Here is a 65,212-nt window from a genome sequence, read left to right on the forward strand (position 1 = left end):
ATAGCAATCAACAGTTGCGTATGGATGCAAATAATGGTAATGGACATGAGTTTTGAACTCAACTCAACATGAGAGTTGCGTTAGAAACCCCCGGCCGCTATAATTATCGCAACCATACGCACAGTCTGGTGATCGCAATGATTGGAGGACCCCTTTAGTTTTTTTATCGAATAAAGATATCTGTGCACATTATGACTCAAAACATAATCACGATAAGTTCATTTAATGAGAGTCAAGCAAAAAACTTTTTATGTTTATCGAGTACACTGATAGCCTTGATTTGTACCGTGCAAATTTTCAGTCAGACATCTGAGGATCTTGCAATCGATGAGCACTGTCAGTGTTCTCGATATACACGTAAAATTTTTGTTGACTTTTGTTGAAAATATCTTTACCAACACTTTAAATGAGTTAAATATTGGAACTTACCTGTGTTATTTCAACTTAACTTTTTCTCATCATTTTCGAAAGGGCAGGAAAACTTGCAAATCCGAACGCTACGGCCTGTTTCATCTATAAACGTTGAATTATTTTTCAAACATTTAGACTTCGTAGCTTTATCATTGAAAATTATTCAAAATTGACAGATTGTTCGATTCAAAAAAATATATATTCAGAAGGACTGTAGGGTAGGATTCTGTGCAATTTTATTTGCGAACAAAATGGAAATACAACCCTTACATTGAATGCTTGTATCTCATGGAATGTCCATCAAATTGGTATTTTGGAAATCTAACTCGGGGCGACTCCAACTCCCCACTTCACAAACAAAGTTAAGAAAACAATTTAACAACTCCTTTTATTTAACTCTTCCTCATTATTCTATTCCTCACAGTCGAAAAGATATTGCAAAATGATGCATGATGATGAACTATTGATTTTGTGTGTGTATTTGGGCGACTCCAACATTAGATATTATACTAGTAAAATGTCAGAGTAAAAAATCGATATAATACTAGTATATATGCTATAGTTATCAAATATACCAATTTTAAACTGTTAAACAGAATGTGCTGACTCATTAACAATGAAACCCGTCAATTCTATCCAGTTCCTCAGACGTGATAAACGGATGTGATATTGTTACTGTGTTTAGTTCCTCACATGTTAATATGTGATCAAACGTAGTCCGACAATTCCAGCCCCACCCAGTTTCTCAGACGCGATATATGAATGTAATATTGTTACTGTTTAGGAAGGTATCACATTCGTTTATCATGTCTGAGGAACTGAGAAGGGCAAGACTTAATATTAATGATTCAATTAGCCCGACAACTCTGCCCTACCAGGTCCTAAGACGTGATACACGGATGTGATTTCGTAACGATTTAGATGAAATCATGTCCGTATATCACTCGAGGAGCTGGGTTAGGCCATCCCTGTTGTTTATAAATCAACTAGCCGGATAACTCTGCCCCTTGCCAGTGAATCAACAAGGTTGAACAATAGTCAGCGCCGACCCTGCCCAGTTTCTCAGACGTATAATATACGGATGTGATATTGTACCTGTCTAGGAAAATACCAAAATAGGGTCATCCCTATCAATTATAAATCAACTATAGCCGGACAACTCTACCTAGTTCTAACTAGTGATATTGTCACTGTTTAGGAATATCACATTCATATTACGTCTGAGGGAACTGGGTAGGTCTTCACCATTAATCGGGCTACTCGATTCATTAACGAGTAGCCCGACAATTCTACCCTTTACTGTTTCTCAGCCATGATATTGCCACTGTGTTAAATCACTTCTGAGGAATTAATTTACAAGGTTCAACTGCGCAAACATTTTGACATACTTATAAAAATACGAGAGATTATAAGCTATGTGAGCCTACATAAAGATTTTGACATGACAAACAAAAGTGGCAAGGCGGCTTTAGTGTTTTTCAGAAGATCAAACACAAACACACTTTAGGCTACTCTCCGATCATTCTAAGCTCGGGATTGATATTTTCTACTATTTCTCACATATTCAAAATTGAAATTGTCAATGTTATGTTATATGGATTTGAATGTTGTTTGAATACGGTGTAAAATGATTGTGTTGTAATAATAATAATTAGCCTAAGTAAAGTGTCAAAAGTGTCAATAAGTGAACTGAAATGGACTGTTAATTACCGAGGGAAACAAATAAATAGGTGTGACTACTTACCGAAATAAGCAATAATTCAACAGCAAAAATAAAGGAAAAATCCATGCGTTGTTTGTCACACTTATACTTAAAATTCAGTGGACGCCTCAAAACTGTTAAAATCTATTGGTCTGTTCTGTTTAAATTGAACTTTTCGGATTAGTATTTCATTGTCTATCCCATGCAGTAATTGCCTTCAAAATATACATCATCACTTATAGAGTTAAATCATTCAAACTAACTTAATGATAATTATTTCTTTATGGTAATTCCATTTCAATTATTTTCACGCACATGTCTTCCACAATATAAAACCAAAATATCTATGCACGTGCTAGAAACAGTCACGTGTTCAATACGTGTTGTCCTTAAATTTTAGAACCGAGGCTATGACACTTTCATTGCTTGAAAACAACAGGTGACTGAGTGTACTCACTGCAAGTGCTTAACTGTTTTTTCAATAGGTTAAAAGTCTGAGACGACTAAACGACTTTTTTTTGATACACCTAAATCTAGAGAAATATGTCCCTTATCGTATCTGAATATTATAAGTTAAAAAAATCCAGCCGTTAATTTTTTTAACGCCACAACTTATAAAGTTTTGAATACTGCCCTGAACACAATTTGGCGCCTTTAAACGTCTGTCGTGTGGATGTAAAAAAAACAAACATAAGCAAGATCTCTTTACAATCCATTTAACCCATGCGGATTTAACAATATAAAGGGGTTTGAGTTTCTGATGGCAGCTTTCTAATAGGACAAGTTTTTATATAATGAGAAATTTATTGGCCAACAATATACACAAAAAATATTTGAACAATATTTATAATATATTCATTAACAATATTAAAATAACATCATTCACCATTACATTATAACATTACATTATAACATTATATTATAACATTACATTATAACATTATATTATAACATTATAATATAACATTACATTATTACATTATAATATAACATTACATTATAACATTATATTATAACATTACATTATAACATTATAATATAACATTACATTATTACATTAATTGTTGAATGTTAATATGCTGCTATGAAAATTGCAACTTGTATCAAAATTTGACCAGAGCTAAAACATAATCAGAAAGAACAAATCTATGATATATATATCTTTAGAAAATTTTGATATGCGCACACAAAAATGTAATATTAGCAAAAATAATGTGAAAAACATAGCATTAAACTGTGAACCTTGTTTTTTTTTTTAGAAAATTCAAGAACATTATATATACCAATATGTTATTTGAAGAAGCTAACACTAAGTCTTAGCTACACATTGACCAGATCTACCCTAAAATGGTTTGAACTAGTGGCTTAAAGGAACTGTATAGAGGTTTTCGATGCCATAAAACGCTCAGGTTAAGTGGAGCTACAGACCCATAAACTTCTGAAAATTTGAACGGTGCACATTGAAGCTTCTCCAATAGACAGAAAAAGTTAAGAAAACCTCTTTACAATTATTTTAAGTATCAGACAGAAAACCTAAATTTACCCAATCTAACAATTAACAATTATATGTGACCCTATTTCAAAAATCCACAAGACATCAATACATTCAACAAAAACACAATGGAATATTGTCTTAAAGACATTTCAACTATTTGCTAAATGAAAGAAGGCAATAAATTTACCGGTATATAGTTTCTTTTGATTGTAATTATTCGGTCGTGTTGAATATTTTAAGTACATAAGTATAACATCACATCAAAGCTTTAAAAATACATAGCAGATGATAGGAAATGAAGGCTCTAAATCAAACACGAGAAGAAATAGCCTCAAAGAGGGAATATGCGAGTACATACTTTATACGGTTCAAGATTATCCATACAGCTTAATCAGGCAATTATGCAAAATGCTTAAAGTCCAGGCAAGCTAAGCTTTTATCTATTTTCTTGAAATTCAGATAATTCTGCACTGTCCATAGTCTCACATAAATCCATCCCAGCTCTTTCACATTTACTCAAAGACATCACTTTGTAAGTAGCCACTTTTTTCCCCAGTTGAACCTTTTCTCTACTGTTGAAGCGATATTCCAAGTCTTATTTTCTAACATGTCTAAATCTAGGTCTACTATAAACCCCACATAATTGTCACCAAGGCAATAGTATAACAAATAAAAAATAACAATAAGATGCATGAATAGATAATGAAAATGAGTTGACATAATTCTAATTGAGAAAATCATAAGAGTCTCAAACTCTCAAGACATTGAAATGAAAAGAGTGTTTCCTGCTTTTTTCTGTTAGTGAATGTTTTTTCTAAGATAAAAAAGAACATTTTATAATCAATATTGAAATCAAATTAACTGTAAAGGTTTGATAACTTGCGAAGATATCAAGAAAACATAAGATGAAATTATCACTAATATTCATGACTAGTCTATGTATTGTTCTGGTACTTGTATTTGGAACTTTAAATACTGACTTATTTAACATAACAATTCTGGTACTTATTTATCCCAAAAATAGATTTTTGTGTCAAATTAACAATTGTATTGAAATTTTATCAAAAATAACCATCCTGAAGACTGGAAAAATAACTTTGAAATGAGCAGAGATATGAAATGAGGACAGAGTTCTATAGTACTCTGTACATTACACTACTTCGTATTCTTTTCGGATAGCTCTAGCCAAACAGCAAGCAAAACATATTCCAACAACCTGCAAAAAAAAAAAAAAAACATCCAAAGATTAGTAACATTTAAAGGGACAGATTCAACCAATCAGAATATTTTAAAGCTGAGATAATCAGTAATAGCGTTCACAGCTCAACGTCAAAATTTGAGCTGTCAAACCTATGTGTGTCTTCGAATTTTCTGCGATTGAAAGTTAAAAAGATAATTTTTCTTTTCTCAATATTCCACCATATAAAAAAAAAAGCGTAGTAAAAATAGTAAAAATTAAAGAGAGAAATTTCTAGTTTGTGGTATATTTGAGGGGCTACAACAATTTTTGTTTAAGTCTTGTGTTATGAATTCCAAACCAGCCAATCAGCATGCTTCTACTTACAGCATTGTTTTGTAAATATTATGCACAGTAAGGCAATCCCTTCTTTTGTGAAAAAGGACATTGATTTGGATAAAGTGAAATGTGGTCATATCTACAAGGGTGTGTGAAAAAAACAATAATGAAGAAGTAGTTACCTGAATAAATGCTAGACCAATACCAATTCCACCAATTATACCAATATTATTTTTCAGATAGTCCACAAATTTTTTCTCGCAACCCTATATAAAAAATAATAAATATCAGATCTAGCTGTGACCTATTATATATCAATAGAGGGATGATAATAAACTATAATTAAGCGAATTATGATGTCACTATAGCAATGGATCTAAGACATATTTAGAATTTTTGTCAAATTGCTGTGTCCCAGAAGAATTGAAATTGTTGAAATACAGACATCTGATGGGAAATTAGAATGATACAAATAAAGAAGCCTTAATACACATAAAAAACCTTCTCTACTTTGTGTATTGCATTATGGATATGAATAGTTTGACTAGCAAAGAAGAAAAGGCACTTGACCAAAATCTTTTTAAAATGATATTAGGGTTGTACTCACCTCTGGATAAGCCTTAGCCAAGTCACAAGTCTGTCCTTGTTTGAAATCCTTACAACAAGATGTTGGAATTGTATTATTGGCAGTGCCATTGATCCAATCGTTAGGTCCATCAACTCCACAACAGGCAAACTACAAAAACATTTCACACTTATCACATTTAGCAATATTAACTAAATTTTTCCCTCCATCCCTCTTTTCCACCCAGCTGTAAATGAGTCCCGATTGATCTGTACCAAGAGGTTGGCCAAGGTTCAGCTGGTAGACAGGGGAGAGGTTATCATAAATTTGATATGATGCAAATGATACCAATTGAGTCAAGTACCGGGTACTCAATTTTGAATACAGCTTATACATTAGAAATTAAACGAGTTGTGTATTACCTTCCATTTTTCTGCAGCAGCTTAGGCTGTTATTTGTACAATGAAGGGCATTTTGCCACTACAGAGTCATTAGCCTACTATTTGTTATTTTCAACACTATTTCCATGCCAGTCCCTCCTATAGGAAGGAGCAAAGAGGGTTGAAAATCTCATGGTTTTATTTCGACCAATGCTAGAATTGACCCCTGAAGGTTAGTGAGCAAGCCTTTAACAAACCAAGCCAACTCTTTCCTGAGTGTGTAATTAAAGGCATTGCTACTTAAAGATTGGCAAGCATCTAAATATCAACTTACATCTTTTTGTAAGGCATCAAAAGATGCTTTCACACCATCGTTTTTGTAATATTGTCCTTCTTTCTCTTTTAATAGAGTAATGACATCACTCTCTATCTGAAAACAAATAAATAAAAAATAATCATATGTTCAAAAATGATAACCAGATACAAGTCCAGGACAGTGTGCAATGAGGGAAATATGGCCAGCATAGTGTGTAATATATATGGCCAGGACAAAAGTAAGGTAAATAAAAACATGATATAGAATAAAATGTAATTGTGCTAGTTTTTAAGAAATTATAGAAGAGTTAGCTCACCTGATTTTTCAAAACGAAACCAGCAATACCTCCAGCAATTTCCAAGATAAAGATGATTGTCAACAGGGCACCAAACTATAAACAGAAGAAACATGTAATGAAGGCTTCTCAAAAGAAATACAAACATTTTTGTTGCAAGATTAACAACTTAGGTTTAGGAACATCCTGTCTACCAGCTGGTACATTTCTGGAATAATGAAGAAAGATGATGAAATACACCAACTGATAGAGATTAGAACCTATATAAATATCTTATTTCCCGATAAACAAGTCAATCCATAGCCAGAAAGAACCACTCTTGTAAACAATTATTCAAATTTATTCTTGAAACTCAGTCTGGTGAGAAATGTTACTTACGGTCATAACAAGACAATAATTTTCCTTGATGGCACCACAACATCCAAAGAAGGCAATTCCGAAGATAACCACGCCTACTATTATAATCAATATGCCTGGGCCAGTATACTGACTTCCCAGTATATCACTGTACTCAGTCAGTTTTATCTGGACATAGGATCCGGCTCCAATCAAACCAATACCAGCAATCTACAATAAGATAGACAAAATATAATCACAATATGATATATATCAGTAAGCTTATACCGGTACCAATAATCTACAATAACAAAATATTGACGATCTTTAAAGATAATATTTAAGAGTTAATTCAAGTTAATTTTTTGATAATTGTGTTTTTAATGAATTATCCATGTACTGTATTCTTAATTTTTAAAATGTATGTAGATGTTCGGAGAAAGGCTTGAAGAAGACAATAAGCTCAAATTCATTTGGAGAAGCTTAATTTAGACTTGATGTTTGTTTCCTTGACCAAATTTCCTTAAGCTATAGTTGGATTGACTGGCCAGTGGCCACATTGTCATATTTAAATGAGTCGTGATCTGAGCATAGCAAACATATTTTTGAATTTTTTCTATATTTTTTAAGAGCATTGGAACCTTTGCCTCCAAATAGTAATGACTTATTTCCCTATATTGTAATAATTTAAATAAATTCACATATGGTTAGAGTATGTTTATTTATAGGCCAAGATATAGTGACAGATTTGATTACACAGTACTATATTATTAGCCCCACCCTATTTCAAATAATGAATGACCACTTATCTAAGAATTAAACTATGCAGTAAGCCAAGTTTGGTGTTTTGCAATCAAACAATATCAAATTTCTATGGTGTCTTTGACTCTTTGAGTTGAACATTTGATAATGAATAAAATTCTCTTTGAAAATAATATTGAACATTGAAACCTTAACTTGGAGCCTATGCATTTCTAGATCCTTCTATCTTCCTGCTCTACAAGCAACGCCCCATGGACTTTTCGGATCCTTTGACCATGGACGGCGGGAGCATGTTTTATTTTCTTTTAGATCCTTAGAGATGGGCAAAAAAAAATATCACTAGACTACACAAGCACTAGGCTAGGTCTATCTAGTCTAGCGCTGCATTTTACTTATCATTATCACTGGGTGACTGACCAGTCTCATTGGCTAATAATATCATAAAAAATCAAAGCGATGTACGTTCATCGTAAATTTTGATCTACAAAGATCATAGGCTAATTTTTAGTGGAAACACGCCACATAAACAATCAAATTCTATCAAGATTTCACATTCAAAATCAGAAAAATTTTGACATATTTTAATCAATTAAATGGCTTCTAATACTTACCACGAACAATAGATTGAAGACAAACAAAAGTAGTTTGATACATTTCATTCCACCCTCAACCATTTTGTCAGTTTATAGATATTATCACCAGAAAAAATTGGAGATTCTTTAAAAATTTAATTAAAGTCCGTCTTGACTGCCACAGCGCACTTGTCAATCTGATCACACCTTGATATATTCCTACGCAATACAAAATAATCCTTTACAGAGAAAATTTAAATCCGCTAAAAAATGAAAATTTCGACTGAGTTTCAATCAATACCAAATGAAAGTCACACAATGATTCTTAGATTTTGTCAAGACGACTTTTATTGCTTATGAGCGATGAATTTTGTTAGTAAATCGGCGTAGGTATAAAGATAGGAAGAATGACATAGACTCACATGTTATGACGTCATGTCAACTCGTGACTGTAAACAGTTCAGCTAAAAATAGCCATCGTCTTAAATTACGGTGGGTGTAAAGTGCAATTTGCCTCAAAAACCAATTACCTCTCAATTCCGTTGACAGTTGATTAAATATTTACATGACTTTATTTTGCTTTGTAGGTCGAACAATTGGTGGTCGAGGATTATAATCTCAGTCGGCGTACGATAATGTGGTAAACCCGAATAAAACATCTTCCTTTATTAATTCTAGGCTATTCATGTCGACCCATGGCCTGTATATAAATGGGTCTGTATTAAGTTATGGATTTGCGAGACTGTGGGTTCAAATCTTCTGAAATTTTCAACGCCAAGGAGTCGTTGTCCCTGTCCTCTTATTTTTGATGACAGATTTGACCTGAAATGTGACAATTTGGGCATGTCGACTCAATACACTTACCCCAATTTCAGTTGAAAGGTACCTTTATCAATTATCAACGGTCTTTAAAATTTGTCATAGTTTCGGTTGCAATAACAAGTAGCATATGACACTGATAGATATGTTTGGTTGAACAAATATTAAGCTACCAAACAAATAAACCCTTATTAATTTGTCATAGTGAAGAAATAAACATGTAAACATAATAAACCATAGAGATCTATGGCTACGAATAATTCATAAAGACAATTTGGCCGCGTTCAGATGTGGACTGAGAAGCTCTGAGCTTTTCCATGCCCAAGGAACAAAAAATTCGTAGGGCCCTTTATCCCTCATGTCTCTCTGATCGCGTGTGGTGGTGTTACCCCTAAGTCAACCGGTGTCTTCCCGCATCACCCCTTCCCAATTCGCCCCTAAATCATTCCCTTTTCGCCCCTTTCCCAAATCGCCCCTTTCCCATTTCGTTCTCTTCCCAATTGCCCCCTTTCCCAGTTCGCCCCTTGCCCATTTTGTCCCTATCCACTTCACTACTTCCCATTTCGCCCCCTTCCTACTTCGCCCCTATATTCTTAAATAATATAATTATGCTTGTTTCGATTTTAATTTCGATCCGGTAGGCATTATGGTTCTGTGGCAGTTTGGAACTCAAACCAATACTCAATATCTTCAATTAATATAAATTATATGTAAGTGTTGGAGGGCTGCTTACGACCTTTTCAAATTTTTCAGATATAATATCAATATAATTTCTTTTTCTGTATTAAACTTACTCTTATGCTTCAATTCATTTCAATTTCAGTGTAAATGTAGGGAGAAAGGCGAAGTGGGAATAAGGGGCAAAATGGGAAGGGGGCAGAACGGGACGAGGCGAAATGAATAAGGGGCGAAATTGGAAAGCGATAAGGGAATAAACCATTAAAATATTTCTTTTTCACCAAAAACATGAATCAGTTATCAGTGAAAAATTGGTATGAAAATTTTGAAAAAAAGCCAATAAATTTATTTATATATATCAGTGGCCTATAGATCGGTAGCCTAAATCATCCAGTTCCATTTCGTTTGCGTCGAAGACAGGAGAGGTCTGGGTGTCAGAGACTACTTGATCTCTGACTTCGACCGAAGTTCTGTTATTTTGACTTCGTAAAAGATGAGCGACAGGGATTCAAAAGCCCCAAGTCAACCCGCAAATAGCAACCCCATAGACGTAAGTTCAATAAAGTTGCTCTTCTTGAAATGCATATCATAGGCCTACCCATATATAACTCTATGTCCATAGCCTTACACGATTAAATTTGAAAATGAAATGGGGTGGTGTAAGGTACCGACATTCCACACACTCTAAATTCACCTGGGAACCTTTACTACGGGCTGTATGTATTTGAATCTGAATAGCCTACACCTAAATGATACAACCCCCTTCCAACTTTGGTTGCGGAAATGTCAGAGCATAGAATTTTTGTTAATTCCAGTATTTTATTTCAGGTTCTTTTATGGAATAGTTATAGACGAATTCTGTTGATGGCGGCTGTTAGTGAACAGAATATTTTACTGAAGGTCAAGGGAAGCAAGGAGCACAGACAGGCTGTGCGGGATAGAGAATCGGGGATAAAACTGAAAGATAAAAAACTTTGTTATGACTGTCAGGCTGGTTTGATTCTCAAAGATTTGGATATTTGACATTAGAATTTTTATTGTCTAATATACAAAGAAAATTTGCTAATTAAATGTGGCGTTATGCATGGAAAGACAGTATATACTAGCATAGGCATAGGTGCTCAAAATCAAACGGGAGGGAGCCCAAAATCAATACCACCAGTCTTTAAGCCTACAAAAGTCGCCAATCCACTGACTTACACATTTATTGGATGGTCTATACCTGTGCCTTATACGCCTGTCTTACGGTTAGTACGATAACAACGCAACTGTATGCCTTAAAAAACAAACTTTGCTTGCAAAAAGTAATGTTTATTTACGACACTTGATCCATTGCAAGTAGCCAAAATGTAGAAAATCCATAATTGTCTGTTATACCAGTTCCATGGATTTTTCGAATCATTAGTGTCATTAGGTGGGGGTGACCGAGAAGGAGACAGAATTGCCTACGGTAGCTTAGAGAAAATGCGGGTGTGGCACCAGGCAGGATATGCTTTACTCTCTAGGCTACACCTGGTACCACTTTTCATTATGAATTACTTACGTGCGGGTCCAGGTTGAATTGGGGGGAGGGGGGTGTGGTGTAGGAGTGGGGTGGACAAAGCCGATTGAGAGTTAGTTCTGAACACCTGACTATCTTATGGAAAAAAAATAGACAGTTCTGGTACAAGAGAAATATCGGAAGACGTGGAATTCGCCCACCTCCTTGTCATTCTGTTTCGTTTACTCTTGAAATGTATGTAATTATGTACGGTATCCATATTATTCAATGAAAGTAGAGTGTAGTTAGTGTAAACAAAGATGGCTGACAAAAGGAAAGTGGTTTCTGAAGAAAAATCGCAAGAAACCGACAGACAGTTCCTGGGTTAGTTATTTTATATTTAGATACAATTTATTAAAATCAGACATTCTTTAAGCCTTATCTTTAGGGAATTATGGCTTTAATAGTTTCGGATGCGTGGAAGAGACAAGGTGACGGGACTTTATTTTGTTGCGAAAAAGTAAAAGTAAAAGTAGGGCTTGCATTTAGGCAAAGCCAATATTATATCCCAAGCATTGAATTGAATGTCATTTATTTGTCAGGTATTTTTTTTTTACTAATTACTTTATATTTTATACCCCATAGTTCAAACTTTACTTAATACCGGCTAACCAATACAATGTTTCCTCTTGCCCCTGTGTTTCGCTAAGTAATTTTGTTCTAAATCAAAATGGTTGTTTTTTAGAGAGAGTTAATGTAAAGTTTTTGATGCAAGATGTTATGGGTAAAATAATAGCCAATAGACCTGATGATCCTATGGTATTTCTGGCTGACTAGTAAGTATGAAACTACTAGTAATGAACTATCTTTATCATTATTTTAATGGAAACAAAGTGAGTTTGTCTAACAGGCTCTGGTCCTCATCCAAAACCCATTGGCATAGATCTTGCCTGGATAATCCATGCCCATTTACAGCTTAGTTAACTAGAATAATAAGGAAAGCTGATTTACTCAATTCACATTTACAGCTGGGATTGATAATTCCCAGATTATTCCTATGCATTTACATTTGGGTATATTATACTTATATACATGTACACGGTATATATACTAATAGTATATTTTTTCTGTAGTTTTGAAGCATATGATGAACAGAGCGGATTAATACAGAAAGCTTTACAAACCATACAGATGACCCACCATAGTCGACCTGTATTTGAGAGTAATGTCAGTAGAGCTTATAATATCTTAAATAAACATAAAGGTAAGAGGATGCAGTTTTTCCTGTATCACTTTCCAGTTTTCAAAGTGGACACCCGACCATGGGTTCATTTATAAAAAAACATTTCAACAAGTACTACTTGTCAAACTTTAGTTGCAACACAGTCTCAAAAAAGATTTGTCAGACTATGAGATTTTTCAACCTTGTTGTTCAGATCTGACAACAAACCAAGTCCCTGTGTGTTCACTTCATTCTGATATTAACTTAGTACCCTATCATAATACCTTTAAGCTTATAATTTAGTTTACAAGAGAGTTAAAGGAGTAAATGGTGTTATATATAATGAACTATTACAAGCTTTATGCAGGTATGGACCTAATATCTAAAATATTCTATTGGAAGCATGTTTGGTAATCTGGTTTCAGGTTTTTTCCACTTTTTCAACCCTGTTCCCCCTTGTCAGCGTTGCAAGCGACTAACATGGGATATGCAATAAACTGAGGTCTCTTGTGCTATTGGCTGTGTAAGTTTAAGATCACTCAACAGACAGATAACACAATGTGATTTGATCATGATTAGGGCGAGACTCCAAATGTTGTTTTATATATGTCACTCAGAGTTTCATGCTGTACGATCAAGACAACTCTGAGTAACAACATGTTTCAGATTGTGTCTTAATATATGTAATATGAACGTATATTATACTTTCAGGGAGATAGAGTCTAGTATTGTTAGTAAATTAATGAATAAGATAGAATGTTGTGATTATGAAGCTGTACCTTATGATGTATTTAGATCTGGTGTTTTTACTTGTTGTGTTTTACAAGGTAAAAATGATTATTCTGTCTTGGCATATTTGTCAAATTTTACCAATTATTTTAAAGAGATATCAACTTCCAAATAGGTTTGCAAGACCCACAGAAGTCTGACTGAAAATTGGAGTGGTGAAAATTGATGCTATTAGTATCAGTATCCCTGATACAGATACAAAACTTTGAAACATTACAATTTCTCATCATTCAAATGAATGAATGATCCATAATGATAATGACAATACTGAGAAGAGAGAGCGCTTCAAGACTCGATTGAATAAATGAATGAATGAACAAGAGTAATTAGTCAGAAGAAAATGGATTGGTGAATCCAATTGATGCATGTTTGAAATCATTGTACTAAGTAGGTCCTATAAAATATTTCAAGCTCTGTTTTTGTTCCAGATTACTGTAAACTAACGGAGAATCTGTTTCAATCATTAGATTTAGATAAAACTGGTAAAGCTGATAAAATATTGTGTGATACTGTCTTACAGCAACTTAATACCGTCTTAAAAAATACAAAACCCGACTCAAATAGGTAACTAGTATCATCTGATTGGTCAATCACTTAACATTTTTGAATTTTCAAATTCAAATTACTATATTATTTGAAATCATGATTGTATCTTAGTTCAGTTTTCCGGAATAAGGAATATTGTAATATAAGCACCTTAGTCAATTAGTAATAAGTGGAGAGGTTTGGTGCAGTAGAATATTCTCCTTGATGATTTTGTCCTCCTGTTCAGAGAGGTGAACTACTTTGCTCATAAGTCTCAAGTCCAATGTTGAGAATTTGGTCCCCTCTCTTCCAAAAACACTGTTTCCACAGCATGTATCTGTTATATCTGTACAGGAGATGACCAGAACATTGGATTTTATTGTGATAAGGGATATGGTTGGCTAAACTTTAGCACTATCATTGGGTTAAATGAAAAGGCAATGAGATTGTACAAAATATCAAATTAAATAAAGTACATACAACAAAATCTCTGTTATTTTGAGTACAAATATGATATATGTATTTTTTGTATTATTGTAGAATATTTCAAGCTAGTCATAAATTAGGACCAGATATATTGTATCACAGTTTAGAGAGGGTAAGATTAGCCTTTTAACATCACTTAGCACACAACATGGTATTCCACAGTAGTTTACAATTCGAGCACCTTTCCATTCTGATTGGACACTTAACTGAGGCACCTTGTTCTACACGCTAACCTTTAACCCCTTTGGATGCAACCTGGGGACTGCGAGGCCCAGCACTATATTTGATACCAGTATTGCATATTTTTGTTATTAAATGCCCTAGTAACCTACAATTGCAGACAATCCTGGATATTATCCTGAATCATGTATTCCAAGAATATTTCTATATATTTGGTATAAGTGTTTGTAAAACACTATGGAATTCAGTAGTTTTCAGCCAATTACTTCCCTTTCCATGTGAAATCTCATAACACTGCTTTCAAAAAATTTATCTTTCCGGCTTTCTGCAACTTACTTTCATTTATTTAAGTGTCTGAGACAGATATAACACACCAAAATAAATGGTTATAAATGAATGTATGAAAGCAATAGCCCAGCCTCTGAGGCCCTGGTTTGCACTCATAAGTTTTATAGGTTTGTATTCTGAGAGTTTAAGTTGCTTTGACAGTTGGAAATCCAAAAGAGTTGGCTGATGCTGCTGTTGTGACAAATTTCGCTCATTGTACACTGCATGGCATTGTCCTTCATTGTTAGCCATATCAGTCGCAGAAAAATAGGAGATATCCTCAAATTTTTTTTTTCTTTCAGGCTATGACAAATAACAAAGGACAAACAATGATAACATTAGAACAGTTTATATCAGATGTCTGTGATTCATTCTTATTAAAGGTTTGTTTGTCTTGTACCTAATATAAACAGATATAGTTGTTTAAATATTTACATTACCAGTTGATAGAGCTCAATTTTATCTATCTGTATAGTTGTTTAAATACTTGCTTACCAGCTGATAGAGCTCAATTTCAGCTATCTAGTACTTGCTTTACCAGCTGATAGAGCTCCTTCAGCTACCTGTATAGCTACTTGAATACTTTTTTCCAGGTTAAGCCATTGAGATAGTACATAGAGAAATTGGTTGAAGATATAGACACCAGTCAAAGTATTTGTTTTAAATAAAATATATTAACCGTTTTGACACCAGCGATGGCTCTACAAAAAAATGTAAAAAAGACAGATGGTTCTAATCTATATTAACCTTATTATTGTTTTTAAAGATAATTATTAAATCTATTGTAAACTTCTTTTATCTTGCTCTGTTTTTACACCTTTCAATTCTAATGACGCTCCTGACTTGAATGTTTGGAGGGACAAGTAACCTAGTATATCCGAAAGGGGCATTGTTGCAGAAATGGAATTTTTCTGGAGGACTGTATCTACGGTACTGGTAGAGGGGACCGAAGAGGCAAAAGAAAAGGACTCAAATGCGCATGACAAACTCAGTTCTTGGCTAAAGGAAAGTAAACTATTTTCGCTATATTACAGTTTGCAACTTACTTTGAAAGTTACCATTCAGTCTCCAAACTTTGATTTTATCTAATATGCCTAAGGTTCTAAATGTCGGAAACATTTCCAGCGAAACATTGGTCTTCATCGGGTCTCATAAAATGAAGAATAATTTTATTTTTGGGAGGATTCAAAATATAAACACAGCCAGTGCTCGCAGTAATAGGAATTTGGGGCAAATGTATTCATGCACATCCGGGAACGATTCTAAAATTAGACTGGATCAGTCCACCGTATGTTTTAGGTGGTGATGAAAATGGTATTGAGACGAGTCTCAATGAAATTGGTCTTATTGCTTGTCCCACCAAAAATAGAATGGACTTTACGTGTTTATGTTTTGAATCATTCCCGGATGTGCGCAAACACTTTTGCTCGACTCGACATTAAAATGTGATACACACTCAAAAGATGTTTACCGACCAATTATCGCGGATCTTACCGTAGAAGTATCTTAGATAGTTTCTCGGACCATCATTGAGTACCACTAAGAGTGAGATTAATTGTGACTGTATTCAGTTTGAAATCAGTTCACGGAGTAAGTTGCCACCATGAGCAACAAGCCTATACTGTACTGGATTCCTGAAATGGATGGAAGCGATCTTTCACAGAATAATCAACATACGCATATGAATTTTGAACTACCAGGAACCGTCACGAAATGTCTGATAGTCAGTTTGGTATTAGCTGGAATCGCCCTAATGTTACACATAGTTGTTACGGATACTAGTTACTGGAGATATGTTCAAGAAAAGAATGGGACAGTTGTACAGCGAGATGGATTGTGGAAGAGTTGTGTCAAGATTCAAGATGTTCAGACGCAGTATTTGGAATGCGAGGACGTTTCCATTTTGACTGTTAAAGGTATGTTGAAATGAAACGCTGTGGTTTCTATGAAAGATTGGTATTATAAAGGTGGTTCAAGCCACCAGTTAAGAACTCAATTAATAATAAAAACGCCAGAGAAATGGTGTTTTACGTCACATTTTTGTGCACCTGACAAGGCCATGAAAATAATAAAGGGCGAACGTAGTAAAACATTGAGACCTTAGTCTGAAATGCATGCAATTCTTCACCTACGTAAAATGATATGAATTTTTAAATTAAAGGAGGGGGGGGGGGGGTGTCGGGCAGCCTCAGTTCCTGGGGGAGGTGACTTATCAACCGTTGAAACATTGTGTAACCAATCTTATTTATGTCAATATTTCAGTTGTATTTAAGATAATACAAGCAGCTGATCTGATTACATTTGTATTCATGACCGTGGCTTTGGTTGCCAACATTTTAGCTTTCTATAAAGCTTGGACGGAAAAGTACCAAGTGGGAGTTGTGAAGACATGCATAGCTGGACATTTGTTAGCAGGTTTGTTGCATTTTCTGTTTCTGTTTTTCTTTTAAAACGAAGAGGTTTGAATTTGACGAGGTTTCGATGAACGTTTTTCTTAGGTTGCCCCCACACCATAGCGATTACCAGTTGGGCATGAATTCCGATTAGTGATTGCTATGCTGTAATGGCACCTATAGTTTATACCTTACTCAGCATAATCAGCTCTGTGCTTTAAAGGACCCAGAGAATTCTGGCCTTCACAGTTGCGTTTCTAGGACACATCAGGTGGGGTGGTCAGTCAGGGGCCACGTTATTTACCACGGAGGTCACAGACCATTCTTTCACTGTGTAAAATGATAAAAAAAATTGAAATTGGTTAAAAATTGGAATGGTGCGAATCGATCCTGGCATATCAGAGTCCCGATACACGAAAAACCTCTTAATAGTTCCTATAAAACTCCTTGTTCTAAACCTCAATAATTTTAATCACTTGAAATCTTGTCTATTTCAGCCTTAGCACTAATGATACTGTGGATAGGATTTGTTGTCGATACCACAGAAACATCCAAAGTAAATCTGGGCGACGACAAAAAATACACATTACAATGGTGTTACTACCTTGCAATTGTTACATTCGTGCTCGAATTAATTGCTGCCTTTTTGGTGGCTTTTCATCTCCGGACCATAAGAGAGTGGAGCTTGGAGAACGATATTGACCTCATTCAGCAAAGCATTGTAGGACAACAACCAGTTCAGGGGTTAATACAAATGCCTCAGAAACCTCTACCACTAATAGGTTTTCAGCAATTTCTACCACCAGAACCATCGCCAGGACAGTCAACTTCATTGGGCCAGCCAAAAGATCAAAATATTACAGAGGTTCAACCGATGCAGCTAATTCCAGTGGTTCAACCAAAAGAACAAAATATACCAGTGGTTCAACCAATGCAGCTAATTCCAATGGTTCAGCCTAAAGAACAACATTTTACTGTGGTTAAACCAATGCAGTCAATTCCAGTGGTTCAGCCGAAAGATCAATCATTGTCTGTAGTCCAACCAATACAGCCGATGCCCGTGGTTCAGCCAATACAGCCGATGCCTGTGGTTCAGCCAATACAGTCGATGCCTGTGGTTCAGCCAATACAAGCAATGCCCGTGGTTCAGCAAATACAACCAATGTCAGTGGTTCAGCCAATACAACCGATTCCAGTGGTTCAGTCGCTAGAGCCAATTCCTGTGATTCAACCGATCAAACCGATTCCAGTGGTTCAGCAGCCGCATCCAGGACCTCTATATTTGTATTGAAACTTTAAGTAAATGTTTACGAAACCTTTTGACTACAAATTCTGCTTTATTTACTGCATATGTAACAATTTGCATTTGTTATTTGGTTATTTGAGGAAAGGTAACATAGTCGGTTAGAGCTTTGGAAATGAAATGAAAAGAATGAACACTTGCACCTGCTATCAACTGAATGGTCAGAGATTCCCAGCTCCCATGTCCACAAGATTCAATTGCTAGAATATGAGCAACTGATGGCAATTCCGTTTTTTTTTTTTCAGTCGTTGATTCGCTCTAGTAGACTTACCCCAGCGTAATATCAATTCTCTCAAGGGGCCGGTATTATTGATTATCGATACTGTAACATGCACGATCTTGGAAAGTATATGCCTTGACTGCTTTATGATAGCGTTTGGGGCACAGAGACATTGTAGAATATCTGATAATTTCTTGATAAACCCAATAATGGTGCAGCATTGTAAAGATACCAAAATTTTTGACAAATTTCTCATAAAGGATCGGGATGATCTCCAGTATAAAACGACATTTGATAACTGCCCTATCGTCAGAGTAGTCGGGTTACAATAAAGTCTTATGTGGGCAAACTTCTTTAACAGTTTTATATCACTATTTGTGATTGTAATGATCATCCAATAAGGCCGTGTCATCGAGTTCGAAACAGATAAACAGTTATAAAAAACAATCGTATTTATACTTTATTCGTCCTTGACAACGTGAAATGGTGAAAAGGTAAAAACATACAAATAAAAATTTCACGCTGACAAACCATTCGACAACCCACGAACATCCGTGAGTTGCAGTGGGCAAGCGGAACTTTCACGGTAGACCTTTTGCATCGCAACGCATTGTAATTTTCAATCTGATGTGATCCCCCTATGAAGGTGGACTCTCTATAGACCCAGACATCCCATTAAGATAATCTGGATCACACGAAATAAGATTTGTATATCTGGGAGACATGAAAATACCATAACGCTATTGGCTGTTATTCAACAACTAGCCAATCAAAACATAGGATTTCAATTCTGGAATAGGATTATAATCCACGACCTGATGACCGAGGCTAAAATTGATCCGGATCGATCACAAATAGACTAATCAAACAAAATACATTATTGAATAAGTTGTTCTTTTATTGATCTCCATTGTCAAGACACGTTTCTACCGTACAAGTAGGGATTAACACAAACAAGTGCGTATTGTTCGAGGTCGTAATGTATTTCCATGTCAAAGGGTTTAGGTGTGATCTCGCTGTTTAGAAGGTTTCTACGTTTCTGTACTCGCCTTTTACTAGGTAAGTTTAAGTATACTATATATTTTTCAAATTGAATAAGATAAATATATGTAAATCACCGAATGCGGTTTGTATAGCCTCAGATTTGAGAATTTTGTGTTTTTTTGGGGGAATAAAAACCATTGTAATTTCCTAAATCTAGTCTGATGAGTCCAATCCACCCAGGCCACAGAGACCCTATAACTCCGACTACATTTTTTCATGTCTCTTCAAACTTTTGAAGAATATTAGGCCTAGAATATAAATCGGTAATAAAATTAGTTTGGGTGATAGGTGGAGCGCTTTGAAACCTTAGTTTTGAGCCTAGCCTGAGGACCTTTAAGAGGCCTTGGCAGGCAACTATCATTACGTGATGCACAACCTTCACCACTGTTCTTTGGTTTCCTTAACTAGCAGCATGATTCCAGCTCCGAAGTGGATGAAAGACTAGTTCGAAATCTAAACGTGAAACCGGAGAGAAGCCAGCAGCCGGTGAAGGTAATCGATTTAATATACCAAATTTCAAGGGGAATATTTTATAATTTTAGAAAGACCACCATGAGTTTTTACTACAGCAAAGTACAAGAGACTAAGAAAGTTGCCAAAGTTTATGGATTCAGAAAAGTTGAAAAGAAAGATCTTGATGATATCACTGAAAGATTATCACGTCAGATAAAATCACAAGACAATTCTCGCCTAATCGGAACACCATCTGCTCGTGTCAGACGGTCCGCGTCAGCTTCCGGTGTGGAACGTAAGAAAGGTTCCCGCAAATTGACTGAGAAGGACTTAAATCGAATGATCCGACGTTTGAGGAAACCAACTATCAGTTCTCGGGTGAACGATATAAATTTCAATATCAATGACTTCGCCTTCAGTGGTGCTCTGACAACTGATGACATCCCCATCCGCCCAAAAACTGCCGAGGACCGCGAAAAGTCCTTAAAGGACTTGTGTCGACCGACAACTGCCAGTTCTTGTAAATCATTCGATCGTTATAAATACGCTGGAGAAAACTATAATAAATACGACAATGAATACGTTTACATTTCCAGCGCCCCTCCAGACGAAATTGACCAATTAGTGGACCGTGTAAACAGAACGACTATCTCCCGCGCCAATGGAACTATCCGCTGTAGCAAATCGTTACCCCGTGTGGAGTCAGAAATAGAAATTACGAAGTCGATGGCATTGCCATTGCTAAGTGGTTTACCACGGAGTAGAAACACCGATGAAATTGTGGAAAGACTGTCTACGCCCAATAGAACCATAAGATCATCTGCGTCTTAGATTATCGTATTTAACAATTCTGTACTAATCAGATCTTAAAGCTTCTGAAGCAGTTTTATATGGATCCAAAACAAATAGCTGAACATCCAAGTTTCGCCACCTCTCTGCCAATCGGAAATTATCAACAGTTTCCGTAATCCGTATCTTTATGTAAACCTCCGACTATTGTCGAATTGATTCAAAAATTAATTTCAAGCCATTTTGTGAATGGCAAGCTAGTATCATTGCTATTTCCCATGCAAAATCTATTCACCATCCATGTATTGTATTTACTAGATATTAGATACAGGTTATTTTCTGAAATCATGGGCTACAACACCAAGATCTGTTCTGAAATGATTGCCAAGAATTTTTTTTTTCTTTAATGAAACAATAAAAATTGATACATATATTTTCAATAATTTTACAATAACATATTTTATGTTTACAATGAAATCAACAACGAAATTATCTTTTTTGTTTCAATTATGTCAAGTCTGTTTCATTATATATCAAGCATTTGTTACTAGTATATACTGCAAAATGTCAAGTCTAAGTTTCATCATGTCAAGTCTATGATACCATATATCAAGTCTATATGACCCTATGTCAAGACTATGTTTCATTATGTCAAGCCTATATTACCATATGTCAAGTCTATATTGCCAAATGACACACCATTTCTATTTGACAAATTGGAAAAATTTGACCATGATCAACAAACTCAACACATTGTTACCAGTAATTCTATTCTTCAGTGGTGGAAGTAGTGTCTGATCCTACCTCTTTCTCAAAATTCACCTTCAACATTTTCAGAAATGCTCGTAAACTCTGAGGGTCCAAACTGGAATTATTGGCAGTTTGTACCAAACGCATACCTAGTTTAAACACAGCCTTTTCATACAGAGCTTCTTTATTTTCTAAGTTCTTCTGGAAAAGAAAAATAAAGATACTAACTAGCATCTTCACCATGTCATGCTTTTCTGACCTGCATTTAATACCTTGACACCATTTGGCACTTTACTTGTATCATAGAAGTTTGTAAATGCAGCCATTTGATTGGATTGTATTCTGGCAAATACAGCCAATCATAGCCCTTGACCAGGCCTGTAAAGTGCTCCAAGGTGGATAAACACTGAACTCCAACTAATATAACCTATAGTGTTATCCACTCACATGAGGATGGAAATGCCTTCTTTGGCATTTTATAATGAATTTATTTTTAATTTTTGAATTGTTGCAATGGTCACCTACTTGATCTTTCTTCTCAAGAATTTTAGAGATTTCATTGGCTTCATCTATTACTCTTCTCGGCATGGTAGATAACTCTGCTAATTTTAACCCTAGTATAGTATATATTTATTACAGAGATTATTTAAGAGGTTTTATCAATATATTATGTAAATCAGGGACTCTTATAGCAATGATTTCTAGCATTCTAATTTTTAGTCAGACATCTGTTGTTCTTGCAATTTTACTAAAACTTACACTTTTATGACATCACTGTTGCAAAAGCAGATAATAACATTGAAGGGCCTTTGTTTCATTGGAAATAAATAATCTAAAGGTATTATCTCTACCCATGCCGGGGGTGAACTGTGGACCTTCAAGTAAGTGCATTTAACTCACTGAGCCACTACGGCTCCCTATTTAAGCTATTGTAAATCTTTCCTACCATAGTGTTTTTCTTTAGTTTGTCCTCTAGATAGATTATGGGTGAAAGTCATCGTTTCACAGTTGCCTTCTACACTGAATGTTCTCTGCACTTCAAAAAAATAACTGAAAAATTTGTTTTGTATATTAGAAGGGAGTTACAATGTTCAAAAAGTCACATAATTTTCAACTGGCTAATCAACATGCTCCTACATACAGTTTGTTTGTTTGTATGAACACACAAGAAATTAATGAATATTATATGAGCACTGGCGTCTCCTCTTCGATGAAAAAGGGTTGTTTTGAATGGTTAAAATTCACCAAATTCACAAAGCTATTTGGATTAAGTTAACCACAGTCCCATCAATCTATTGTTAATTGAGCGTATTTTAAACAGCGATCTAATGATAAAATGATCTCATGACCATAAACTTACAAAATAGATAATAATTATTAAATAAACTTACTTCTCTACATTGGGATATAACGAGGCTAAGTGGGTCAGGTCCATAAAATGTGTAACGAACAAAGTGAACGCCTGTAAATAATGCCAAAAATGTTTTGAAATCTCAAATACAATTGCTCATATTTACAAGCATTTCCAAAAAAGCAAGCTTTTACAAACTTCCCTCTTATACCTTGACTGCAATAGCCATTATTCTTATCACAGAAGGCGGCCATGATATTGAGGCTTGACTTTCGGTCGGGGTCTCTGATCGCCTGTATTATCTAGTGTGCAATTCAATCAAATCACTGCATTCCATGACATATGAGGGTAGCTATTGCAATCAAGGTATAAGTACAAAGTTTTTAATTAGCTTGACAATGTGGGGTGCTAGAAAGTTTGATATAATTATATGTCAATATGAGAACCAATGCCATAGCACAACCCAAGGCAAAAAGTGGGCTTGGGTGGATTTAAAATGAAAAAGAAATACCTTACAACTTAATAAATGTTCTGATATAGCATGACAGATACCAACACCTTCATCAGCACTGGTACCTACAAATTACAAAACATTCATCATAAACTTTGCTAGGGTTGTAACCTCTTTACTCTTTGTAAACACCTTGAGATCAATCAGAAATCTTCTACCAATGTGGGACAATTCATATTTACATCAAAAGTCATGATCAAAAAAGACAAACTATAAGACATACAAACTCTTACCTCTACCAAGTTCATCTATGATAATCAAGGATTTATCTGTAGCATTCTGTATAATATAGTTGATTTCTTTCATCTAAAATATATATAGTTTGTGTTAATATCTGTCTTACTGACATATTTGTTTTGTATTTAACATTCACCAATGATGAACAGGTGGCACAGGCATGCAAATGCAGTGAACACCGGGTGTTCAACACCCTTTCTTACTTGAGTTAATCTGGAAAAATATTTGTCACCATAAATACATCTTCACAATGTCAAGCTATTACGAAATTTCGTACTTATAACTTGACTGCAACAGTGAATAATGCATTCTTGTATCAGGGAATACAGTGATTTGATTGGATAATATGCCAGCGAATACAGTCAATCACAGCCCTCGTCATAAAGGCTGTTAACTTTATGGCTTTGCGTTCACAGACTTTCTGTCAAAGTCTCTCATTGGCTTTATTCCCTAGCAAACAATCCAATCAAATCGCTTCATTGATACAAACTTCCATGATACAAGAAAGACAACTATTGTGGCAAGGCATAAAATCAAAGTTCTTAATAGCTTGACATTGTGAAGATGACATAACATATAAATTCTTTACCTCTACCATAAATGTAGAGGAATTAGTTTCAATATCATCATCACTACCAATTCTAGAGAAAATCTGGTCAGCAACACGGAATGAGGCATATTGAGCAGGTACAAAAGATCCCATCTGAGCCATGATTTGTAACAACACAACTTGTCTTAAATATGTTGATTTACCACTCTATAATTACAATCAATTATCATAATCATATTATTCTTAGTTATGTGGACTGTCTGAAAAGGGAAGATGAGCCAACTAAGTCAAACAGCGATCGGAATAAAGTTCTGGAAGCAATAGAATTCTCTGCTTACTAACAGAGATTGTAAAGAGGTTTTCTACAAGTTTTAGGAATATCAGGAACACTGATTTCATCCATTTGCACCATTCAAATTTTCAGTGAGATCATCTAACCTAGATCTCTGAGGTAATCATCGAAATGCTTAAGTCACTTAAAGCTGAAAGTGATAGCCTTGTTTAAGTAAAGTAGTATGATTAGTTTTAGTGTAATTGACACAAAAGCCTGACTGAAAATTGGAAATGTGCAAATTGATGCAATCAGTGTCCAATGATACATACAAAAAGTTTAGAAAATACCTTATAATAGTTTTATATGTAACTGCAATAAGTAATCATTCATTTTGAAAATTGTTCCACATCTTTTAAAACATTTTGTCTATTCTACTTACCATATTTGGACCAGTTATGATGATAAAATTATTGTCTTCTGCAGCATACTGTAAATATAGAAATCTCATGAATTCAGGAAAGAATTGAATATAAACCTAAAGATATGCGGAAGAAGATGGAAATACATTTAACACGATTTTGAAAGTGAAAAAAGCATAAACTTGTCATTTTTTATCGTCTAGTAACTTATTGTTGGTAAAATAAAATTTATGTTATTACTTACGGCATTATTAGGAACAGGGGCATTAACTCCTATTTTCTCCAATATTGGATGTCTACCTTGTTTTATAGCTAGTGTATCTGTTAAAACTGGACGCACTGAAATAGACATCATATATAATAATCAGTATATATTCAGAGCGTAACAGTGTGCAGTTTCTGGTCTATTGCAGCCTGTATCACTACTCAAAAGGCACACACATCAACACACATGATGATGGTGATCAAATCAGCACCTGTTTAAAAGCAGTCTGACTATAGTTTCTTTAAGGGAATTGGAAATTGAAAGGTGAACAGCAAATCTTACCATAAGATGAGAGTGTACAAGCATGAGTGAAAGATACCAACATATCTATCATAGAGACAGCTTCTGATAGTTTATATAAACATCCAATTTGTTCTCTTATTTCATTCATTAACTCTGTTACAACCCTAAAATATTAAAATATCATTTTTATTTCCTAAAGTATCTAAAAAAATATTTTGGATGTCCTAACAGATAATTAATTAAAATTTTGAAGAGATTGTAAAGAGGGAAAACTGATAAAATTGATTTGCGCCATTCCAATATTCAGTCTGATGTCTTACAATTCCACTTTTTACTTTTTAATCCATTTAATATAAAAAACTGTACACTTACACATTTGTCATGAGATATATTTCTTGTAATGATTCTTTTACACGATCTACAATCAGATATATTTTAATAAACTATAGGTTGACTGGCATATTGTATTGTGTCTCATCTTTGCACTTATGCTTACTAATTGTTTCATATGGCAAAGATCTGAGTATTGAACAGAACAGAATACTGAACAGAACTGAATATTGAACAGAATACTGAACAGAACTGAATATTGAACAGTATACTGAACAGAACTGAATACTGAACAGAATACTGATTATAGAACAGAATATTGAACAGAAGAATACTGAACAAAACTGAATACTGAACAGAATACTGAATATAGAACAGAATATTGAACAGAAGAATACTGAACAGAACTCAATATAGAACAGAATGCTGAATAGAACTGAATATAGAACAGAATACTGAATATAGAACAGAATACTGAATATAGAACAGAATACTGAATAGAACAGAAGGTGATCAAATATAGTTAAACAAGTTAAATTACCATTGAGTTTTATCTGAAGAAGAAGGGAGAAAAATTACCTAAAGTAGCAGAAATTCAAAATCAAAATGAGGGATTATAAAGAGGTTTTACGTGTATCAGGAATACTGATAGCTTTGATTTTCTCCTTTCCAATGCACCTATGCAATTTTCAATCAAATGTCTGTGGTTCCACTTACCTTAAACAAACACTTACCAAATCAGTAGTGGTGAAACTGAAAGTATTTTTAAATTTGGAAACTTTGATGAAATGGCCTGGTAAGGACTCTGCTGATCTGTTGTCTTTCTGTCCACAGAATAACTGTATATAAAAACCTCTAGTTGTAGAGTAAGCTAGCTTTAATGGTAGGTTACATTCTTGACCAAGTTGGTTGATCATTTCTACAAATCAAAGTGGTGTAAAAAATTTTGAAATAAAAGTTTTTATGCAGCTGATTGTGCTAATGGAAACAATGAATGCAGTGAGTTTCTGACATATTTTGTACATGTGGTAAAAGTAAACAGTTTACCTGATATATCATTGATGATTTCAGAATAAGTTCTTCTAGCAACATCCAATAATCCTATAGTTTAATAAACATAAAACCAAATGAAAACAGGACATTTTTCTCACATTATCACTTGAATTTTAAATAGCATTTGTGTACAATACATTCAAATTGGCTAGTATTTTAACATTATCAATAGATTTACTGTAGTAACATTTGATTGAAGATAGCATTTATATACAACATCATATGATTTAGGATAGCATTTTCAAACAACATCATCATTTGAATCATTTTTAATAACATTTTGACTTGATTTACCATAGCTTCTTCTTTGTACAACATTATCATTTGATTTAAGAGAATATTTATATAATACAACATCATTTGATTTGGGATAGCATTTTTAAACAAACACTATCATTTATTCATTTTGATAAAGATAGCAATTTACTCAAAATATTATAAATTTAAATTTCATTGTTGATAAATAACTTAAGATAATTTGAAGTGAAGGTGGATTTATAAGATTAACCAATACTTGCCATTGATATGAGGCTGAAACAAAAGAAGAGAACAAAATTTCAAAGTAGTAGATAGTTAATTTGAAATGAGACCACATGCATGAAATTTGTGCTTAATATATGATATGTCAACCCCTCTAATATTAAATGGTCAAATTAATTGAATCTATTTTAATAAAGTAATCCATAGTCCCAAACGGGTAAGGCATTGGTCCGAGTACCCAGAGATGATCATCAGTCAGAAATAATCTCAGTGTCAGCCAACTTACTTTAACTGCAAAACATTTCTGTGTTCTCATATTTAAAGCCCCTTTTTGATATTTAGTATCATCATGTATTACTATAGAGATTTTATTTCTCATTTCTTCATATCGACCATCTTGTAAAGTCTGAAAGAGTCCAATGATCAATAATCAACTTTAATATCAATACCAAAAGGACTTAAATAACAGGACCCCATTTACAAATAGGTCAGGTGGAATAATGCTGTAAGATGATATTATTTCTTTTTTTCTTACCTGACAGTAGGCTTTGATCAGATCATTCTCACAGTCTTTCAGAAATCCCACAAAACCTGGCACCAGATCTAGAGTGTGTTTCAATAGAATGACAGTGGTAATTTTGCTTTCAGCAACTTTTAACGAGTCTTGTTTTGGAATCATGACACAAGCTGATATTAGATGTTCAATGTCTAGAAATTTACTTAAAGTTGTCTGTAGATTATAAAATATGTCTTCTTTTTCTACCAATTCAGAGATGACATCTTGTCGCAGTCTTATAGTTTCAACATCTAAAATAACAGAATAATATGTAGCAGTTTCATAGATTCAACATCTAAAATAATAGAATAATATGTAGCTAGTCTTATAGTTTCAACATCTAAATTAATAGAATAATACGTAGCAGTTTTATAGATTCAACATCTAAAATAATAGAATAATATGTAACAGTTTTATAGTTTCAACATCTAAAATGATAGAATAATATGTAACAGTTTTATAGTTTCAACATCTAAAATAATAGAATAATACTTAGCAGTTTTATAGATTCAACATCTAAAATAATAGAATAATATGTAACAGTTTTATAGTTTCAACATCTAAAATGATAGAATAATATGTAGCTAGTCTTATAGTTTCAACATCTAAAATAATAGAATAATATGTAGCAGTTTTATAGATTCAACATCTAATATAATAGAATAATATGTAGCTAGTCTTATAGTTTCAACATCTAAAATAATAGAATAATATGTAGCAGTTTTATAGATTCAACATCTAAAATAATAGAATAATACGTAGCAGTTTTATAGATTCAACATCTAAAATAATAGAATAATATGTAGCAGTTTTATAGATTCAACATCTAAAATAATAGAATAATATGTAGCTAGTCTTATAGTTTCAACATCTAAAATAATAGAATAACACGTAGCAGTTTTATAGATTCAACATCTAAAATGATAGAATAATATGTAACAGTTTTATAGATTCAACATCTAAAATAATAGAATAATATGTAACAGTTTTATAGATTCAACATCTAAAATAATAGAATAATATGTAACAGTTTTATAGATTCAACATCTAATATAATAGAATAATATGTAGCACTACTCTGTTTTTATAGATTCAACATCTAAAATAATAGAATAATATGTAACAGTTTTATAGTTTCAACATCTAAAATAATAGAATAATATGTAACAGTTTTATAGTTTCAACATCTAAAATAATAGAATAATACGTAGCAGTTTTATAGATTCAACATCTAAAATAATAGAATAATACGTAGCAGTTTTATAGATTCAACATCTAATATAATAGAATAATATGTAGCACTACTCTGTTTTTATAGTTTCAACATCTAAAATATTATATATATAATATGTAAAATACGATATATGAGTTTTACCTGACGGTGGTTGAAGTATATTAGATCTCAATAGCCGAGTACCACCAGGAGTCTTGGTGAAATTAAGCGTTCCAAATAAAGTGTGATGACTCTTAGGATATCTTAGATTTTGAAGTAATTCCAAATTTCTTGAAGTAGCCATGTCTAAAAAATGTATAATATACATCATTTATATGAACATCTTTATTATAACATGGTCTTTTTTTAATGTTCCATATCATAATCCAACATATTGTAATATTGTGGTCTGTGTTAAAAGTTATCTTCCTTGGGAGCCTTAATAAAGAAGGTGGTCACAATTTCATTATACAATGAATCCTGCTCAAGGAACCACCTTTACACAAAAACTACCTTTAATATGCAATCACAATTAAGTCCACCCTACAACTGTTTATTGAGCGTCCAGCAACCATGTATTTACACTACCATGTAAGCAAAACGAATCAATTAAGCAACCATTACAGTTATCATTATCTCCCTTGTATAAACATCAGATGGTGTCACATACAATTTGAGATTAAAAGGGGTTATAGTTTATTGGAAATTTGCTCAAAAGATTAATTCAAATTTTAATTAATTATATCAATTTAAAGATATAAAATGGCTACCAAAACAAAATAGATCTGTTGGCTATTCTAATCCAAAACTCTTCTAAGAGACGACTTCCATTAAGAGACCATTTTGATTATTCTCTTGATGGGTCTCTTAATACAGTTTCTACTGTATATAAATGTTTTATCTTTGAATCAAAGCCATCCTCAGAAAGTAGTCCCCAACGACACATTACGTGACCCCAGTTCTGGTGAAACATGTTGGATATCTGACCTCAACAGAACAATAACCATCAACCATAGAGAAGTTTTCTGGTTTTTAAGATTGTATTAACCGACTACACTATATAACTTACCTATCATTGTGGAATTTTCACTGCCTTTAAATACCAACTGTAGAGAGTTGGGAGCGTATTCAATATTCTGTATAAATTCTATATATTTTAATATAGCAGCTGTGGTGGCTAGACAGTAATATCTAAAATAAATTTAACTAGACATTTAAACGGCAGGGGGGTCTAATGAACACAATGTTGATAATCTTGTTTGTTGAAAACAGTATGATTTTTTATAAATATTATTTTTTTCACTGTATGGGGCAGCAAATTGAAATATCAAAATATGTTGGAAAGAATTCTTACTTTGAAGACAGCACCATTTCCATTGTATGGAATTCTTTACATAAATGTTTTAACATCTGCAACCCTAGGATATATATCAAATTAAATATAAACTTATTTCGTAACAAAACATTTTTTTTTTCAAAAAGTGAAAACAAATTTAGGATTGGAATGGTGTATATACGTGAAGACAAGGCATGCTTGCTGAACCATACCATCAGTGTGGCTCATTAAAAAAGGTTTTCTAGTTTATTTTTGCCAGGGACACTGGAACATCAATTGGCACTACTTGTGATCTCTCTCAGATTATATGTACCCATTAACATCTGGGTCGACTGGAAAAACAATGACAGAGGACTAATTCAAGGTCACCAGACTTTCCTATGCCGAATGAGATTAGAACCCACAACCACCATTTGTTTGAAGAAAATAATGTCATGTAATGTCTCTAATGCTCCGACAAACTGAGCCACTGTATCTCCCTTATAATTTGAAAACCACTAGTAATCACCTTTAGCCTCATTAAAGTATTTTCTCTGTACAGCTGATATACAGGTGGCTGAATATTGGTCTGATATTAGTTTTAATAACGTTGTCTTTTTATCATTCTCAAATGATGTATTAGGTACAATTATCTACAAATAATAACCAATACAAGCATTATTTCAGAACATCATTGACCACAGGATGATGAAATATATTTTCAATTGGACATTTAACATAGAAAAATAGATATGTCCGATAAATATTGTCAGATCAAAAGCCCTGCCACAGAATTAACTAATGACCATGATAAATATTTTTAAATCTATTATGTTTTATCAAAATCCTGTCAGAAAATTTACTGTATTGCTCACTGCAGGGCTTTTCCAGAGTGCAGAAAAGTCAGAGCTTTGACTGTATCCATTACTCACCTCCAGGGGGACTAAAGTCTGCAATTTAGTCAATGTTTTAACATAGGTCTGTGAATCTGAGAACTGAGACAGAACTAGTGTTGGTGATTTTAAATCTAAACTGGTCATACCAATTTCACCTCTAGCTATACCTCGACCTTCTACTATAGCTGGAATCATAGATAGATACCTGAATATACATGTCAATAAAGGTCAGCATATTCTTATCTTACCATACACTTACCAAGATACCTTTGGCTACTTTGCGAACTACTCTCAACAAAATTCACCAGATAGTGAGTTGGTATAGGTGTTTTGGGTTCAAATCCTCCTCAAGGTAAGGAATAAATTGTATGCAGAATAAGGAATAATGGCCCCCATGGACACACTATTTGTTTTTATGTAAAGGTCGGTAAAGCAGCTGCTAAATTGCATGACTTTGAAATGCTTAAAAATATAAGAATGATGAGCAACCAAGTTCATGAAAGACCTTGGTACTTTAGCATATTTCAGTGAATGTTAATGTTAACTGCCATGGAACGTATCTCATAGAAACACTACAATAAATGCAAGGTACAATCTAACAACACCTTACCTACTATAACTGTACTGTTTAAAGCTTGCGGTGTGGTAGTAGAAGTAGCACTACTTATACCAGTAGTAACTCTGGAACCAGGTGTTATTCTAGCATCAGGTGTTATCCTACGTGTAGCTCTGGATCCAGGTGTTGCTCTGGATCCTGGTGTAGCTCTAGATCCTGGTGTAATTCTAGGTGTAGCTCTAGACCTGGAGGAATCTGATGTCAAAACAGGAGTTCTATTTTTAACTTTATCATTAGATGAACTGGAAGATGAGCCAGCCATTGAATGGAAGTAACTGAAATAAAAATTATTAGACACATCTAAACTTTTATTGCTTTTTTATGATTTACCAATGGAATAGTTCAAGTCCTATCAGATGGTTATACAGAGCTGGTACAAAAATCTGGTGATTTAAATAAGCATTTCTATCCCTTGTCATTGTGTCATGCATGTCATGATTTGTCTTCTTGTATCTTTCTTTTCCCACCTATTTTATTTTATAGTTACTTTACCTTGAACATGAATTTGAAGGTTTTGGCTGAGGATTTTCTGAACTTGAAACACTATGAGGAGATGTGAATGAGGACTCAGATGAATGTGGTGTTTCTAGTAAACCAAAATCTGAAATAAAATTACAAGGGATTGTAAATGTAAAGAGGACTTTTTATGTGTATGGCATGGCGGACACAAATAGCAAGTCAAGTAGGCTAATTGAACATCTTTATTTGCACATTTGAAAAGTGACATAAAATGCAATTCCGAGCCTACTCAAGTAAATGGGGTCTATTCTATCTCTACAAATATCATAGTTAAATTGGTAAATTATCTTACTATATTTGGGCTCTCTCTTATCCATTTTAAAGCAGTCCAGTTGACGTCAGTCAGTTCAGTTTCACAAAAACTAAACTAACACGATGACAGAACAGACTTTAAATTCGAATACTTAGCACTTGGATTTCAAAAGCAACAAAATATTTAAGCATTAAGGCAATAAACGAAACAATAAATAGGAATTAAAGGAACTTTATAAGTTTCTCAGATTTATTTCCTGTCGCCACTAAGTCAGACATTAGACTTATCTCCCTTGACGCACTAAAGGGAGATAATTATGTTTGGGGAAGAATGGTGCACCCATAGATGTATTGATAATTGAAATGAAAATTGATATAAATAGAGTTACTTCTTTCTTTTCTGTGTTAATGATAGTGCATAAAGGGCAAAGCTATGCAATTTGCAATGAGGTAAAATTTTCCAAAACAGCTGCATTAGCACCCGGTGGCATTAGCCTGCCCGTACTCGAATTCCAAACTTCACTTGTTCTTGTTTATTCCGAACGACTATAGACGCTTTTTTAGAGCTTTTTGACTGACGAAATTTAAAACTACTGTTGACGATTGTTTATAGGTCTATTTATCTTAAATTGCGTTTACCTGTTCTACAGATAAATTTTGCAATTGAAAACCTTTTTTTAAAGATGAAAATGCATCGACGAGACCTAAACCGAAACAGGTTCAACAAGAATAATTGACCACTGAGTTTTTTGTACCCGAGGGTGGATGATCTCTGGCTGGTCACTGACCAAGGGTGATACCATTTTATCGACAGTTCGGATATCAATAACTGCTAGATATATTGATACATATAGTAAGTTTTTGGCTTCCAGGCCAACAACATAATATACACATCGGTGATCAATATTGGATAACACATATTATGTTTATATGTGCGATACAACCGACCTGAAGAACAGTGAACCAGGACACCACTTTTCAGCCAAATGGTATTTTAAATAATGAAATAATAGTCTCAAGACCAACAAGTGGTTGCCTAGCAAGATACGCCCACTTCCCTGATACATTTTCAGTATATCAAATGTACCAAAAACCTAATCTGTACAAGATAATGTTCATTTGAACAAACACACACAATAAAAAAAAATCTGACAAACTATCACCTCTATAGCATTCACAAGTTAACAAATTTTGATGCGTTTTTACTAAGACTAATGGACAGTTTAAAAGTAATGGACATTTTCAACTAAAGAGCAGTTTAAATCTTATAAAGGGCAGTTGAAAATCTAATGGGCAGTTAAAAATTTAATGGGTAATTGGCGGCTAATGGGCAGTTTAAAACTAATGGGTATTTTAAAAATATTGGGCATTTAAAGTTATATGTAGATTAATATAAAAATAATGGGTATTTCAAGATTATAGCCAGATCAAACCTAATTGGTATATTAAAACTAATGGGAAATTTTAAAGCAGTTTCATTTAACGAATAATGATAATTTTAAACTAATGTATTTCAAAACTAATGGGCGATTGAAAACTAACGAGAAGAAAAACGAACGCAGTATATGAAGAATAGTATAATCAAAAGAAAGGAATGTGTGTACTTTCTAAGAATGTAAAAAAAATTTACAAGTTTAAGATCATCAAGATTAATAATTTATTTTTTCTTCTTTTTACTGAAGTCGTGCAATGTTATGGTACATTACAATTGTCTATTTTCGGTCAAAATTGATTTCTGAATTTCGATTATCTTTTTGCATTGTCCTACGAAAATGTATTGCGTGTTAGGAAAACACTAACCTTTCGGCAACTTTAATGAGATATTTTGATATGATTATAGATTTGTTACTTGTCTTCTTGATTAATATTTATTGCACGAAAACCAAGTGGGCTGGTTCAATGATTCAACACGATGCAATGTCTAGTATATAAGAAACTTTCTTAATTACTTTTGTAATTAGTAGACTTTCAGTTAGAAAATACGAACTATCTGGTATTCAGGGGATTGTAAAAAGGTTTTCTAAAATCTATAACTGTATAAGTAGCAATAATTTTCACCATTCGAATTCTCAACTTGCGTCTGTGTTCCTGCATTGCCATTATAACTAAAAATGTTATGACCTCACTTTCGGAAAGGGTCTGGTATTGTATAAGTAGATTTTACCCAACACTTAGTTTTAATGGAATTGAACAAGCCACAGACGCCAGACTGAAAATTGAAATGGTGAAAATGGATGCTATCAGTGTTTCAGATACATATAAAAAGTTTAGAAGACTTCTTTAGAAAGGGTTAAAGCAGAAACATGGTTCCAAGGCAAAATATCTTTTGGTACCTGATAACTGTCGCAGCACAGTTCGGTTCCTTACAGTCAACACAGTTTGTGCAATGTCCAAGGTACTCAAAGAATAAAGTTGGAGAAACTATTAAAGCCTATTGGATGGGGGTAACTCGAAGTAGGCTCTCGTGCTATGCCATGTGTAATCAGTTTGGAAAGTGTCTAACGGCAGCCTTCTCTAGTCCGGACCGGACTTGTCACCTGTACGATACATCACCTGACGATTACGACCAGGATTCACCGCCAGTAACAATGCCCTTTGTACTGCATTTTAAAAAGGTAAGTATGCTATATACCTTATCTTTAATGAACCCAAAAGATAGCTGCACTGAAATTATCAATTTGCACCATTGCAATTTTCAGTCAGACGAATGTGGTTCCGAAACCTGTAATTATAGAAATGCCTTATCGCATTTGATGTTCCAAAAGCCGCTAATAATATCCTATGGCCATAGCGCTAGATATATATAGGTAATAAAAAGCTTACTTTTAGTGGAACAGCTCATTTCGATGAGTAGTAGAAACTGTATACATTTAGATACAATTTAGATAGCTATTTCACAATGACTTTAATTATATATCATTATTTTTGAAGGTGGGCAATATGAACACGGTTGAAGCAATTGATGGTCCTTGTGAAAACGGAGCAATACAACGTAATGAAACGCATTGTGAATGTGTTCGGGGATTTGTCGGACAATTCTGTGATAAAGTCATGCAAGGTAGGTATTATCAATAAATTCTACTATAACACTCCTGTTCTGAAATCGTTATAAATGATGATCATTCTATAGCAACTCACCAGCCGCGGGGCCAGTGAAAGAACGAAAGGTGAGAGGGCGGGGTGGGTTCAGTAAAGTTGTCCCGCCATGTAACAGTTCAAGTCCGATGTACTATGGAAAATAGTGGGTATACGATGGTACCATCAAATACCATCAACTACATCATCAACTTCAAGCGGCTGACGCCGACATTGTCACTTACAGTTAATATGGTATTTCACGAGACCCTTGGTGATTCAGCGAATGAAGCACGTGCTTGCTAAACTTGCATGGGCCCAGGGTTTAATCCCTGCAAAATAGTCTTATGTGGCTATCCTAGCAACATTTTCACCATTCCACAATTCCAGGCAATTTACGTAACCTGAATTATGTTGCATAGTGATAGCTAATCTCTGATTGAACACCATTTGGTTTCGTATTATTTCCTATATCTTTCAGACTGTTCGGAAGGATTCGAGTCCGGATTTTACAACGGGATTGACGGCGTGTTTGTCATCCGGCCAACTATAGCTTATGCACCATTTCAAGTCCGATGTATTATGGAAAATGGTGGGTATACGGTGATACAATCAAATACCATCAACGACATCGCCAACTTCAACCGAACGTGGCAAGAATACGTCGAAGGATTTGGTACGCTCACTGGATCGCATTGGTTAGGTTTGGACAAAATGCATAATATAACGTTTGGTCGTTTACAAGCTGCACACTTCTACGCAAAAGCTATGTCCAGTCCAGAATATTATGTAAGAGTATACATTGGTTTTAGTGTTGAAGAGAACTATAAAATGGATTACAATTTCCACCTATTAGCAGACGGATACAACGATCTCGGCGATTCCTTGAATCCTTCAAGGGGACAACTGTTTACGACCTACGACGTGGACAATGATAAAAGTACAACTAACTGTGCGGTACGATACGGGGCAGGTTTTTGGTTCAACAACTGTGCATTTTGTAACCCTAATGGAGTAATTGATGGAATGACCGAGTCAGCTGATACCAAATATGCTTACTGGTCAACTCTCGGATCGGACATTATCACACAGTTCGAAATACGTCTACAAAAATACTAAATTGATATTGTGATTAAAAAACAGTCAAACTTTTATAAAGCAAGAAATCCTGGGTATGTGTAAAATTTGACGCTTACTGACTGGTGGTGATTTATTGATAAAGGTGAAATTTGTACAGATTTTTTTGTGAAAGTGATGTTTATACCAAAATTACTATCCGTATCCATTTACAGCTGGGTTACTGAGATACTGTACTGCACTGTACTTTAAACCAGTTATCCAAAACACATGTCGAGAGCATGAGGCGAGTGCACTTGTCATAACTGGTCCTAAACGATTAATCGGATACTCAACGTATCCATGCATGGAAAAATGTACACAATCTTTTCAGAATAAAGCCCGAAAACTCTGACCCTTTCCAATTCCTTAGACGTGACGTAAGGATGTCATATGTTTCTGAACTGGGTAGGGCCAAGAGTTGTCGGACTATAAAGTGAATAGTTTTTATGATATACCTGGTTATTTTGTTTCCTTGCCTAAGGCATATTATCTTAATACCAGTTTGTTTTATATTCCTCGAGACTTAAAAGAAAATGAATATTGTATTGATGTCAATCTTATAAAAACTCATAAAAAATCGAAAAGCTTATTATTCTTTTTAGCCAACATTTTGCTTCTCTATAGATTACTTTGAAAAATAAACTCCGTCTGAGCAAACAGCTCGAATCCATATCTTAATTGGAACCGTTTTGTTTCGATATTTTATCTTTGAATTACTGCTAACGATGGACACTTTCCAATTTTCTGTTTACTCTGTAAATATCGTTATTAACATCAAACAGAAAACAATTAACAGGTTGGGGTCATGTCAATACTTCTGTATTTTTACATGCACCGTCTTATCAAACCACACCTCCTTGTCAATAAATAGATGGATCGTTTTGAATTGCTACCGAACGAGGGGGAGGCCATGGTCCAAAAGCCCTCCCCCTAAATACACTACTGACGGCATGATCCGGTGGACCCAGTGGCAGCGCCCGAAACTGGGGGTACAAATAGTTGGCAGGCAGATTCTATAGGGGGACTGGGGACAACTATCTAGGCTGATTTCACAATGCGACAACTCTGTGGAGAGTCATGGACGTCGGCCTCTCATAGAACGTCTGAAAGGGTTCTTCAAAGAAAATTTGCAAAAAAAAAATGAATTGATTTGAAGCATTCAGACACATATCTAATGGCATAAACAAATCATATTTTTAAATTTCCGTTCCTAAAAAAAAAAAAAAAAATTGCCCCCTGAACTCATACATGGACCGATTGCCTATACTAGTACCAAACCCCTTTTTGTGACAGCTCTCCTATTCCTCTTAAATCTTCCTCTGAGTTCCCCTGTCTACAATTCCTCCGTCTCTTAGTCCTTTTTTAACCTTCCTCTGAGTCCCCTGTCTAAATTCGTCTGTCTCTTATTCCTTTTAACTTCCTCCGAGTTCCCCTGTCTACAATTCTGTCTCTTATTCCTTTTAACCCTTCCTCTGAGTCCCCCTTTACAATTCCACTGTCTCTTATTCCTTTTAAACTTTCCTCCGAGTTCCCCTGTCTACAATTCCACTATCTTTTATTCCTTTTAAACTTTCCTCCGAGTTCCCCTGTCTACAATTCCTCTGTCTCTTATTCCTTTTAAACTTTCCGCCGAGTTCCCCTGTCTACAATTCCTTTGTCTACAATTCCTCTGTCTCTTCCTGTTGCCATCTTCCTCTTCGTCCTCTGAGCCCCTCTATCTATAATCCATGCACTCTACATGGTTGCCGCCCGTCTTGCACTTGTCCATGTTTCATTTCCACCTTAAAAAAAGAAAAGAAAATTGAACTGATACAAAAAGAAAACATCATATATTAGGCTATGGACAAAAACCTGAAAATCATAGTTGTAGTCCGGGAGATACTTATATGCAAACACATAGGTGAAACGGAGAACTTTCGGGCCATAGGTTTTGTCATAGTTTTTATTTGGGTGCAGCAATTGGAGAGAAAGACAAAAAAAAAGTGAAAGTAGCCACGTTTACTTCCTGTCTAATTTTAGTCTTTGACAACCAGACTTCTATGGTTTTCGATCGCAGACAAAGTGGGACTGGATAACAAAGGGTAGTTTACTTTAAGCTACCTGTTTATAAATCGACTTAATTTTGTAGAAATTACTTGTTAGAATTAGGAAAAAGGATGTTTGATTAGAATGTTCAGCTGGGCGATAACAAGGTTTGTGTTTGGTTGAGTTTATATGACGTGATAATGAAGAAGTAATCGATGGTCTTCACTTGTGTTTGGCAATGTCTGTGACATCGTCTCCTCAAGCTCAATAAGTGGTAGAAAGAAACATCTGCCTATATATATCCAACCTCTGATGGATATTTTGACAGTTGTCAGCTGGGACTAAATGAGTTGATATTACGCTATTGAAAGTATATTAACTGGGGGTTAGGTGTAGGCTAGACCCTATCTTTTTCTTAAAATAATACCGTAGCCTATGCCAAATGTTGTGTGTGTATGTTGTGTAAGTGGGCCTCTGAAAGACAAGTTGCCTAAGTAAGTTTAGGCTATGTTATCAGCATGTTCACATTGTGAGGCTATGATAACTTGTTGAAATTGAATGCAATAGCCACCTTCTTGTATCATGGAAAGCAGCAATTCATTGGATTGTGTGCAAGGGAATACAGCCAATCATATCCGTCAGCTTAATGTCTATAAACTTTCAGTCAAGGACTCAGATTGGCTGTATTTGCTGGCATACAATCAAATTGCTGCATTTGCAAAAGAAATATGATAGCCTTCAAGGAAGGTGACTAATGCAGTCAAGGTAGCCTATTAGACGAAGTTTGTAATAGTTTGACACTGTGAAGATCAGATGCACAATAATAGATAAAAATTGCTGTAAATGTGCTACAAGTCATTAATTTAAATTTTTCTTACTAGACAATTCAGCTAATATAAAACTGGTTAGCTGAAAAAATCTGATTAGCCATTCGGTTGCAGCTGCTAGCCAGTCACTTTTTATAAAATATATTGGATCAAGGGCCTACTTACAAATAGCATACAGTCGCAAGCATCTTCTTTTTATGGCTGATCAATTTAAAGCTTAATTCTCATTGAATTTCAATCTTAATCTTTCAATCTTTCAGGATTATAGCTCTCAACATTTTAGTGTATCTATCGAATGCAGATTATGAAGAAACTCGACAACGAGATATTGATCTAAAAAGACTTTCACAAGAAAACCAGGTGATGTATACTTGTATGTCGCCCCTATAGGTCTACATTTCTTCTATACACAATAGAGGCTATAGTTTTTTACCGATCTTGATGAAATGTATGCATGTATATAATGATGATATCTCGGTCAAGTTGTAATTTTGTTATGATCAGATGAAGGGTTCCGGAGTTATTATCCTTAACTAAGTTAAAAACGTGTCAAATTTGGCTTGTAGACACATTAGAGTCTACAGCCTTTATCTGTTGTTGATGAAACTTGGTATGTATATATATTTATTGATGAGATCTCGGTCAAGTGTGAATTAGGTAATGATCTGATGAACAGTTTCGGAGTTACTGCTCTTGACTTCATAAAAATGCACTGTGAATGCAAAGATATATATTTCTATCTATTTTTAGGAGCTAAGTCAAGAACTGTCATATTATGATGTGAATAAAGATGGTCTATTAGATGAAGAAGAAGCAGAAATCAATAATGTTGAAATCCACCAAATATTTGATAAGTATCTTAAAAAACACATTTCAGAGCAGGTATGTTGTATTAGAGGGATTTAAGGAGGCTTTTCTTGACTTTTTATGTGTACTGTGGAGATTGATAGCATTTATTAGCACCATTTCTATTTTTCATTAAAATTTCTGTGATTCCTGCAATTCTTGTACAACTAAGCGTATTGTCTTATGACAGCACTGTTCCAAAGCCCTTCAGATTTTATTGGCACCTTTTGCAATAATGATGTCACAAATTGCTTATTTTAAGTGGAATTTCAGGGTCACAGACAGACCATTGGAATGGTGCGAATCAATGCTATCAGTGTGGTAGTTCATTAACAAAGTGAAAAAGTTGTTTTATAAGCAAGTCTTGAGTTTTTAGCTTTCATACAGTATGAATGAACAATTCTGATGCCATGGCCAGTGCTTCTGAGAAATAACCTGGTGTCAGCATTTAACTCCCATCACAAAATATCATACTTTATCAAAGTCTATGAATATGAATTTTAGATGCAAAGGGCCAACAATGTTAAAGACGATCAAAGCAATGATAGAACCCATTCAAACGAAGAACAACAACAAAGTAAAAGTTCAACATCAGACACCGGTAGCTTTGTTTCTCCAGCCTTAGTTTGGATAACCATACTACTAGGAGGGGCTATTTTTATAATTTATTTGTTGTACAACTATTTTATTATGAAAAAAACTAAAGATGGTAAGTATGGAATATAAATTTGCCAATTCTTTTCATTTGTCAGGATACTTATAACTTTCTATCCGCAGTTCCTTTTGCCAAACCTCCATTTTACAGTTGACAGCCAACAGACTTTCACACGCTGACAAAGATAAGAACTCGTGACAACCATTTTGTTCTATTAGGCCATGCAAATAATGTCAAATTCTAATGCTTTTACTGACTGCTTCTCTACAACTGGTCTTCTAGAAGGACTTTTATATGACAGGATAGCAACTTATTTGGCAAAACTTAATTTACCTTCTTAATGTTAAACATTTTCAGATAAACATAAGGAACAAAAGTTACCAAATTCTGCAAGGAGGGAAGAATGGTTGAACAGAATCTCTCAAAAAAATCAAGAACAGAGGTCAAATGTCAAGGGTGAGGGCTTGAATGATCAAAACCAAGCTACCAAAAGTGAACAAACTTGTCAAATCTCAAAAAGTATTGCCATAAAAGCAGATGGAGTTTGTGCAAGCTCTCAGATTAAAGAAAAGGAATCTGTAAAAAAGGAGGAATCAAGTTTGCTTAAAACAGATGTTACTGATGTTAAAAATGAGGAATCTCTAAATCAGTCTTCAGATCAAAATGTTGAAATTTCTGAATCAATTTCCGCAAAGCCTGACGAGTGGTTGAAAAGACGCCAAAATGTTGAAGAGGAAGAAACGACTGATTCCCTTGCCAAGAAACACCTGACTTTACAGCAGTTTCTTGAAGAGTCTTTGAATTGTAAGATTGTAAGTATAATGTCAAATGCGAAAAATAGAAATAATTTGAGCATTTAAAGGGATTGTAAAGAAGTTTTCTAAACTTTCTGTGCATGAGGTTGATTTTTTTGTCTTTGAATTACAGAAAACATAACTTTATGCCAAAAATACTTTAAGCCCATTAGCAAAACATTAATGATTAAAAAGAGTTCCCAATTATTTGGTGGGATAGTTTGATGAATAGCATAATCTTTCTATAAAATATTTTTTGAAATTTTGTAGGAAGTTAAAAAATCCAAAACCCACTATTCTCTGGGATCCTTGACAGTCAACACTGATGATTGGCCGAATAAACCGGATGATGTTCCAATTTCACTGTCCACCATTTTCAAACTCATTTTACCCAGACAGCTCAACATAATCAATTATGTTCTGAATTGTTTTGATGTATGTGAATCTAATACACCATATAACATACAGAATGAGATCACCAAAACAGCTTCTGATTGGTTAAAACTGAAGACTGCAGACACCATATTTGGCATTGTTTCTGTTGGTAAGTAACACAAATTTCTAATGGAATTTAGGGAATGTCTAGCTCCAGGAAATAAGGAAAAAAGGGAAGAAACAACCATACTTCAAAATGCCTGGTTGAGGGTTGGGATAATCTGGGAAATATCATCCACAATTTACAAAATTGGCATTATGTAATTCAATTTTCAGGTGGCAAAATAGGAAGTACAGAAGATGATTTGTGGTCGGAATATAGTTCTTCTGATAATGTTGTAAGTCTTTCACCAAATAAAACACGGCCCGGCTGTTCAAAGCAGCTTGATAGTGTCTTTATGGAAAGTTTTTCTTCCTATGGTCAAATAAAAAGTTGAAAATTACCCGTATATACTTGTCCTATTCCAAACAAGAATGACTGCTCTTATTGATACTTTGAACTGTCCCCGATGTGCATGAATATATCTTTGTTCAACTATACTTTGACACCATCAAAAATAACTACAAAATTTATTGCATTTTAGAATGAAAGTATAGATTTTTTACGGCGAGTTGGTGGGTGGAGTAAGGATGGTGTCTTGGTTTCGTCAACCATGTTGACACATCTTTTAAACTACAGTATCCATGGTGACAAGTCTTCCTTATTTCTATCAACATTGTTACATGCTGCTGGGAAACAATTACATAAAGTTAAACGGTAAGTGTAGATCTGTGCACATCATTGTTAAATCCATGCACTTTTATCAAAAATAGATGTGACCATGGTTCACTTTGTCCAAATTGTTTTGTATGAGGAAGTGAGTTTCAACCGATCAAAACTGCCTTTATTATACTAAAGAGAATGCCCATACTTGTCTATTATTCACAGGTTTTGTTTATATGTTTATATTACAAAACAAAAGATAAAATAGGCTACATGCAAGCATATTGATTGGTTGGGTTGAAAATCATGTGACATTCATTGGAGCCTAAAGTCATTGTGTACAATGTCTTACACAACTACTTCAAAGAATGAATCAAGAACTTGTCCAATGGCATAGTCATTGACTTGCAACATCAATGTGGATTTTGAGTTTATTGATTAGATATTTTTTTATTTTAGAATTGATGAGATGGTTTTACAGGAAATGAATACACTAAAAGGATTAGAAATATTACTATCTAATGTAGGTATATTTGCTTAGTTTAGTGGACTATTTGATCAACAGCAATAGACCTGCTCTTCAATTATACATAAATACAAAGAAGTTCAACACATTTTTAGGAAATGATATGATATTGAAATGGTTTTACATCATACTTTTCTGCATCTGCTTGGACTAAAGAGGACACAAAATGCCATGCACTGTTCAATGTTGGAGATTTTGCTAGAAAAGGAGAAAATTCTGTTCTTGTATGATTTCCAAATGTCAAGGCATGTACAGCCTGTGGTAACAGGGCCTTTGTTTAGTGCCACTGACAGGGGAAACCTGGTTCAAGAATCAGAAGGTATAATCTTAACCTATGCTGGGATGAAACCCTGGACTCTTAGATATCCACTGAGATATCACTGAGACTTGGCCACATCTTGAGGAGTCTGTGATTTTTCTCTGTAGGTAAATATTAGCCATGTTTTGTCAGTAATATTACAAACAGAAGTGGATTCAGCTCAAAATGATTTGGTGAGTTTTCTTTTAATAATAAAGGGAGGGTTTGTTAACTATTTATGTGCATCAGAGACACTGAAAGCATCCATTTGCATCATTCCAATTTTCAACCAGACATCTGTAGTTCCTGCAATTATTAAAACTAATTGTCTTTTAAAGGAACAAGTAGGCCATTTATTTTACCAATGATACTTTAGTCCCAGAAACTGGAATTTTCTAGCGAAGCTAATCAGTAATAATGTTCACAGCTCACCGTCGAAATTTAAGCCTTCAAATCCATGTGTGTCTAGAATTATCAGCGTTTGAATGTTAAAATACCGACTCATCAATTTAAGATACTCTGTGATATATAGAAAAGACATAATTATATAAAAATAGTGAGTAAAATTTCTAGTTTGAAGTATTTTTATAGGAATTGTGTGATTTTTCGTACATTTCTAGTACTTCTGAAGACTATTTATGTATATTCAAGACTAAACTCAACCCCCCAAAATAGCACATCTCTCCCTTTAAGGCCCTTATCACAACAGCTACTAAACCGGTCTAAAATGGATATGTACAAGCAAACACTATTCAACTGAAGGCTGTACTAGATCATTACATTTTTGTCTGCAGGGAATATTTTTTGAGAGAGAGTCAATACTTGGTCCACTACTATCAGTAACTACTGTACCCAGCCCTAAAAAAACTGGTACTATGATGGCACTAACTGGCAGTTCTGTTATACCATTCTTAGAATTACAACGCAAATCCTCTCAAATACAAGATTCCGATCTCAAGATTTTAGAGGTTTGAGCTTATTTATTAAATTAATTTGATCAACATTTGATGTCTGGCCCTACCCCTACCCTTACATCTGTATATCATGTCTGAGGAACTGGTTGGGCTAGATTTCTCAGGCTTAATATGATAAACTTACAACAACAGCATTTTGCAGTATATGTTCATGTATATCAAAACTTTTACAATCCCCATGTCTAGGGATAAGCCATAAATTTGTCTGTATATGGTCTTTACTAACCACTAATAGTGTTCAATTTCAGTAATCTGTATGATTTCTCAGATTGAAATTTGAACATCTGGTTCATTTGCAATGAAATGAAAATAAATAGAGTTTTACGTCTATGTTGAAAATTTTGTCCAGGATTGTGGCATAAGCTTGGCTACACTTTTTTCGATTTCCAGCTGTCGAGGGATCTTTAACATGTACAGCCTGTAGCTCAAGGACCTCGGTTTATTGTCCCATCCGGATGATTAAATGCTTTTCCATGACAACCTCACCGACATGCATTACTGACATCGGAAATCTTTTTTTTTACAGAAGTCAATTCAAGATGGCTACCACCAATGTCAACAGTGTTTATATACAGCATTAAAGAAAGTTATAAGTAATAAAAGTTATCGAGAGGTTGGATTATCATGGTTAACTGCTGTGATAGGTTTAAATGATTTGAGAACTGCCTCCTTGCTTATCACTGATGCTCAAACACAATCTTGTTGTTCTGATGGTATGTTATCCACACAGAATGTTGGTACTGTGGTTCACTTCACTCTCATTTTTCAGGGATCTTTACAATGTACAGTTTTTAGTTCACAGGCCCTCAGTTTATGACCAACCCAACTGAGTAGACGCATTTTCCATGTCACTCCTCTGATTGGTTGTATTTTTTTGCATTGTTTAAGTCACACCACCTTATTACTAAAATTTGGCACTTTGCGTACTAGACCTACTTATTGATAAACCCAATCGCAGAGTGGTTATGTGTGTTCCAAATGTAATCTATTCTCAACATGTTTCAGGATTTATGTTGAACTTTTGTGGAATAATGTTGAAGTTTTTTACACCCATATATGGCAATGTGGACAAGATGAAAAAGATTGAATTGAATTATACAATATCACCAGCTTGTAGATTAAATTATGATTTTGAGACTTGTTTAGCCTCTGGACAAATTGGTAGGTTGGTTGTTGCATGAAATTGATTGTAAATAAGTTTCTAAACTTATTATGTGTATATGGTACACTGATATCATTTATTTGTACCATTCCAATTTTCAATCAGACATCTGTGGTTCTGTCAATTCCTACTTAATCTACTATAAAATACTCTGAACATAAGCAGCATTCATTTTTTTAACATTGATAAGGCTTTGTCATGTAGTGTATGGTCTTCAATGTTAGCACCTTCCAAGATCAGTGATATTGACTGAGGAACCTTTGGTTAAAAATAAATTCTTATATGCGAAATAGCATTTTTTAAATCTTCTGATTTTGAATTTTTTAGTGTATGAAAAAGAGAAGAAATTTGGTGCCTTACCTGCAGATTTACAAACACAACATAATTTTATAACAGAGTGTTATCACTTAACACAAAGAACACTAAGTGTTGGTTTAATACCATCATTGATACATTATAATCATATGCATAGGTAAGTATTATCATTGATTGATAGATTATATTCTTAGCATAGGTAAGTGTTATCATAAATTGATAGATTGTAATCATATGCATAGACATGTGTTTTCATTAATTATCATTCATTGATATATTATAATCATTAAGTGTTATCATCCATTGATATATTATAAGCATGTACATAGTGAAGTGTTATCATTTTTTTTTTTTAATTTGAATTTGATTTTACTTATAGAGAATTCACAGCTAAATTACAAGCTCTGAAAGGAACATCAGATGAAAAACAGATTAAAGACATGCATATGGTAGGGAAATTTATTATTATTCTAACATCTTTCATGTATTTATGTTTTATGAATTTACTTATCCCTTCTATTTAGTAAATTAACTTCCGTTTCCAACATTAGCTGTCCTGATGTGGTTTTCATATCAGAAACACTTGTCGCAATTAAGAGATGAACTTCAGTTAATTTCATACTTCCACATTTTTTGTTTTCAGTTATTAACATTAATGTGGGATACCAGCCTAGCTGATCCAGAGTTGATTAAAAATGTAACAATGTTTTATTTAACTCAAGCACAACTTTTACTGGATATACTACAACAGGTATATTTCTGTTATTAAAGAGATTGTCAAGAAGTTTTCTAAACTTTTTATGTTTATACTGATTTGCACTGTAACAATATTCAATTATATGACCGTATTTCTTGCAATTCCACTAAAACTAATTATTTTATGACATCACTTTCACAAAGGCAGTTCTTACATGTTGGCTATATTCACTTCATTTCATTTCCTATATTGTACCTGTTTTTCTATGGTGCAAAAGAAATGAAATGCAGTTTTACATCATATTTTTCAGCATCAAATTAGGCTAATGAAAACGTGCAACATTTTGCAATAGGAGAGATTTTTTATATTACCAACTGTCAAAGGATTTTGAATGTGTACACCATGTACCACCTGGGGTTACATTAAAACTTAAGATAGATAAAAGCAAACTTGATTTGAATTGGTATTTTTCAGAATGATAGTAAAGATATAAGATTGACATTTCAACAAGTACCAGAATATTGTATAAAAGATATGGCTGAATGGTTTCAATTTGTGGCTGGACATGTTATATATATACATAAAGGAATACTGTGGGGTTTATCAGTAAGTTATAAAATCTGCTGATATTTGATGGTATGAGCTTTCTCATATTTTATATATAGAATAACTTTGTTATTTTTCTGTTGTTGTTTTTTTTCCCTTTTCCTTGTAGTTGATAGATAATAAACTTTGTTATTATTCTGTTTTAGATGCAATAACTTTGTTGTATTACTGTAGTGTTGTTTATAATTTTGAAGTTATATTGCAGTTGTCACCGTTTGTTGATTGCTGTGTGATGCTGTTAGAAAGACCTGATTTAATGCCTGGACCAATCGTGGCCAGTAAAATAGTATCTAGTTTGTTACAGTTTGTTCAAACTACACCAAATCAGAATAGGTATGACAATTTGATGAAATACATCAAAGCCATGCAGTATGCAATTAGGGTCAATGAGGAAAATATTGCCAATACAATTAATATATTTAATGGAAGCAGATAATCCAGGAAAGATTTATGCCAAGAGGTCTGACGATGGAACAGCTGATAGTCCTGATCCTTGTGAACCTTGGTTGTTATCCCATTTCTTTGTGTTTCAGAGGATCTGATGGCTGGGGTAGTAGCACCATGTCAGATTTAGCTTTGATGGTACATACCAGTCCTACAGTTCAATATAAACTTGGTCCAGCCTTGATACATACCTATATCAGTGTAGATGTTGTGGAGGGTTTAGATGTAGATAAAGATGAATTTGATAAGTATACTTCTAGGTGAGGAACTGTTTGTTGCCAAAATAATACAGTAGCCATTCTAAGACAGGAGTTCTAGGGAATACACTCCTTCAAATTTTTAAATTGGTTGGGTGAGGGCAAGAAAAAAAGTTGTCTCATTATGATAAGTTTGGTATTTGGGTGGGCTATAGGAAATCCATTGGTTTGAGGACCTAGAGCTGCTTAGTCAGCCCCAATATACAATATATTTTCAACATCAATTTATCTAGGGCAAGAATTAGTCAGTTGATTCAACATTTATGGAAAAGAGCTGATTGTAAAGAACATATTTTAGAATTACACAAAACAGCAGAATTCCAGGTAAATTGTCTATAGCCAGGAAATGATATTTACACACAACTGGGTCTAATTTAATATCATTATCACAAACAGTCTCATTTATTTTGAGGTAGGATAAGTAGTAATTAGAACTATATAAACTACTATTTATTCTATCTCAAAGTAACTAAACTGCTTGTGTTTATGTTTTCAATCAGGACTGAATGTTCATAAATATCATCTACTATCTTTGCCATGGTAGACTAGATTATGTGTTATAAAGTTGCTGATAACATAATTATGATTATTGTTACTCGTTTTTTTTGTTTTATTTTTGTAAAACTGCAGTTATGGGAGTGGCCATGTCGGTATAACCTTGTTGTATTTTGAGTGACACATGTGTAGTAATGAAATCAGGCATTACATGATTGATATGAATTTTGATTGACATTTTAGTTTCACCCACTACACATGCATAAGTCTTAATTAAGGCACATATTTTATGACTTCTAGAATAATTCAGTTATTTTTTATCTGTAGAACTTTCTTGGTGCCATATTAGATACTCTGCTGTATATGTTACATGACTCACTGTCCCGAATGGCTAATGTTAAACGTCTTGAAATGGCTAAAGATAATGGTAAGTTACTTGAATTGTTGAATAAGCAAATTCTGTAACATCAAGAAACTGTTGAAGAATTCAATATGTTATAAAATAACAGTATCAAAAAAGTGTAAAAAACCAAGCAATTAAGCTCTTTAGAAAAGATTAAAAAAAACATTATGAGTTTTTTTATAAGATCCATGTAAGATGGCTTGTCTAGCACCATTTTGAAGTCAAAGTAAAGTCACGTTTACTGTATAATTGCGAGTATAATGCACATCCCTTTCTGCCTTTGAGTAAATCTGTAGAAATCTCTGTTATTTGTATATTATTTTGTAGAAGCTGAATGGAACGAGTTATCATCTAAAGAACAAGAAGATAAAACAATGTTTTTATTAAATGAAGAAAAGGCAGGTAGTGGATTTATGGCTTTAGTAAGTATCTTTGGATCTTTATTATGTTTACGCTACTGTAAAATTAAAAAAAAATGAAATGAATGGAGTTGCTCTTTTTCGATTTCCAACTGTCATGGGAACTTTAACATGCAGTCTGTAGATCACAGGGCCTCGGTTTATTGTCCCATCCGAACAACTAGACGCTTTTTCCATGTTAGCCGATCTTACCTGTATCACTGACAGGGTGAAAACGGGTTGAAAAATCCAAAGGTATTATCTCGACCTATTCCGGGATTGAACCCTGGACCTTTAGGTTAGCGAGGAAGCATCTGAGCCACCACGGCTCCCGCTGTTAAATATAGCATTCAACTGATCTCTTATGAAAGTGATGCCACATCACCAGTTTTCAGTTTTGTGAACAGATAATGAGAGTTTCCTGTTGAAAGGTGACTTCATAATCTGTAATATGTTTTTCTGGAATATAGAATCAACTAAAGGGAAAGAAGGCACCCTATTTTAAGTCACTTTAATAGTTCTTTACTCTTTAACAAGAGCTGACAATGTTTCAGATATCAATCTTATATTTTCTTTCTCTAAAGCATGAGTTAAGGTATTAACAATGTATTATACTAATAATATTAAATGTATGACATGTAATCAATATCCACTTTCATTCAAGGCAAATCAGACATTAGATTTTATTTTGTTGTTAACTGAAGAAGATGTGGTATCAAGCTGTTTTAATATCAAACCTTTATCCAACAGATCAGCATCTGCTGTAAGTCTATTTCTTTTCTCTTCATTTTATACATTGTACCTTCAAGTTGGTTGTCCCCATGGGCTGAATGGTAAAACAGGACCTTGTCATTTTAGTGTATTGGACTTTGGTGATATTACCACTCAATATTATGGTGTGTGTGTAATGCCAACTTGTTGATTTTTTCATCAGGATGGGGGGCATATTATTTAAGTTGACACAGATTCTTCATAATACACTGGGGGGTAACAAGAGGTGCACATAATATTCATAATTATACAGTATATGACTGAAGAACTATTTCTATATGAGATGTAATGAGACCTGAGTGTGCAATCACTGGCACAGACATCAGAATATTTCTTACCATTCCTTCTTTTTTACATGTTTTTTATTTCAGATTTGTGGATTTTTGCTATCACTGTGTGGACATAAAGCTAAAGATTATAAAGTCAAGAATATGGCCAAGTATGTATTTGATTTAGAAAGATGTGACAAATCTTTGTGAGCTTGAGGAAGCCACAAGGCTTCAATTAAGCAGGCATTGATACATTCAAAAGAAGTGCAAATGAAAAAGAGATTAGTTGGCTACCCCAACTAAAAGTTTAAACTGAACCAAAATAGAACAACTCAATGTTTCTATGAGGACCAGCTGTAGCACAATCAGCTAGAGCATAGGAATCTTGATTATTGATTTTATAAATGTATTTTACAGGTATAATTTCAACCCAAAGATATTGCTGACCAATATAGTAAAAATAATTCTACATATTTGTAAGAATGACGGTGAGGAGTTTGTAAAAGCACTGGTGGAGGACAGTGATTTTGAAGTTGAAACTTTTGACAAGGCATTTGATATTATATACAGTAAAGGATTAACACATGATGAATTTATCAATCAGTTTGCTGAATTAATTGTTCAGGTACGTCCATATAAATTCCTGAGAAGAAAACCCCAAAGAGGCTGTGATATTGCACTACGTTTGATTGGGCTATCCCACAAATTTTCATTACAATTTTTACATATTTTGATTGGTTAGAAATAACGTCATTAGAACACAGCTGTTGTAGATAAGATGTAAGATTGCAACTGAGCCTGAAATTATCAGAAACAAATTTGTATTGGTTTCACACAGTTTATTGATTTGACACTGCATCAGGTGGTCAACCTGCATCAACAAATATGGTCTAAAATCATTGAGTCATGGCAGAACTCTGTAACTTTAACAGAACACATAGAAAAGTTGTAAGAGTGTATTTCCTTTGAATGTAAAATAAAAGTAGAATTCAGCAAGAAGAGGGTCAAAAGCGAATCCAAGTACATTATTAATTATTTTATAGATGAAAGAACTGAAATCCAAAAGAGATTTTCATTCTAACAAGAAAACAAGAGAATTAGATTGGATGAAAGAAGGTGTAGAAGTAGAAATCAATTCTGAAGAAATCCTGAAATCATACTCTGAAAAAATGTCACCATTACGATTTGGAACTGCCAACGTATTTGTAAGTTTTGAAAATTTAATTTATATTTTTGTGTTTTAAAGTGCTTTTAAAGAGGTTTCCCTATCTTTATCATGTGTATTGTGTACATTAATTACATTGATTTGCACCATTCCAATTTTTTCGGTTATGTGTTTTTTGCAATTCCAATACAATACTATGACAAAGTAATTATAGATATCATGACTAGGTTTTAAAATAGTGATGTCACGACCACTATCTCTATGTTTGATTTTATTGATTTTTATGTAGGAATCTCACAGTTATCAAAGTCATGTTCAGTCTTTAGATCCAAGGTATTGTAAATTTTCTATTTTACTCCCATGGAGCCACCAGTTCGGAAAGTAGACTCATGCTTTACTAATTGTCCCACTATATCTAACATCATTGGCACAATCAAATGCAGAACAGACAGATGTGAAACTTTTTTTCATCATATAATATGTTATTTTATGTTGTTTTAGGTCACCTAAAGTGAAATATTTAATGAAAGAAATTAAACAATTACGAGAAAGTTTACCGATACATCCTAATGCTGCTATTTATGTTCGACAGGTTAGTCATTTTTCATTCTTATTGAATGGCCGTTAATAAAAAATCATTATATGAAAAAGTGAAAAATAAAATAATTTTATGTGTTAATTATATGCAGACAACAGAAAAAATACCAGGGGCCTTATTAACTTATTAATTTCATTTCAATGATCAGTTTGTACAGCTAATATTTAAATGACCAAGTCTGTGTGAAATAGTTGCAACCACATTTCATTTGAAATTTCTTATGAGCAGCATGACTGAGGATACTTACTGTATATTTGTGAGTATACTGCACATGTTTTTACCCTCTAAAGAGTTAGTCCACTATCTGCCAGGCCAGTACATCTAGAAGAAGTTGAACCCTTCTCAATGATTGATCTACAATCTGTTTGTATTTAAGGATGAAGATAGAATGGATATAATGAGAGCAATGATTACAGGTCCAGTAGATACACCATATAGTCTGGGCTGTTTTATATTTGATATATATTTCCCATCCTCATATCCCTATAATCCTCCCTTGGTAAAACTCATAACTACTGGTAATGGAACGGTCAGGTGAGGGTCCAATCTAATTATGTTTCTCTTTTTATATATTAGTTGTCTCAATTGTAATCTAACAAGATTTTCACTGATTCTGTGTATCAGTTCTGTTGTAATGACATTATTTTAAACTAATCAAAGTATGTCATATAGAACCTGTGTCTTATAAACAACAAAATTTGCACTACCTCGGGTTTTGTTATCCCACAATTTATCAGGTTCCGACATGGAAAACAAGTCAATCAGATGGGACAATAAACCAAACCCCTGTGTGCCACAGAGAGTGCACTTTTTAAATTATCCAGTAGTAAGATTGCAAACTTTCCTTATTGTGTACTGCATGATGTTGCCTATCTGGAACTGGAAGCCAAAAAGGTGATGGTAAAACTTATTTCACCAAGAAATGACAATGAAAAACCAGTTGGAACCTTGTTCAGTTTTCATATCAGATTATAAAAGTAGGTGTAGAAGTGTAACAAGAAGGTAAATCATGATAAAATAGATTGTACCCCTCAGAACTTATCAATCTAGCACCTCATACCACATCTGACTTTATCCTATTATTTTTCAGATTTAATCCCAATCTATATTCGGATGGTAAAGTCTGTTTAAGTTTATTGGGGACATGGCATGCTGGGGATGCTAGTGAGAAATGGAATGCTGGTAAATCTACGCTACATCAGGTAATCATTTTGGGTTATTATCAACTAAGATAATTATATCTTTATCGTAACCTCACTCCTGCTCCTAATTTATTCCTATGCCTAAAGTCCACTTTTGGAAAGTTAAAGCTCATTTCAAGTTGAGTAATCCTGATGAGTGTTGTTTTTCTGAGACATGTTTTAGCAGCATTAGCTCTAGTCAATAACATTTCAAACCTGTGTGCTTGTTGTTTTTACAACACAACAGGACAAGTGATATTTCTCTGTTGTCGCAGTACACTGTTATGTTATACCGGTACTGTAGCCAGTATATTATATAGGCTATTCAGTTTTTATGTATAAAGGCCTTAATCCTTTTTGACTGTAGGTTTTGGTGTCCATACAGAGTATGATTCTAACATCAGATCCTATGTTTAATGAACCAGGGTATGATGGTATGAGAGAAACTGAAGATGGCAAAGTAAGCATGATTTTAAACTCTGTCTTATATTTGTCTTCAATTGGCTTGAAGCTCACTCTGAAGTCTATGATTTGTCATATTTCTTTCATTTGTGGTGGGTAGGGGAAAACAGATTTGTCAACAGAGCTTACAGGCATTTCATTTCTTATGTAAATTAGAACACATTTGAGAGTTGGGGAGTGGGAAAGGGGGAAGGGAGAGTGGGTAGGAGGAGGAGGGAAGGGGTGAAGCAAGGCCAGTCTCGGTTTTGGGTGAATAACTTCAGGGAGTAAGAATTAACATTGTCTTCAAAGAGTACAAGTTGATTGAGGAAGTTTGAAACTATTGTCATATTGTAGTCTGGATTAGTCCCTTCTTAACAAGAGTTACTTCCGTTAGAGTTGCATGTCCTTGGCAATATATAAGGTGTATTTATTTACAAGTAATTGTTTTTCCATACAAATTCCATGAAATCAAAATAATCTATTTGAAATTGTTGTTGGTTTGCCATTATTGTTTCACAATCTGTTAGCACATGATATGCAATATGTTATTGACGTTCTGTCAAAAACCAAATAAATTTAATATTTTCTTTAACTTTTGCTATTTTAGTTGGTATATATGCACGTATTATGGATTTTCTTCGTTAATTTATACACAATTGTTAATGTTTCTCTGTATATTTATGCAAATATTTGAATTGGAATATATTTCAGAGCGAAAGTTTGAAATACAATTGGAAAATACAATTACAAACATTACGCAATGCTATTTTAGCAAATATGAAAAATCCACCTCCAGGTTAGAAATACCGTATATTTGTATGTATAATGCGCAGTTTTATTTCTGTTACTTGATTAAATGTATGCCTACAGGAAATTTGATTTGGAAGTTTGTCCTCACACTTTCTGGGAAAGAACATCAATATAACTGATTAGCTTAGTCTCAGAAACAGGAATTTTATAGCTAAGGTACGATTGATCAAATGGATGATGAGTTTATCCCCTTTAAAGATCCATTGACAGTAATAAGTTGGAAATAAACAAAAAGAGTAAGTATCTATCTTATCGCAACATGCATCAGATGCGCAACCCTATCAGTTGTAGGACGTAAATTTCATTTGATTTTTTCTAGGTTTTAAACAGGTGATATTACACCATTATAAATTACAGAAAAACAGTGTTATCAAGCAGTGCTTAAACTGGATAAACAATTGTAATGAAGAGGATGTTATCAAACGAATGAGGGATGTAGCTAATGATATTCATCATCATTTAAAGTTCATTGATAACTTAGATGATTGTGATATGGACGATGATGATCAAGATGACGATAATTAAATGCAATGATGGCGATGATTGTTATAATTGATGAATTAATAATATATATGATATATCAGATTTACATGTACATTATATGTAATATTATATATTTTATTTTGAATATTACGTTCACACAATAACTTTATGTCTTGTTATTGTTTGAAAGTAGAGCATTGACGTTGGTTAACAATACAATAAAATTGGTTTACATAATCATTTCATATTTTGGACAAAATATTATGTTTTACAAGAATTACATTCGATATGAAATGAATTCATTTTTACTATTACAAAATGCATATTTCCACTGACAATTTGTAATATTCAGCCTTTTGAAGTCGGCACTGTCATTGAATATAATTTTATAATATTTTCAAAGATATCCAAGAGACCAAAAAAAACAAACCCCACAATCCGTCTCTGAACAATAGAATTCTATATCTGCACGTCTGGAAATAATGTGTCAATGAACTTTATTGAAGTATTTATCTTGCTCTGTTGAAATGTCAATATTTATTAGATACTTATCTGACATAAGTCGACTACTGTGCCGTAATCTCAAAGCTTAGAAAGTAATTATGTCCAAAATGACTATTGAACCCAGTTATATTTAATTATATAATGATGATAACAATTCATTTGAAGTATAGCCCACAAAAGATCAAATGAAATCCTATCGGTAGTTTTGAAGTTAATTTTGAAAGACAACTGGCCACAATTGTTGGAAGAGCTGTCTAGAAAATAAATTGTCAATGGAAAGGGGCTTACAGCAAGTTTTCTATATATGTGAAATCTTGGTAAACTATTGTACTTAAAGATGGGTTCCCTTATTTTCATTTATGAAAATGAGAATGCTAATACTTATATGAATAGAAAGTAGAGGTAGACTTGGAAAAATACCATTTTGTCCAAAATGAATTCATAATTAGATCAGTCTTTTTTTTGTTAATCCAGACTGTATTTACATTGATTTTATTTCTACACTGAAGGTCTGCATGTTATTGGACCGTCCATGTATTAAAACAAACCATCGTGGTTGATAAGTCTAACGACAGATCCTCACTCTGTCAATAACATTTGACTGTTTTCATTCGTAACTCGTGTTATGTATAATAAACAAAATATCTGGAGCATTATAAAAAGAATATAGGACTCCAGCACGGCATGGTGTGGGAACTAGCCCACGACACAATGCAGGCTTAACGGTATATATAATAGTAACTAGTGCGTAAGAAACCGATTGGAAAGTATTATATATTCTACTTAGTGTAGGCCTGATATTATTTATAGTTGCATTCTGTAAACAGCTATGAAACCTGTGAATAACGAACTTGGAAATGTGCCATCGAAAACATCACAATTTCTGACCAAATGGCGTGAAGCAGCTTACAGAGATCGTCTGCTGCATACAATATGGCTGTTTCTATCATTCATTTCAATGGTAAGACGCATTTATTTTTAACTATTACGTCATTTAAAGTACATATTCTATATTTTATTTATATCATGTGTATTATAATATAATAGTTCACCAATTTCAGGTGTAGATCTCGGTTTCGAATATATATAAATAGTACTAGAAATGCACGAAATTCGCATAATTCCTATATATCCAACTAAAAATTTACCTTCTATAGTTGAAACTGTTTAATAATAACTGGTTACAATATTCATACGTATTTTGCAGGTGTCATATAGCCATTACGTACAATTATGCACTCAGCTTTCAGTGCACATTCACAATAGCATTTAAAAGTCAGCATAGCTAAATGAGTCACGATGACTCAAAATTTCAAAACCATTTTCTATGCAGGGCAGATGCGTATTTGGGAGGGCATGGCACTAAAAAAGAGGGAAGGGGGGTATGGTTCCCAGAATCGCGTCAGATTATTCTCTGCCCGCTTTGTTTTAATGTAGGAAGGCAATTTGCATTTACAAATTTTCGTGTTTTAAGAAAAAAAATCATGATGTCAAGGTATCAGACAGAATTCGTAATATCCATGAAACAGAAATATGAGAAGATAAACTTTGTTTACATGTAATTGAGAATTTGTTTTGTTTTTCAGGGTTTCATCGCTGGACAAAGAGGACCTTCCTTTCTAGATCTTCAGTTAATAACAGAGACAGACACCGAACAAGCATCGTTCTTCTTTACTGCGGCAGCTATAGGTGGTCTTCTTGGAGCGTTAGTTGTCGGCGCCTTGTATGATAAATTTAATAAAATACGTCTGATATTTTTGACTAACATTGGTATGGGTCTGTGTGTCGGTGTTATTCCACAGTGTAAACAATACTACCTCATGTTGACGTCTTGGTTTTTTACTGGTTTTTGTATGAGAGGACTTGAAGCAGGTATATTAGTTTTTTCGTTTAAATCATAACGAACAGATATTGTCTTGCAGACGATAAAACAAGTCGGCGACAAAGATAGGCTATCAAGGCCAAACCCTTAACTTAGAAACACCACTGAATCAGTTTAAGTATATAAGAATAATTAGTGAGGGGGGCTGAGTAATGGCCACAGAATTATGTGTACAGGTAGACAATAAATATTGAAGGCCGGGATTTTTGTAGATTAAACGGCGCTTATATGAATTATTAGGTAGGAGCTAAGTAGGGCATTATTTCCTTAAACGGATTTTTTAAGGTTTTCTAAATTCTTTGCGTATCAATTAGCACTATTCCGATTTTCAGTCAGACGCCAGTGGTTCTTGCGATTATTGACTTTCATCAAAAACTTGGTTTTAGCTGAATTACAGCCGCCTGATTGACAATCGGAATGGTCCAAATTGAATCTATCAGTATCCCCAATACACATAAACAATTTTGAAAACCTCTTTATCATTGAAAGTGTTGTTGGTCCGGCACCCACCTCATTTCTGCCACGCCACCCCACCCCAACCCATCCCGGCCTACTAGTAGAAACAACGGTGCATAGACTATAAATTTTGAAAGATTCCCAAATACTTAAAGGACATGTTTGACCGATAGATACATGAAATAGGGAGTGAAAACAAAAACCATGTTTTAAGTCGTGTCTCCTAGTGACAAACACTATAATCAATTTTCATGAACATTGTGAAGAATTGGTTTCATGCCAAAATCAGTTTCGTCTTAACATTTTGTTTCTAGAAAATTACATAAAAATGTAGTCAAGTAAATCGGTGCATTACTTCCACTTGAATAGCGCATTATATTGGTCGAAAATACATGAATTGTAATCTGTTCAGTCAAGCGTATCCCTTTTCTTTTGAGTATTTGAGCAACCGTATATTAGTCTCTGTTATGACATCATCATCATAAATATTGCTAAAAATATATAAGGGCTTTAGGAATGCTTAGTTTAAGCAGAATTGATGGAACCGACTGCAACTTGGAGTGGCGCAAATTGATGATATCAGATCTCCGACAAACATAACAAACAACCCCTTTAACTTTCCATTACTTAAAATTTATATTTATTTTATTCTTTGCAGGTGGAACGGCCGATGTCGTTAGAGTATGGAAATCAGAAAGTCGGCCGTATATGTTTATTGTTCATCTTGGTTTTTCCATTGGAGCCCTCATATCACCATTGATTACTGAGCCATTCCTTGTTCCCAAAGATTCACTCGTGCCTATCGTACGTCCGACGAAACACCCTTACTATCTCTGTCAACTTCAATTTGAAACGCATAATAACAGCAAGTACGAACTAACGTATAACAAATCCACATTCGATCCGAGTTTATGTGTCGGATTCAATCAAACAGATGCTAACACCGAAGTATGGGACATTAAGCTTCAGTATGCGTTCGTGATTTCATCAGTTCTGGCAGTCGTTACGTCCATTCCGTTCTTGGTGAAAAGTTGCAAAAAAATCAAATCAAAAGAAGAACACAATTTAGTGCCTGACGAAGTGTGGCCAGTACCACCAGTTCATTATGTTTTTTCTATTCTGTTAGTAATGTTCATGTATATTTGTAACACTGGCATCGAAGACGCGTTTTCCGCCTTTCTCATGACCTTCGTAGTGGAGCAATTGGATTGGACTAAAAGCCAAGGCGCGTTAGTTTCCTCCACGTTTTGGGGAGCCTTGATTACCATGCGTGTTTTAGTGATTTTTGTGGCAGATCTACTAAGTCCCGCCAAATTAATTCTGATTGCCATGAGCTTCTTGGTGACGTCACTTGTAGGGCTGTTGGTTTGCGCGCAATACTTTGTTCATACCGGCATATGGGTGTTCGTTTGTGTAGCAGGCGGTGCCATTTCAATTTTATTTCCCACTGGAATATCACTGACTGACCAGGAGCTGGTGCCAGTCAACGGAAAAGTTTCGTCTTTTATTTTAGTTGCTGGAGCTATAGGTTTATTGTGTAATCCTGTTGTCCTGGGTTTCCTTATACAAGAGTTCTCTGCCCTTTACTTCTGCTATCTGCTTTTAGCAGAAGCCCTGTTTTCCATCGTATTGATTTTAATGATTTTGTTGTACGGTCGAACAATTGTTAGCAAATTACGTAGACGAACAGTTTATGAATACAGCGTCTCTCCACGTTCTAGCATCAATGAGAAAATGATGGACACCACCGAACCGGAAGGGGTTCCTGAGGGTTACGAGACTTCGAGCGTCAGGGAGAAAATGATGGACGTCACCGAGCCGGAAGTGGTTCCTGGAGGATATAAGACGGAAGAGATTGTTTTAGTGTAAAGGTGCGTTTTTTAGTTTTCTGATCAAGTGGTAAATGTTGTGAAAAATATTGAAATTCAGTTACCGTGTTCGTATGGTTGTATTGGTTGTTCATAGACAAATGTGTTACTAGACCTTGAATGTGTACCTTTAAATTTGTCCAACAGAATAAATCATAAAACAATGGCGACTACAGAATTTTGGATTGAATGGGGTCACTGCAGAATTATTTCAAATTCAATCTGGAGGCAAGGGTATAATTAACGTAGACCCGGTAAAATTTGAAAATGAAAGTGGGGGTTTGGCCTACTCTCTGTTTGAGCCGACACTAATAAAGTAACCTATTTATGCGCTAATCTCTAGATAATAATAATAATATCTTTATTACATAAGGGTAGAAAATTAGGCCATACATGTCCAGTCTCAAGACCAGCTTAAAGATGTTAACTCAAGACAGTATGATTTTAGTATTAGCAAATGCAATCGGTCTAAAACATGAACAAGACATAAGAAAGAAAAACAAAGTGAAAATAATTTGAGTCATCAACTTCAGTGTCAATCTGTTGATACAAAAACTGTATTATAATATCTATAGTTATAGGTTGCAAAACTAGCTTTAATTATATGCAGATGCAGCTATATAAAAATTTAATGTTACACAAAAAATACATGTAGACTTATCATCTTACATTCGTCCAATTTCAAGAAATGTATTGATCTTTCTCAAATGGAAAACAGATTTAACTGTCTCAATCCTGGGGCCAAGGTCTTCTGTTTGCCTTTCAAGTAAATGAGCATTGAAATACCTTATACCTAACTTAACTAAATAGTTTTTGATGGAGGATTTAGGATAAATGTAGTTTGGCCAGAATGTGGGATAAATAAGATCAAACCTTTTATCAGGGTAACAAGAAACCTTCACCAACAAGTTTAGCTTTATTATTATTATTCGGACAAAACCTGCAGTCTCTGTCACAACAATTATCACTTGTTTAATTGTCAAGGGAAATAAAGCAAAAGGCGTACAATAATCGAAGTCGTTCAAGATAATACATAATCAAACCAAATACAATTTAATTCAGATTAACCCTGAAATGTTGACGGACCGACAGATAGAAATAGGCGACGGCAATACACATCCACATACACATCCACATTTTCAGGTAGGCGTATAAAACGGTCAGTTTTGAAAAGTGTTAAAGGCTGCTAGACTATTCTGTTGCATGCATGGTATATTCAAGTTAATTAAAACAACTTTAAGGAGGGCTAGATAGACTTGTAATTCAAAACATCTAATGGGATCCTCCGCTGTTGACACAGGCCAAGGTCATATTTATGGAAAAATTAATGGACAGCTAGCGATTTTTCTGTCTTCGGTACGCAGAGGTCGATAGAATCCGTGGACAGATCGAAGTCTCCCAGATGCCACCATGGGCAGAAGTCAATTTAAGCGCTATTGCATCGCAGTTTGCCACTCAAAAAATGACGATCTGTAAACCAAATCAATCAAAACAAATATTTGATCTCAAAAGGGGTCAAGTTGTATATGAGAACTGTCTGTCAAATATATACTTAAAGGGGGGTTGATTTGAGTCTTGAATATATGTAAATAGTTTTCAGAAGTACTAAATTTACGAAAATCGCATAATTTCTGTAAAATCTGTAGTCTACATTTTAAAATGCTACCGAAACTTTATGAAAGGCCGAGGTCAATCTTGCCACTGGCAGAATAAAAGAGGTTTTTCATTACTAAAAGTATCGATTGAAAGGAGCAGAAATATCAGCACCGAAGAATAGATGCATTACCCACAATAATATGGAAGCGTTCGATTGGCGAGTTCTAAACAGGCTCCGTCTGGTCCAATTTCTTTATTTTTCTGATAATTTTCCTCTCCATTGCAATCGACTAGTGGGATTCCGAAACCAAGAGTAGAGCAAATAACAGCTTCTTCGCGTTTCACTATCCAACAAGTCATACCAATGTTTATTTGAGCCTTCAAATGAAGAAGATAGCTTGCCAGGCAAGGTAATATACGCCCCCTGGCAACTTTGATTTTGAATAAAAATATTCAGCATTACAGTAACAATCACCAGTATGAAATATTCAACATTCAGTCATACACTTCTTTTAAACTTTTTAGGACGATAATGAATAATATTGAGTATGAGTTATTGCCCTTGTTCTTGAAAACGTGTTCAATTTTTAGCTCATGAAAACTTCAGAAGGCAAATATTGAATCTTCAGCGCGGGACTGAACAAGGGCAGTAACTGGACGAACGGACGGACCGACGGAAAGAGGTGACGGCAATATACGCCCCCCATTTCATGTGGGCGTATAAAAATGTAATTTATAAATTGAAATATAGCAATATTAAATAGCCATTAAGAATTAAGAACATTAGACTGTGAGCAGATTTGTCTTGCATACTATCATTGCTAAATGATTCGTAATGGCGACAGGTGCCTGAAAAACGTATTACAATCGATTCCTTTAAAGTAGCCACTGCAGTATGGAAGCCGACTGCGGCCTAAACTGGTCCTACATTCAATCAAAGATAAATAGGGTACCAGTTTAGCTGCCCGCGAGACGAAAAAGCGAGGAAAATGGCGAGCAATTTTGTATGATTTATCTTAAATGAAAACAAGTGGTTGCCTAGAAAGATACGTCCACTTTCCTGATTCATTTTATCAAACCCCCAACATTTAATGAAATTCTGACGAGGGTAGATAGGACCGCAGTCGGCTTCCATAATTGCAAACACACCTGCTAACATTAATTTCAAGGTCATTAAGAAACTTATTTTTAAAATGTCCTTAATTAAGCGGATTTTTAGATAAGAAAAAATAATCTTTTTCTTACAGTATTTCTCAGTCTTCTTCAGGCAGAAATCTCATAACTAGATTAAAAATAAGGGCAATCTTAGATATTTCGCCCATCTGGGACGCAAACAATAAAACTACATATGTTGAATTTGTATATATTAGGTTCAATCGATTAGAAAGATATTAAAATAGAGGTACCGCCCTCTCAAAGATTTAGTTCTCATAAATATTCATTTCAGTGAAGTCATTTTCGAATGCAATTCAAATAAAATTTATGCAATGTTGATGCAACGAAAGGATTGAAATTTACTTTTTAAATTTGTTTAATCTAATTGGAATTTATTTTAACAATTCCGATTTTCATTCATGGCCTAGAGTACCTATTTTTCAATTACAAGAACCACAGTCGTCTAACTAAAAAGAAGAATAGCGCAAAGAGTAATTTTTGTATGGAGAATTTGAGAATACAAAATTTGTGGTTATGAACTAAGCCGTGAAGGTGAATTTTCATTCAAAATGTTGCAACGTAGATTCATGTTAAAATTTGGAGTAACTGTAATATGTGTGTGGACTATGCTAGCCATGAAATTGACTTTTGACACATCTGTTCCATCATTCCAAGATCCGATGGCCGGAATCCTACTGAAGAAAAAGCAGTTGCGTGAAAATGTTGGCTACTTTGTGGGGAAGAGACGAGAAATTTTTTGGCCTTTTTTAAAACTTCAACCAAATTATACCGAGGTTAAAGAAGTATATGGCGTGGATCTAAACACAATAGGTAATAATTTTAATTCTTCTTTAGCAAAATAACAGGTTTGAGGTCAGAAAACAAAAGAAATTTTTATTTGAATTTAATTGTCTACTATATTTTGTCTCCATTATGATCTAACAAGTTTATACCACAGTCATGTTCTTATAACGTTATTTTAACCAATCAAAGCCAAATCCAGTTAGAACAATACGACATGCTGTGGTGGACAATTTCTTTGATGAACATTGATATCCTAAGATATTTTTGCTTTGTTTGCAAACGCGTGTAGTCCTGGCGCCAAAACGATGCAAACAAGAAAGTGAAAACTCTTGAAAATTATTGTTGTTATAGTCCACATAACTCAAGATTACAGAATTAGAAGTAGTTATATTGGAAAAGGCGATACTGGAAGGGGCGATTTTGGAGGGACGACATGGGAAGGGGCTATTTTTGAAGGAGCAATATTGGAAGAGACGATATATGGAAAAGAACGATATTAGAAGTGACGATATGGGAATAAACTCCCAATATTTTGATACTGTCGGCTAATTGAATAGCTGATTTTGAGCAGAACTGTATTTTAGCGTTAGTTTGGACAACCCCATTATTTATTTAAAGGTGAAAATGGTAAGGGATTGAGTATAGATACAAGAAGACTGAGTAAAAAAGAACAGAAGAAAGTAGATACAGGTTATGTAAGATATGCTATTAAAGAATATGTTGGTAATCTAGTGTCCGTCAGAAGAAACTTACCTGACCCTCGAATACAAGAGTACGTATACAAAAACTTTTTATGCTATCAATTATTAACTGTAGCAATTACTGGATTCAGATTACTGGCTGTAAACTACGTTCGTGTCTATTATTTCCATGTAAGAACCATACGTAGACCTATTTAATAATTGTAGGTGTATCAGGAGTCGGATTTTACTTCTGAATATGATATGTAATACAATTTCAGCCTCTTGTAAGCTGTCAGAATATATGCCTTAAAAGGGTCTATATTTGAATTTTCTGTATTTGTAGTTGTAAAGATATCTCATATCCTAAAGATTTACCTAAAACCAGTATCATTATGTGTTTCCACGATGAGGCCTGGACATCACTATTGAGAAGTGTACATAGTATTATAGATAGAACTCCACCAAGACTCGTAGAAGAAATTATTTTAGTTGATGATAATTCTACGTATGGTATGAGTTCATTTTCATTTTTAAACAAGACTTTTTATAGGTCTGAGGAGAAAGGGGAGGGGGGGGGGGGGGGGCATTGCCCAAAAAGCAC

At 34.2% G+C, this 65,212-nt stretch overlaps 8 protein-coding genes across 8 annotated transcripts in view; 6 read left to right on the forward strand and 2 right to left on the reverse strand.

Annotated features, from left to right (window-relative positions):
- Positions 1–2,897: 2,897 nt before the first annotated feature.
- LOTGIDRAFT_204983 (hypothetical protein) lies at positions 2,898–8,762 on the reverse strand. The gene is made up of 7 exons (XM_009046834.1): positions 8,390–8,762; positions 7,059–7,247; positions 6,702–6,776; positions 6,404–6,499; positions 5,732–5,860; positions 5,307–5,390; positions 2,898–4,824 (listed from the first exon to the last, which is right to left on the reverse strand). Exons 1-7 carry the CDS (start codon positions 8,450–8,452, stop codon positions 4,759–4,761), a joined length of 702 nt encoding a protein of 233 aa, XP_009045082.1. The 5' UTR covers positions 8,453–8,762; the 3' UTR covers positions 2,898–4,758.
- A 2,870-nt stretch (positions 8,763–11,632) lies between these two features.
- Positions 11,633–15,649, forward strand: LOTGIDRAFT_204984 (hypothetical protein). The gene is made up of 9 exons (XM_009046835.1): positions 11,633–11,711; positions 12,073–12,163; positions 12,461–12,591; positions 12,853–12,916; positions 13,261–13,376; positions 13,767–13,902; positions 14,404–14,461; positions 15,159–15,239; positions 15,450–15,649. The coding sequence occupies exons 1-9, from the start codon at positions 11,648–11,650 to the stop codon at positions 15,465–15,467; spliced, it is 759 nt and encodes a 252-aa protein (XP_009045083.1). The 5' UTR covers positions 11,633–11,647; the 3' UTR covers positions 15,468–15,649.
- Positions 15,650–16,459: 810 nt separating this feature from the next.
- On the forward strand, positions 16,460–18,576 carry LOTGIDRAFT_237457 (hypothetical protein; the record flags this gene model as incomplete). Its single annotated transcript, XM_009046836.1, has 3 exons — positions 16,460–16,772; positions 17,119–17,271; positions 17,747–18,576. The coding sequence occupies 3 exons, from the start codon at positions 16,460–16,462 to the stop codon at positions 18,538–18,540; spliced, it is 1,260 nt and encodes a 419-aa protein (XP_009045084.1). The 3' UTR covers positions 18,541–18,576.
- A 1,201-nt stretch (positions 18,577–19,777) lies between these two features.
- LOTGIDRAFT_224017 (hypothetical protein) lies at positions 19,778–33,145 on the reverse strand. Its single transcript, XM_009046837.1, has 24 exons — positions 32,929–33,145; positions 32,610–32,718; positions 32,112–32,392; positions 31,538–31,686; positions 31,135–31,258; positions 30,645–30,708; positions 30,360–30,481; positions 29,453–29,596; positions 28,057–28,328; positions 27,804–27,927; positions 27,036–27,089; positions 26,713–26,907; positions 26,031–26,076; positions 25,698–25,822; positions 25,395–25,489; positions 25,171–25,218; positions 24,497–24,664; positions 23,904–23,976; positions 23,671–23,735; positions 23,200–23,270; positions 22,755–22,858; positions 22,334–22,422; positions 20,359–22,009; positions 19,778–19,831 (listed from the first exon to the last, which is right to left on the reverse strand). The coding sequence occupies exons 1-23, from the start codon at positions 32,951–32,953 to the stop codon at positions 21,827–21,829; spliced, it is 2,730 nt and encodes a 909-aa protein (XP_009045085.1). The 5' UTR covers positions 32,954–33,145; the 3' UTR covers positions 19,778–19,831; positions 20,359–21,826.
- A 3,337-nt stretch (positions 33,146–36,482) lies between these two features.
- LOTGIDRAFT_136594 (hypothetical protein) lies at positions 36,483–37,082 on the forward strand (the record flags this gene model as incomplete). Its single annotated transcript, XM_009046838.1, has 1 exon — positions 36,483–37,082. A coding segment is annotated over one exon (600 nt), but the record flags the coding sequence as incomplete, so codon positions are not given.
- A 16,069-nt stretch (positions 37,083–53,151) lies between these two features.
- LOTGIDRAFT_136516 (hypothetical protein) lies at positions 53,152–54,488 on the forward strand (the record flags this gene model as incomplete). Its single annotated transcript, XM_009046839.1, has 3 exons — positions 53,152–53,279; positions 53,836–53,947; positions 54,294–54,488. 3 exons carry the CDS (start codon positions 53,152–53,154, stop codon positions 54,486–54,488), a joined length of 435 nt encoding a protein of 144 aa, XP_009045087.1.
- A 2,422-nt stretch (positions 54,489–56,910) lies between these two features.
- LOTGIDRAFT_237460 (hypothetical protein) lies at positions 56,911–60,541 on the forward strand. Its single transcript, XM_009046840.1, has 3 exons — positions 56,911–57,128; positions 57,754–58,039; positions 59,164–60,541. Exons 1-3 carry the CDS (start codon positions 56,997–56,999, stop codon positions 60,372–60,374), a joined length of 1,629 nt encoding a protein of 542 aa, XP_009045088.1. The 5' UTR covers positions 56,911–56,996; the 3' UTR covers positions 60,375–60,541.
- Positions 60,542–63,693: 3,152 nt separating this feature from the next.
- Positions 63,694–65,212, forward strand: part of LOTGIDRAFT_170979 (hypothetical protein) — a gene marked incomplete at both ends in the record, with an annotated part of 14,199 nt that continues 12,680 nt past the window's right edge. Inside the window, 3 exons of the mRNA XM_009046841.1 lie at positions 63,694–63,955; positions 64,547–64,700; positions 64,955–65,121. Of these exons, the coding sequence (XP_009045089.1) occupies positions 63,694–63,955; positions 64,547–64,700; positions 64,955–65,121 (583 nt within the window). The remainder of the gene's footprint in view (positions 63,956–64,546; positions 64,701–64,954; positions 65,122–65,212) is intronic.

Source organism: Lottia gigantea (assembly GCF_000327385.1).
Source record: "Lottia gigantea unplaced genomic scaffold LOTGIsca_107, whole genome shotgun sequence".
NCBI lineage: Eukaryota > Metazoa > Mollusca > Gastropoda > Lottiidae > Lottia > Lottia gigantea.

Excerpts from the sequence above, each read along its gene's own strand:
- LOTGIDRAFT_204984 (XM_009046835.1), top strand. The coding sequence starts at position 11,648 with ATGGCTGACAAAAGGAAAGTGGTTTCTGAAGAAAAATCGCAAGAAACC. Across the intron at positions 13,377-13,766 it reads TACTTGTTGTGTTTTACAAG|ATTACTGTAAACTAACGGAG; the intron begins GTAAAAATGATT and ends TTTTTGTTCCAG. Across the intron at positions 14,462-15,158 it reads TGTATCACAGTTTAGAGAGG|GCTATGACAAATAACAAAGG; the intron begins GTAAGATTAGCC and ends TTTTTCTTTCAG.
- LOTGIDRAFT_204983 (XM_009046834.1), bottom strand. The coding sequence starts at position 8,452 with ATGGTTGAGGGTGGAATGAAATGTATCAAACTACTTTTGTTTGTCTTC. Across the intron at positions 7,248-8,389 it reads TCTTCAATCTATTGTTCGTG|ATTGCTGGTATTGGTTTGAT; the intron begins GTAAGTATTAGA and ends ATCTTATTGTAG. Across the intron at positions 6,777-7,058 it reads ATTATTGTCTTGTTATGACC|TTTGGTGCCCTGTTGACAAT; the intron begins GTAAGTAACATT and ends TTCTGTTTATAG.
- LOTGIDRAFT_237460 (XM_009046840.1), top strand. The coding sequence starts at position 56,997 with ATGAAACCTGTGAATAACGAACTTGGAAATGTGCCATCGAAAACATCA. Across the intron at positions 57,129-57,753 it reads TTCTATCATTCATTTCAATG|GGTTTCATCGCTGGACAAAG; the intron begins GTAAGACGCATT and ends TTTGTTTTTCAG. Across the intron at positions 58,040-59,163 it reads TATGAGAGGACTTGAAGCAG|GTGGAACGGCCGATGTCGTT; the intron begins GTATATTAGTTT and ends TATTCTTTGCAG.
- LOTGIDRAFT_224017 (XM_009046837.1), bottom strand. The coding sequence starts at position 32,953 with ATGGATAAGAGAGAGCCCAAATATA. Across the intron at positions 25,823-26,030 it reads ATATATCTCATGACAAATGT|GGTTGTAACAGAGTTAATGA; the intron begins GTAAGTGTACAG and ends TTAATATTTTAG. Across the intron at positions 22,010-22,333 it reads TTCTTGAGAAGAAAGATCAA|AAGAACTTAGAAAATAAAGA; the intron begins GTAGGTGACCAT and ends TTTCTTTTCCAG.